Here is a 72,089-nt window from a genome sequence, read left to right as displayed (position 1 = left end):
CAGGGTGACATAGTGGGACAGAAGGGTGACAGTCAGGAGGGTCTTATTTCCTGGCGGGGGTCTTGGCAATGTTTTCTGTCTTCTGCCTGGATCGCAGGGACCGTTTGTGGGTTGGTTCTCTTTCTGCAGCGGGTGGGGTTCTGGTGGCCTGTTGGTCCTGTGGCGGGGCCTCCTGTCCACTAGCGCCGGCGGAGGTGGAAAGCTGTTCCTCAGTTTGGCTAGTGTCAGTCGCCCGTTGGTGTGCCACTCCCTCCCTCATGGTCTTGCCCATGTCAGCCAGCACCCCTGCAATGGTGAACAGGATGGTGTATATTTTTGTTAGGTCCTCCCTGATCCCCAGGTACTGTCCCTCCTGCAGCCGCTGGGTCTCCTGTAACTTTGCCAGTACCTGGCCCATGGTCTCCTGGGAATGGTGGTATGCTCCCATGATGTTTGAGAGTGCCTCGTGGAGGGTTGGTTCCCTGGGTCTTTCCTCCCCCTGTCGCACAACAGTCCTCCCAGCTTCCCTGTTGTCCTGTGCCTCTGTCCCCTGAACTGTGTGCCCACTGTCACTGACCCAGGTCCCTGATCGTCCTGTGTTTGTGGGGTTGCCTGGGGTCCCTGTAGTGGTGGACACACTGCTGATTGACGTGTCCTGGGGACGGTGGCATGGGCCCGCTGGGTGGGTGCTGTGCTGGTGTTTCCTGAGGGGGGAGGCTCAGTGGTGGTTTGGGACTGTGGCAGAGTAACCGACTGTCCGGAGGTCCCTCATGGGCCAGGTTGGTCATCGTGATCCAGGTGTGCAGAGCTGCTGTCATCACTGTGGGCCTCGTCTGGGGGGAGGGGGGCTGGATGTGGCTGCCACCTCCTCTCCGGTGACATTGGGTAGGGGTCCTGTTGGGAGGAAAATGCATTGTCAATGTATCTGCGTGTGCCATCCTGTGCATGGCTGTGTTTCCCTCTATGAATGTGATTTCCCTGTCGTCTTGGCCTTGTGTGGGTGGTGATTTTGTGGGCTGGGTGAGTCTCTCTATTGGGCATGCTGGGGTGATGGGTGCCCATGCAGGTCTGTGATGGGTGTCCATGCATTGGGGGTGCATACAGGGCTTGGTATTGGGATGGGTGGGTTGTGTTCGTGGGGTATATGTGAGTTGGTGGAGTGATGGGGTGGGGGTACGAGTTTGTGATGGCATGCAGGTGGGGGGGATATAGTAGTAAAGCTTTGACTTACCAGAGTGCAGTTCTCCTGCTACTCCTGCAAGGCCCTCAGGATGCATGATCGCCAAGACTTACTCCTCCCATGTTGTTAGTTGTGGTGTCTTGAAACCATGGAACGCACCTTCCCCCATAGGTCGTTCCACCTCTTCCTGATGTCATCCCTTGTTCTTGGATGCTGTCCCACGCCGTTGACCCTGTCCACGATTCTCCGCCATAGCTCCATCTTACTTGCAATGGATGTCTGCTACACCTGTGATCAGAATAGCTGTGGCTTAACCCAGATGATTTCCTCCACCATGACCCTTAGTTCCTCCTCTGAAAACCTGGGGTGTCTTTGGGGTGCCATGGATATGGTGTGAGTGACATGTGTGAGGATGTGTGGGGTAAGGTGTGGGGTGCTGTGTTGTGGTGTGTGCTGTGAGGTGCGTGGATGGTGTATGGGTGATGGTGTTCTGTGGCTTAGATTGAGTGGGTGCTCCTGGCTTGTGTCTCTCTCTGTTCGCAATCTTTTTTTTCTCGTAAAGGGTTGTGGGTAATGTGGGTGTGTGTTTATATATTGGATTGGGTGTGTGGGTGTGGTGTGTGTGTATGTATGTCAGGCGTGTGTAGTTTGAATTGTCCAATGTGGTGTAGTTTTGTAAGTGTGTGTGTATTTTGAGCATGGCGGTGTGTACCGCCAATGGTTTACCGTGGTTGAAAGACCGCTGCGTCGATTTGTGGGTCGTGATACTGTGGGCGTATTCCTGTTGGCGTAACGGTGTGGGTTTTGCTATCACCACTTTATCACTGACCTTTGGTCTGGCGGACTTGTGTGGGTGTCTGTATAGTGGCGTATTTCTATGTGTGGGTCAGAATACCCGTGGTGGATTACCGCCACGGTCACTGTATGTTGGCGGCCGTCAGCACGGCGGTAAGCGGCGTTTTCCACCAGGGTTGTAATGAAGGCCTTAGTGTCATTCCTATTTTTTTCAGAGAGTCACACAGCTAAGCACTGATTTGCCTGTACCACCAAGCCTAAGAGCACTTCACACTTCATAGGAGGGTTGACTACTTGTGCCCCTGCATCTTTTAATTCCATCTCGACCCTTGGTAAAATAACGTGGTCTTCTCAGGCAGCTTCAATCACTAGACAATTAAAGATTGTGATGTGACTTACTGAATCTCGATTACCTTCTTTTAAGTTTAACAACTCGTTGTCTAAAAATATGATTTCCTATCAAACAGCTTCCACATCCGTTATCAGAAGGCAAAGAAACTGTAAAGCAAGGGATAATTATCATTTTCTACGAATGGGATTCTCCAGATAGCAACACTGATATCAGCATATCATACTACAATAAGCCTGTGCCAATATACTGCCATTAATCAGAGTTTACATAAATAGGTTACAACCCACATGAGTAAAGTCTTCTACAATAGCCAGTGCAACAGAGCTTGGAATGCTAAAGGATGACTCTTGGTAAAAACGAACAAGTGCTGTAGAGTTTGGCGTCTTAAAGGATGACTCTTTACGAAAACATACAAGTGTTACGTAGTTTGTAATCCTAATGGGTGATTCCTTGTAAAGACAAGTGCAAGTCTATATCACTGCAAGATGCTTCTCTGGTTCCAACAAGATCAGACTACAACAACAATGTATGAAGACTGCCTAGCAGGGACACTGTGGACCACAAAGAATTAATAGTCTGTGCTTTAAATATGGCCACCACCATTGGTAGGGCCGGCTTTTGGGCGGTGCGACCGCACCGGACGCTGACCTCAGGGGGGCACTATTTTTAGCAGTAACTTCCCGAACTTGCGATTTAAAAGCACCTGCTGAAAAGTTCCTTTTGCATTTAGCCTTCAAGAAACAATTAAAATGTCAGGATACCTCTTGTGATTAATGTCTTGCTCGAGAGAGAGATGCGAGTTTTGCCTACTGGCAGCTTTGACTCCACATAAAGTAGCATAGAGGGTTAATATGCCTGCTGCAAAAAACAGAACTATGGGGCATACTTACGGAAACTGGTGCTTCACACAGGGCAGCGCCACTTTTCTTGCACCCCTTATGCCCCCCCTAACGCCACCATGTGTGCTTCATTTTTTAAATTCGGTGCACCGCGGCAGTAGTTAGGTGTCTAGAGTCAAACGTTTTTGCACTAGTCCAGCGCTTTGCAGGATCAGCGTCAAAAACGTTGATGCTAATCGTGCAAAGCACCCAGAGGCCCATTGTAACCAAACAGATTTCTTTGTGACATTTTTTTGGCCCCCTCTTACAGGGGATGCCCCCTTTGCATACATTATGCCTGGCGCAGGCATAATGTAGCACAAAGGGTTGCAAAGTGGCGCAATGCGTGCCTTGCGCCTCTTTGTAAATATGGTGCAGCGCTATTGGCCTTCTAACACTACAATAGTGTAAAAAATTACAGTAATGTGGTGTTAGAATGGCAGTAGGGGCTCTTAAATATGCCCCTATGGCAATGCTTAATTTGTGCCTGTTTTTTCCGGTGCAGAATTATTTTTTTAAGGGCCGGCGCTTATTTTTCAGCCTCAAGCATTTTACTGCGAGAAAAAGACACATATGGAAAAGACGGAGAAAGAGAAAAATGAATAAGTGTCACAATGGGAGAAAGAAGAAATCCGCAAGAGTGAGCTGAAGGGGCAGGGAGGTCCTGTAAATGGATTGAAGAGGTCCAAGATGGTTTCAGTATTATGCTACCTCTGTATTCCGTGTTCACACATTTAATTGTAGCAGCAGTGTGTTTAAGAGGAGGACTTTGGGAACCAGCACCTTTTTATTTACAAATTAAGCACTGCCCTATGGGGCATATTTGAAAAAAGTGGCGATGCACCCAGTGCTACGCAACATTTCTTGCGCCCTTTAGCACCCACCCTAATGCCACCATGTGTGCGTCATATTTAAAATACGGCGCACCATGGTTATAGTTACTGGACTAGTGTCAGAATTTTTTATGCTAGTCTGGCGCTTTGCAGGATTAGCATCAAAAATGTTGACGCTAATCCTGCAAAGAGCCCAGAAGCCCATTGGCTTTAAAAGTGCCGGAAAAAAATGACTCAAAGAAATCTGTCAGATTTCTTTGCGCTATTTTTTTGGCCCCCCTAATGGGGAGATGCCACCTTTGCATACATTATGCTTGGCGCAGGCATAATGTAGCACTAAGGGTTACAAAGTGACGCAATGCATGCATTGTGCCACTTTGTAAATATGGTGCAGCGTTTTTGGCCTTCTAACACCACATTAATTAAAAAAAATTACACTAATGTAGCGTTAGAATGGCACTAGGGGCTCTTAAATATACCCCTATGGGGCATATGTGAAAAAAGTGGAGCTGCACATAGTGCTGCACCACTTTTCTTGCGCCCCTTAGCGCTCCCCTAATGCCACCATGTGCGCGCTGTATTTAAAATACGGCGCAACATGACGATAGTTAGGGGAGTAGTGTCCGGATTTTGACGCTAGTCCGGTGCTTTGCAGGATTATCGTAAAAAAATGTTGATGCTAATACTGCAAAGCACCCAGAGGCCCATTGTAACCAACCTGCTCTAAGCAGGGGTTAAAAGTGCTGGAAAAAAATGACGCAAAGAAATCTGTCAGATTTCTTTGCGCCTTTTTTTTTGCCCTCCCTAACTGGGTAATGCACCTTTGCATACATTATGCCTGGCACAGGCATAATGTAGCGCAAAAGGATACAAAGTGGCGCAATGTATGCATTGCGCCACTTTGTAAATATAGCACTGCCTTTTTGCCCTTCTAACGCCACATTAGTATAAAAAATGACACAAATATGGCATTAGAATGGCGCTATGGACTCTTAAATATGCCCCTATATTTTATGGGGCTAGCTGAGTGGATTAGTAAAGCCAGCCTTTACAAGTGGTTGAAAACACATGAATGTATGTGAAAGGGGAGCGATGGAGAGTTGAAGGTCACATTTGCCGGGTGGTAGTGAGTGAAACCGAGGAGGAGGTCATGGGGTGGCAGACGCCACAATAAACTGTCTCACAGGGCGCCACCAGCCCTAAAGCCACACCTGCCCATGCCCAATGTACCAGAGGCACCATTTACTAGGGCTTTATAGGGGACCAAAGATATTGCCAATAGCAGGGACCCTATGCACTTTCAGTCAACATTGCATCGAATAACAGGCAAAAAGTGGAGGTGACCCTATCAAAAAGAGGCACTTTCCTACAAACACTTGTTCATCAGTTGTATTGTCTATTGTTTTTATCTGTTGTGCAAATGTCATGTTATTTCCTTCATTGCTATGTATGTATTATTATAATTATGCTTTCAAGTAGGTGTTCCTTAATATTTCTTATTTGATGTATCATAAATCTCTTAAGAAACTATTGATTTATGTAAATGTAGCATTATTAATACTGCTCAATTACGTCAGAACTCACCATTTCAAGTGTATGTAGTTACTGAACTTGTAATTGTGTGCACAGCTTACCTTTGCTTTTTTCTGTTTTCAGCATTGTACAAAAGAAGCACTTATTGCAGCTGGAGAGGCACCACTGAACAATAAACGGACTGACCAAGAAAGTACTGTTACTGGTGGTGTCAGAGCTGCTAAATGTATTTTGCTTCCTTTTTACATTACTTAGTACTCATCCTCATTTTCACTCTTAAAGACACAGACAAATAATGATAGAACTGTGATACGGGAGTGGCAGAGGGTGATGCTGGAGGCCATGAAAGACCTGAAAGTAGTGAGAAGACTTGAAATGTTCTCACTGGTTGATCCCAAGACAAGGGACACAAATAGCAATTTAAAAGAGCCAGTGTTAAACGTGGAGATCATATATAGTAAGGGACTTAAGAATGGATAGATAATGGCTAAATTGGGTAGTTCGGCACTCCTCAACTGCTGACCTGCTTTCATGGAGTGTAATATGATATCTCAATCAGTTAAGGACAGGCATCCCGAATGCAGGGTGTAGGAAAGTACCCTCTTTTTGGCATGGTTACCCCTACTTTTTGCCTGCTATTAGTGTGGTTAGACTGTTTTCACTGAGATCCTGCTAACCAGGATCCCAGTGATTGTGCTCTCACCCTCCAAATTTGGTTACCTTGGCCCTATGTGCACTCCACAGTTGGCATACTGGTGTTCCCTTATAAGTCCCTAGGATATGGTACTTAGGTACATAGGACATTGGGACACCAGGGGTCCCCCATGGGCTGCAGCATGTATTATGCCACCCATGGGAGCCCATGCAAAATGTGCCTGCAGGCCTGCCATTGCAGTCTGCATGAAAAGGTGCATGCACCCTTTTACCACAGGTCACTACACCAGGTCACAGTAAGTCACCCCTATGGTAGGCCCTTCCAGCCCAAAGGGCAGGTTGCAGGTCCCTGTGTCTGAGGACACCCCTGCATGAGCAGAGGTGCCCCAACGAACTCCAGTTCCAAAGTACTGGACTTCGTAAGTGCGGGGAAGCCATTTTACCCATGTACTGGCAACAGTACCTGTGGTCCAGCTACATAATGGTAACTCCGAACGTGGGCAGGTTTGGTGTCAAACATGTTGGAATCATACTCGAATACTGTTGCCAGTATTGGTTGCATGATTCCATGCACTCTGGGGGCTCTTTAGCAGACCCCCCAGTATTGCTCCTACCAGTCTTCCAGGGTTTGCGTGCAGCCCATGCAGCTGCAGGCCCTCAGACAGGTTTCTGCCCTTCTGCTGCTTGACCAGCTCAGGGAAAGGCAGAACAAAGAATTTCCGTGGGAGAAGGGAGGCAACATCCTCTCGCTTTGGAAATAGGTGTTACAAGGCTTGGGAGGGGTAGCCTCCCCAAGCCACCAGTTTGCTTAGAAGGGCACATTTAGTGCCCTCCTTGCATAAACCAGTTTGCACGAGCCAATGGACCCCTGCTCCCCGCTCTTGCGTGAAAATGAACAAAGGAAAGGGGAGTGACCACTCCCCTGTCCATCGCCACCCCAGGGGTGGTGCCCAGAGCTCCTCCAGGTGGCCACTCGATTCTGTCTTCTTGAAAACAAGATGTGCAGAGGCCCCCTGGGAGCATCTGAGTGGCAATGACAAAGGGAATTTGCTCGGTGGCCACATTCTCTTGTTTGCAAAAGCTAATTCCATGGCACCTTTGCTCATGCGATTTGCCCACACAACCATTCCATTGGCCTGGTGGTTATACAAAGCTATGTGAGAATGTCTTATTCCTAATGCATCCAAAACTTCCTCCATCTCCTGAGACACCAATTGAGTTCCATTGTCAGCAATAAGAACAGCAGGAAAACCCTACTCCTTGAAAACATCACATGGTACACTTATCGTGGTCTTAGGCGATTTTTATTGAAGGAACCTTACGATCAACCCCCTCGAATGAACGTTTATCAATACCATTGCAAATTTCTTCACATGGCTGACACCAGAGACACACACAGTGCCACACCTGACCAGGATACTGAATGCTGCCTGGCTGGGTTTGGGAACCTACTTTCAACCTTTTCTCATATTCCTTGTACTCAATACACTGCTCCACACATTACACTATATCATTGTCCAACCCTGGCCACCAAAATTCCATCCTCAACCTTTTCTTGATAACTGTTTGCCCCAGATGCCCCATATGAGCTATAACAAATAACTGCTTCAGAACATCAGTAGGCAATACGATCCTGTCTGCTCGCATTACCACCTTATCAGCAACTAATGACAAATCATCCAAACCTTTATGAAAGGGCCACAGGGCATTAGGTAGCAATATCTCTGGTCCCCCTCTCCTGATCATTTCCTGTACTGCCTTCGAATCTTCATCATTATCCATGGCACATGACCACTCCGAGCTAATAACTGCTCCATGACTCCACTGAATGACATCCTCCACACTGGCTACCCCTCTTTCATTCGCACTTCTGCCCATACCTTCCTCATTCACACTCTTCAAGCCCAACGGCAACCTTGACAGACAGTTGGCTAGAACATTCATCCACACTGTTATTTTTTCATTATAAAATTGAAGTCCTGTAACCGTAAGGCCAGCCTAGATGACCCTTTACCTGCACCACCCGGGAATAATATTTTCATTAGTGGTTGTGGTCAGCATGGAGAATAATCTGATGTTCCCACACATGTTCTAAAATATTCCATTCCCCATGCTGCTGCTAATGTCTCTCTCTCAATCACAGCGTAGTGACGCTCAACAGCAGTCAGCGAGCGTGAGGCAAATGCGACAGTTTTCTCCATTTAACCATGTTTTTGGGAAAGCAGAAAGCACAGCACCAATACTGGTGGCACTGTCTTGTGAATTGCTGCTTTGCATCATTTCCCTAGTTATCAGTTCCCTGCTGCTCAGCCAGTGTGTGCGTGTGTGTGTGAGGTCAGGGAATGTTGATGAGTGTCTGTTTAGTGTAAATGGCCATTTGTTGAAAGTGGGTTTAGCAGCAAGGATGCTGCTCCTGGTGGAGCATTACCTGTAACCTGTAACTAAGCTGAATAAACCTACATTGTATAACCTACAAAGAAACCACCCATAATTGCAACACTGGCGACGATTGGAGAAATAATCTACTTGTGGGGTGAAATTGAAGAGAAAGTGAACCTACAGAAGAAAATAAAAGGAAGATTAAGAGAAAAGGAAATGTAAGCCTGAAGTGAAGAAAAAATGACTTTGAAGCCCCACCAGTGTCTGTCTCATCAGACAGCCTGCAGTTAACAGAAATCATGGGCGTTTGGCTCAATTTTAAAAGGGTATGCTGAATTATTGTGACTTTGGTTTCAACATGGATGGAATTGGCATATACCACATTTCATCACTTTGGCAAGACATACCAGTGTGGTGTGAACCGGCAGAGCAGATTAACAAAGAATGCAACATTTCTGATGTGAATTTAACCTGCATTAGCCACTTGAGGAACTAAAGTGCAGCTTTACTGGCATACACTGTGAGTATGAGCCAGCATTGTACCAGCATGGGGCCAGCATTTGCTAATGGTGTGGGGTGTTTTGGGAGCATTTAACCTTATTATTGTGAGAGCTCATGCTGTTGTGCGAGGGTTATTTTTCAAGAAATGCACTTTTCCAGCATGTGTAATTAAGCTGTGTGCTATTGAATTAAGGAGGACTTGCCTAATGGTCATTGAGGCTTCAATTGGGATGCTTTCAATGTTCTACTATGGCTTATAAGGTGTACTTTTAATACTATAGCAAACCACCTGTCATTGACGTTTGTTTTCAACGTACTCGCAAGTACACAACTGAGTGTCCAGTGTAAGCTACCCGATTGTATGGAATTGGAAAAGTTCTAAGTGTTCCTGAGAAACTATAAGCCTCTAACTGATAAAGAGTCGAGAGAGGTTTCAAGTGAGAAGTCACCCACGTGGGACATTAAGGCCCTTATTAAGAGTCTGGTGGTCCTGGGACCACCAGACTCGGGTAATGGTCGAACCGCTTCCAAAGCAGCGGTCTAGCCTCCACATTATAACCGTGGCGGAGTCGCCGTGGGCTGACCCCTGGGACCGCCAGGTTGCCACCGATGGACAGCATAGCAGTGCTGGCAGTCTTAATGCAAGCAGCGCTGCCCTGGGGATTACGATTCCCCTTTCCACCGGCTTTTGCATGGCGGTTCCAATGCCATGCAAAGGCTGGCGGAGACAGGGTGCTGGGGGCCCTATGGGGGCTCCTGCACTGCCCATGCCCCCAGGGACAGCCCAGTTGTGCTTTTCACTGCCTGAATTACACCCGACGCACTGCAACATTGCCACCGGCTCGATTATGAGCCGTCATCAATGCTGTGGCCTGTTTCCCGCTGGGCCAGTGGGCAGAAACGCTGTTTTTGCCTGCTGGCCCATTGGGAAACTCATAATAGGGCCAGCGGGTGGAAAACCGGAGTGGTTGTTTTCCGTCCTAAAGAGTTTGGTGGGCAGCCTCCGCTGCCCGCCAAACTCAAAATTATTAGGCCCTATGTATTACTGCTGGGCAAATTCTGTGCTCTATAATGTGTTTATAATGTCACGCCAATTTATCTCTGTGTGCTTTTCTTAATTTGCTGCTCTGTTTTAATTTTCTCTCTAATTGTATTTTGTTTTATGCAAGTCTGGAACAGCTGCATGTTTATGTTTTTAGAATCCTCAGTATGTTAGTGTAAGTGTGTACATTCTAATTTTACTGTCTGAGAGTATTGCCATCTATGCCATGCTGAATTTGCTGCCTAAGTGGATTTGATGCATGTGAAAATTGTTAGAATGCACAATATTTGTCTGAATGCTTTAATTTAAATTAACATTGAGTTGCAGAGTTCAGTACCCTAGTTGGGCGTTGCAGGGTCATGTACCCTAATGTTGTGTTGCAGTGTCGTTTACCTTAATGTTGCGTTGCAGGGCTATGTATCCAAGTGTTGCAGGGTTGTGTACCCTTGTGTTGCATTGCAGGGTTGTGTACCCTAGTGTTGCATGGTTGTGTACCCTAGTGTTGAATTGCAGGGCTGTGTACCCTAGTGTTGAATTGCAGGGCTGTGTACCTGGGTGTTGCGTTGCAGGGCTGTGTACCCTGGTGTTGCATTGTGAGGTTGAGTACCCTAATGTTGCGTTGCAGGGTTGTGTACCCTAATGTTGCATTGCAGGGCCATGTACCATGGTGCTGCATTGCAGGGTTGTGTACCATAGAGTCATGTTGCAGGGTTGAGTACCCCAGTGTTGTGTTGCAGGGTCGTGTACCCAAGAGTTGTGTTGCAGAGTTGAGTACCCCAATGTTGCATTGCAGGTTTGAGTATCCTAGTGTTGCTCTGCAGGGTGTTGCATTGATGCGTGATGTTGTGTTAATGAGTGATTGCACCCCTTGTTATAGTGTGTTGCAGAAGGGGGTGAGTGTGGTGTTGTGTTGTTGAGTATGTTGCACCCCCTTGACATAGAGTGTTGTAGAAGGGGGTGAGCATAATTGAAGTGCATTATTTGATTATTACTGTATCTGATATTTTAGGACTGGTCATCCTTTATTTCCATCTTTAGTCCTTTTTATTTACTGATTTGTTCAGTTTGAATTTGTACTGCCATCTATTGGTCCTTATTGTATTGTATTGTATTGTAATCATATTTATATAGCACTTACTACCCCTGACGAGGCGTCAAAGCGCTTTTCGATGAGTAGCACGCTACTCCGGAACCCAACAAGAATTAGTGATGGATTAGTATCATTTAATAATGAGTACAGTTTTAGTATTATTATGAGTTAATTTGAGTTGCGGATATGAGAGTTTGTTAGTTAGATTGACTGGAGTAATGGAGGGGTGGAGGAGGAAAGAATTCCAGAAGTGTTAATTGGGAGTATATCCTTCATTTACTCAATCCAAAGGCTTGGGATGAATAAAAGTGGGGCAGAGGGGAAAGAGGATGTGGAAGGGTTAGGGGGAGCATAGTAGCAAGGTGAGATGAATGCAGGAGAATTTAGTAGGGTTGTGTGGGAGGTCACAGAGGTAGAGTGAGGTTTGGTGAGTTAGATGTGGAGGTGGAGGGAAGAGCTTAGGCAGAGATATTTAGGAGATGAAAGTGGTCGAAGGGATTTGGGATGAGTCAGAGTGAGAATGGAGGATAGTTTGATAGAGACATGACATAAGAGTGATGAGTAGATAAGTGTGATAAAATGAGAGCAGAAATTCATAGATATCTAGTATAACAACCCAAAAACCAGGAGCCATGCAATGATCCACAAACATGCCAAGCACAGAAACAACATATACACATACATACACATATATATATATTTTTACACACACACATGAATACACACACATATGCACATACAATACATAATTAGAATCATGGGTAAAAAATACTTAGACAGGTTTAAAAGAGTGTGTGTGTATTTTATTGTTATGACAGTAGCAATACATATTTTCCAAAGAAATTATAAATAAATAGAAATACATATTTTCTAAAGAAACTATAAATAAATAGAAATATACATATAATCTGAAAAAAATAATTATCCACATAGGTATATGCAGTTCATAGTTGTTTGAAAAAGGTGGTTATGAAGGAAAGAGCCAACTCTTGAGTAGTTTCCTGAAAACAAGAAAGTTATCTGTGGCTCTTATAGTTGGGGGTAATGAATTCCATAGTTTGGCTGCTTGGACGGAGAAGGATGTACCACCTACAGTCTTTTTCTTGTATGGTGGTGTTCTAAGGCGGGGTGCCAGTCTTGAGCGGAGGGTTCTTTGTTGGATGCATTTGGTAATTTTCTTTCTGATAAAAAGCGGTCCTGTTCCATGTATAGCTTTGTGGGTGATACAAAGCAGCTTGAAAGTGCATCTTCTGGCAACGGGTAACCAGTGTAGTGCTCTCAAGGCAGGGGAGATGTGGGCTTGCGGCTTTATATGTAGTAGTAGCCTGGCTGCGGAATTCTGGATACGTTGTAGTTTTTTCATAACAGATAGAGATGATCCATGGTAGAGGCTATTGGCATAATCCAGTTTGGATAATACAAGTGAGATAGTAGCTTGCACCTTGTGTGGAAATCCGAGGTGGGGGAAGATGCGTCGTAAAGTCTTTAAGGTGATGAAGCTTGTGCGTGCTAATTTGTCTACTTGGGCATTCATAGTTAGCTTGGAATCCATGATGATTCCTAGGTTTTTCACTTCCTTGGATAATTGAGGAGGTGGTCCGAGATCGTCAGGCCAGACGCACAGAGGGTCATAATGTTTCCAGTCACCACATATGAGTATTTCAGTTTTGGAGGTATTTAGTTTGAGATGGCTCCAGGTCATCCACTGATCAACGGCTCTGAGGCAACTGAAGATTTGTGAGTTTTCAATGTTTTTGGGGTCTTCTAATTGAAGTAGTATTTGTGTGTCATCTGCATAGTTGTAGCATGTGAGATGGAAATCATTGATCAGTTCTGGTAAAGATATCATGTAGATGTTAAAAAGCAAAGGTGAGATGATTGACCCTTGGGGGACCCCTGTTTTTGTGAGGTAGGGTTCGGATGAGAAGGGGGGTGAGTGGATGATATTTGCTCTTTTTTGGAGATAGGAAGTAATCCAGTCTAGAGCAATCCCTTGTATGCCGGCTTCGTGGAGTCTTTGAGTTAGGGTGTCATGGTCAACCGTATCAAAGGCAGCTGAGAGGTCCAAGAGAAGTAGTGCAGCAACTCCATTTCGGTCAACTGTGTTTTTAAGATCGTCCCAGATTGCCATGAGTGCCGATTCAGTTCTTCTTCCTAGGCGGAATCCAGTTTGGAAGTCTGAAAGTATAGAATTGTCTTCAATGAATTGTGACATCTGGGCAAATGCTGCTCTTTCTATCAATTTGCCCAGGAAAGGTCCATTTGTGATAGGTCTGTAGTTGTTGGGGTCTTGCGGGTCTAGGTTTGTTTTCTTTAATAATGGTCGTATGTATGCCTTTTTCAGGTCTGTAGGAAAAGTTCCTGAAGTTAAAGAGTTGTTGATGATTCTTCTTACAGGTGTGGCAGCAGAAGTAGATAGCAGGATGTTCTTGAAGATTTGTGGTGGGCAAGGGTCAGAAGGGCAACCAGAAGGTCTGCTTGCTTTGACCAAATCCATAAATTCATCCTGGGATATTTGTTTGAAGGACTGTAGAGGTTGGGATGGTTTATTCTTAAAGGGTATTTTAGTAAAGGGGTTGGTGCTGATGGTTTTCTTCTGTTTTAAATAGGAGTCCAATGTGTCTGCCTTGGTTGTGTAGTGAGTTGCCAATTTGTTAGTGAAATCTTGAGTGGTGGGATGACTTCCTTCCATGCATGTCGGTTTTCGAAATTCATTGAGAATTTTGTAAAATTCCTTGGTTGTAGATTGAGCATTTAGAATTCTGTCTGAGTAGTATCTTTTTTTAGCTTTTTTGATTGATGATTTGTATATCCTGTTAAGTTTGTGTAGCTGCAGTTTGTCTTGACTGTTGTCAGGTCCGCTGCAACTTTCTGATTTGTTGCTTTATCTTTTTAAGTTCTGTGTTTCTCCAAGGTGTTGGTTTTCTTTTGTCATGTTTAGTTTTTCTGAGTGGTATTAGGACATCAAAAGCTTCCTGTAGCCACTCATAAAGTTTTGGTACAGAATTGATTGTATCTAGATCTGTGTTTGCTGTTAGTTGTGTTTCTAAGTGATCCAAATTGAGTTTGCTCCATGGTCGATAGGTGTATGTATGTAAGTGGTTGTGGGGTGTGTTGATTTGTGGAGTTGTCTGTCGGAAAGTTATCAGATGGTGGTCTGACCAGGTGGTTGGTGCGATGCTATGAATAGTAACGAGTTCAGGCTTAGCAAAAATGACATCTAGGATGTGACCAGCGATGAGTGTGGGATTGTGTACAATCTGATGTAGGTTCAATGCGAGTAGGCCAGTGGTGATAGCTTTTGGATGGGGCATATTGGGTTTGTCAAACCAAACGTTTAGATCCCCAAGAATGCATAGATTGGAGTATAGTGTAATAAGGTTTGAGACTATGTCAAGAAAAGCATCTGGGGAAGTGGAGTTGTTAGGTGGAGGTCTGTAAAGGAGGAGAAAGTTACAGGTGGAAGTTGGAGTAGGGTGGCATCTGGTAAGGAGGGCTTCACAACCTTGTATGGAGATGTTGTCTGTTTTACTGAGGTTTATTGCCTGTTTGAATATAATAGCTAGTCCACCTCCTCTCTTGCCTATACGGTTTTGTGTGATGGTTTGGTAGCCCGGAGGAAGGGCTTCGTGCAACACTGGTGCCATGTCATCTCCCAACCAGGATTCCGTAATGAATAGTAAGTCAGGTTGTGTGTCTGTGAGCAGGTCGTAGATGTGGTGCTTGTTTTTTTAGAGTGATCGAGCATTTATGAGCTGGCAGTTTAGATAGGGTGTGTTAGTGGTAGTGTTGTTTTGTTTAGTAGAAGGGTAAGTAGTATAATGTGAGCTTGAAGCAGGAGTGTTGCTAGTTGTGATAACTGTTTGAGGCTCACAATAGTCTTGCTTTTCAACATAGTGTTCCTCTTCCAGCAGGTTAAGGAGGCATTTTGTTGGGTCTGTATGTGTGGGTGGTGGACTTGGTGGCTGAGAGAGCCATGAGGAGTGTAGTGTTTTTTGTAGGGTAGTTTTATTATGTAACAAACAAGGGGATGCGAGGTTGCTATGAGTGGCATGTTTTTTATTTTGTTTGCGTTTGTTTAGTGTGGATGGAGTATGGGTTAGGGGTGGTGGAGGAGCATGTGGATCATGATGTAAGGCTCTAAATTGTGCAATGGAGGAGAGGCGAGTGAATGAAGGTTGCTGGGATGGGGTGCTTGTGGTAGGTGTTTGTGAAGAGTGGGGGGGTATGGGTGGAGATAGGATGGAATTTGTATCCTTTGTGTAGTCCTAGGGAGTGGGAGTGGGTATGATGATGAGTGTAATGTAAGTTTGTGTTGCTTTGATGTGCTGATGTTTGTGGTCGGTATTGTTTTTGTGGAATAATGAGAGTGGCTATTGGTGTAGTTGTTTTTGGTGAGGGATTTGTATGTGAGTTCGTGCTGTTAAGTGGAATTTGAGTGTTAGATGGGGTGTTGATGTGTTTTGGAGATGAATGTATGAGGTGTGTAAGAGGTGATGGGTGTGTGTCAGGGAAATAAGTATTAGTTGAGATGACCGGAAGGGGTAATATGTGTGGTGCAGTGAAATGTGGGGAATGTATGGTTGTGTGTAATTGGTGAGGAGAGGGGAAGAGTGTTTGTAGATGATGTGTTTGAAGGCAGGGTTTGGGCATTGTTATGAAGACAGGCGGTCTGTGTGGAGCGAACAGCGGATAGTGTTTTTGGTTAGTATGAGTAGAGAGTGTGTATCTGGGAGACTGAAACTGAGAGAATTGTATGTTGTAGTTTTGTATTGTGTGGGTGGTGGCAGGTAGTGTTAGTGGGAGGAGACAGAGTAGTGTTTGCTGTGAGAATTAAGGTGTTTGACTGTAGTAGTTATGGGGGGTATGTGTATATGTGTTGTATGTAGGGTATTGTGTTGGGTGGTGGGGCAATGCAATATGTCTGTGGTCAGTTTGTGATGCATGAGTTGGATATCTTTGCAGATAATGCGTTTGCATGTTGAGGGATGTGTTGGGGTAGAAACCACTCCTGGTGGAATGAAAATTGGGCAGCATTTCTTGCCCTGGTCCCTAGTCCCTACCTGTCCCTTACAGGCCCAAGCAGACAACTGCCCTTGTCCTCTCCGCCCTTTGCCTCGACGCCCGGGCTGAGACGCCCTGAATCCTAGTCTTTTATAGCCCTACTGGCCAATAAGAAGCTGGTCCTAACCCTAGCCAATCCTATTTTAAACCCAGATTTAGCTAACTAATGGGAGACCCAGCCCTAATCACCAGTCACAGCCCTATTCCTGACCACCAATCACAGCCCCAGCCCTAAAAACCAACAGCCAATCAGAAATCCCAACCCTATCCACCAATCACAGCCCTAGAACCAACAGCCAATCAGAAATCCAAGCCCTATCCACCAATCACAGCCCTAGAACCAACGGCCAATCAGAAATCCCAGCCCTATCCACCAATCACAGCCCTAGAATCAACAGCCAATCAGAATCCCAACCGTATCCACCAATCACAGCCCTAGAATCAACAGCCAATCAGAAATCCCAGCCCTATCCACCAATCACAGCCCTAGAATCAACAGCCAATCAGAATCCCAGCCCTATCCACCAATCATAACTGCATCCTTGGAGCTAGCAACCAATGAAACACCATTTCCCAACAACCAATCACAACAGCATATGCAACAACCACGAGGAACCTATATAAGGAGCAAGTTAACTAAACTCCAGTCCTTGTGGCCTGGGGGAAGGCAGCTGCTGCTCTATTCAGTATCTCCTTGGATACAGACAGGCTGAATCCACACTTCCAAGCTTGCAGAGTCTACTTTCCAGGTAAGGGGGAGATAGTTTAAGAGACAAACACTGCAATAGTGTTGGGCGCACACTCTAAAATCGGGCTTTTTAAGGCGAAAAAACAGGGGGGCAGACAGCTTTTAAGCGCAATTTAAATCACACAAACAGATTAAAACAGTCTCCTAAAACCACACTCTGAAAGATGTATGTAGCCTTTTTACTAAGAATAGGGGTGAAGAAAAAAAGGGGGGGGGCAGAGGGGGAGAAGGGTGGGGGGGAGCCACAAACTAGCAAGGGAATTCACACAGTCACGGCAAAAAACGATTTTTAAACAAACACCACTTTAAAAGAGGCCAGACTGCCTGAAACACAGAGAGTCCACAGTAAAACAAACACTTTGTGAACAATTAATACTATTTAACCAGAAATATCTTTGGGCTCCTTACCTAGGTCTTTTTGCAATCCTTGAACACTGGGCTGTATCAGGACACAGGGGAGATGCACAGAGGAACACAAAATGGAGGTGCCTGTCTTTGGCCTTCCCTCCACAAACTTAAGGAGCCAGAGCAGGTGGGGGGGGGGCGGGTCTCAGGTGAAGCAGAGACTCAGGGAGCCAATCAGCTAAGTCCAGTCCCTGTGGCCTGGGGGAAGGCAGCTGCTGCTCTATTCAGTATCTCCTTGATATAGACAGGCTGAATCCACACTTCCAAGCTTGCAGAGTCTACTTTCCAGGTAAGGGGCGATGTTATTTCCATCATTTGTTTTCTCTAAGGAGAGGATATGTGTTGTAACTTGAATTGTTGCTATGCATTCTCTTCTTAGTTACCAGTTCCCTGCTGCTCACCCTAGTGTTGGGTTACAGGGTTGTGTACCCTAGTGTTGCGTTGGAGGGTTGAATACCCTAATGTTGCTTTGCAAGTTTGTGAACCGTAGTGTTGAGTTGCAGGGCTGTGTACCTTAGTGTTGCAGGGTTGTGAACCCTAGTGTTGGGTTGCAGGGTTGTCTGCCCTAGTGTTGAGTGGCAGGGCTGAGTACCCTAGCATGTGTTGCAGGGTCATCTACCCTAGTGTTACGTTGCAGGGCTGAGTACCCAAATGTTGCATTGCAGGGTTGAGTATCCTAATGTTGGGTTGATAAGTAGTTGTGTTAATGAGTAGTTGCACCCTTTGTTATAGTGTGTTGCAGAAGGGGGTCAATGTGGTGTGTTGATGAGTATGTTACACTTCCTTGTTATAGTGTGTGCAGAAGGGGATGAGCGTAATTGAATTGCATTATGTAATTATTGCTGTATCTGATATTTTAGGACTTTTTATCATTTATTTCCATCTTTAGTCTTTTTTATTTACTGATCTGTTGAGTAGTTTGTAATAAAGACGAATCCTGATGGTGCTGGAATTAGGTTCTTTAATAGGAGTATCTTAGCCACATACAGGAGAAGGTACAACCAACAGTCAGCTCACTAACAGCTCCCTGAGAATCTCCTCTCTCAACACTCTACTCTGATGTCAAGCATGACATCAGTGCCAGAGATGAGATCCCTCACATTCTAAATGCTACATTCTATTATTACACTCTACCACACACCTTCCCCGTTTTAAAACAATTACAACCCTTGAGAACAAAAAAAACTATGTACAGGAAGAAAAATATAATACGAAAATGAACAGACTGTAATTGTAATAGAATTAGATTACAATTTCTTTGAAACAACCACACGGTTGAGATTCCAGACTCTACCATCTTTAATTCTCACAGCATTCCTGAAAAGTTTGACGACTTCAAATGGACCCATAAACTTACTTCCCAACTTGCTAAATCTAGGATTTCTAATTAGAATCTTATCACCCACTTTCACCTCAACCTTGCATGTGTTTTTCCTCCTATCATAGTCTTCCTTTCTTTTCTCTAAGCACTTCTCCTCTCTCGCTCTTTCCTCCTTATTTCTGTCACACCATGTTACACACTCATCCTTACCCCAACGCACCCAACCGGGTGCCAAACAAGTGTTAGCTTTCCGTCCCCTGAAGACTTCAAATGGTACCTTCCCTGTAGTGACGTGAGGAGAAAATCTATATGCATAGAGAAAATTCTTAAGACCATCCTTCCAATTCCTGCCAGCTGCATCTTCTAATTGTATACATTCCTTTATGCACTTGTTAAATCTTTCTACTGTCCTATTACCCTCAGGATGATACAAGGAACATTTTTTATGCATGATACCCCTGGATTTACAGTACTCTTGCATCTCATTAGAAACAAACTGGGACCCATTGTCCGTGAGAATGGTGTTCGGCAAACCCTCACGGCTAAAAATTTCATTAAAGAAATTAATTACTTGAGTAGTCTCCATGCTACTACCAATTGCTATTTCTGCCCACCTCAAAAAGTGGTCCACTAAGACTAAAATATAGTTACAACTGCCTTTACCAAATACAGGCCCTACTACATCCACCGCCACAACATCCCACGGCTTAGTGGGACATTCCTGAGTACACATTGGTGGCACCCTGGTTTTGTAAACCTTGTCACTGTTACAACAATCATAATATTCTCTTACCCTCCTTTCAATCATAAGATCCATTCCTGGCCACCAATAATTGAGGCAAATTCTTGCTTTAGTCTTACTCATCCCTTGATGACCCTCATGTGCTAGTTCTATAATTTTTTCTCTCAAGGATACAGGGACAACCAATCTAGTTCCTCGCAGCAAAATATCATTCTCCATAGATAATTCCTTTCTCACCTTCCAAAACCTGTCTAACTCTTTATCCCCTTTGACAAATGAACTCCATCCCTTACTATGTTCCTCGCACACACGTCGTAGCACAGCATCCTCCGCAACTGCTCTCAACCACTCATCTTGTTCAACAATACCTCTTGTCACATTACACACACTAATGACATCTTCATGACTTTCCTCTGAATTGCTTTCTACTTCAGTACCAAATCTCGATAGACAATTAGCAGTCTTATTCCTCGGACCTGGACCATAAGACACCTTAAAAGCAAAATATTGTAAACCAACAATCCACTTACTGATTCTTCCAGAGATCATATCCGGACCCCTCTTCATGAACACCTCCACCAGGGGTTTGTGATCAGTGAAAATCCTCGTCGCCATCCTCGTCGCTAAGTGTAATAAAGACGAATCCTGATGGTGCTGGAAGTAGGTTCTTTAATAGGAGTATCTTAGCCACATACAGGAGAAGGTACAACCAACAGTCAGCTCACCAACAGCTCCCTGAGACTCTCCTCTCTCAACACTCCACTCTGATGTCAAGCATGACATCAGTGCCAGAGATGAGATCCCTCACATTCTAAATGCTACGTTGTATTATTACACCCTACCACATAGTTGTACCCTTTGATATAGTGTGTTGCAGAAGGGGATGAGTGTGGTGTTGGGTTGATGAGTATGTTGCACCTCTTTGTTATAGTGTATGCAGAAGGGGTGAGTGTAATTGAACTGCATTTTGTGATTATTACTGTATCTGATATTTTAGGACTGTTTATCATGTATTTCCGTCTTTAGTCTTTTTTATTTACTGATTTGTTCAGTTTGAATTTGTACTCCCATCTATTGGTTCTTATGTTAAAGAACGGTGTTATTTCCATCATTTGTTTTCTCTAAGGAGAGGATATATCTTGTGACTTGAATTGTTGCTATGCATTCTCTCTTTAGTTGCCAGTTTCCTGCTGCTCAGCCAGTGTGTGTGTATGAGGTAACGGAATGTTGATGAGTGCCTGGTTGGTGTGAATGGTCAGTTGGTGAGAGTAGGCTCAGCAGCAAGGATGCTGCTTCCAGTGGGGCATTACCTGTAACCTGCAACTAAGCTGAGTCAACCTACATCTTATAACCTACAAAGGGTCCATTGATAATTAGACCACACTGGCATCCACTGTAGTGTCAAAGGGAACAAGCATTACAGATCTCTAGATTATTGTTATCAAAACATTTTCTTGTTTTATGCCCCACAAGTAGTTAACTCCTTTCCTCATCAACACTTTTAAGCATTTGGTCTTGCTAGCAAAATTTTGGACAAACTTTGAATAATATTTGATTAATCCCAGGAAGGACCACAATTGGTCCTTGTCCTAAAGTATGGGTGCTAATTTGATTGTTGCAAGTAAATCTTTCTTTGGTTTAACCCAGTCAAAAGATAAGGTATGTCCTAAGTATTCAATCTCCATTACCAGAAATGCAAATTTCTCTTTCTGCAACGTCAGACCTGAGTCTGAGAGTCTGCTCAGTGCTTCACTCAAAGCCTCATTATAGCTCTCCACACTGTCACCAAACACCAATATGTCATCCTGAAAAAAATGACATTTTTCAAACTCTTAAACACCCCATGAACCATTTTCTGGAAGACACTAGCGGCTGAACACAGCCCAAACTGCATTCTTGTGAATTGGTAAATGCCTTCCATTGTTATGTAGGCTGTCAAGGATTTTGACAACTCATGGAGAAGAATTTGATGGTATGCATGCTTCAAGTCCAATTTAGAAAAACAATTTCCTCCTTGCAGCAATAAAATAAGCTGATTGATGTTTGGCAGAGGAAAACTGTCTGTGACTATATTATGATTTAGGTTTCTAAGGTCCACACAGAAACACAGTTTACCAGGTGCCTTCTACCGTGATAACCACTGGAGAGATCCAAGCAGATGTTTTGACAGGTTTGATAATACCATTGTTCAACATTTGATCTAACATTTTCTTTACTTCCTTCCTCACCATGACTGGGACCCTTCTAACCTTATGCTGTACCGGTATAGCTCCTTGTTTAAGCTTTATTTTTATGCACATACCCCTTCAACTGCCCCAATTCTTCTCTAAACACCTCTTTTGCACCCTCTAGTATGTCACTCATAGCGGAGTCTTCCTCTAGCATCACTTGAAGAAATGCACACAGGTCTATCCCGATAAGAAGATCAAATTGGTGAAACCACTCTAAAATAGGTGGTCTGGACTCGCTATATAAACCTTGCTTTTGATTTGCCTGTTCTTAAACTCAATGTCGACATTCATATACTCTACAATGTCTATCTGCTCACCCTGATGCCCTCTAGGATAAACATTCTTTAGCAACAGCCGCACACGAGGCCATTCTGAAAGAAATATACTTTTGGAAATGATAGTATACAAGGAGGCAGAATCCACCATTAGTTCCACCTTTCGTTCCCTGATGGTACATTGTGCCTAGGGTCTATTCTTCCTTTGCTCCTCAACCTTTGTCCACCCTACAATCAAAACTCTATCATATTTGGTATTACTTTCTGCAGTAGGTATTAGTTCTATCACCACTGCCACCTTGCCCATATTACTCTCCTTACAGACCTTAGCAAAGTGTCCTTTGCTACCCCACTGCCTACACTCTTTCCCAGTAGCAAAACAACTCTTTGAGTGAGAAGTATGGTAGCTACTCCCACACCTACTGAACACCCTGTAAACATTTTAATTTCGAGGGGCACTCTTTCCTCCCTTGGCACCCCTCTTGGAAATTGTCACCACCTCCTCATCCACCCTGTCCACTGCCGACACCTCACTTTCCCCCTTGATATCTTGTCGCTCCATCTCATTCATACAGTACTCAGGTTCTTTTACTATATTAGCACTCTTTATGGCCTCTTTTAGAGATGGGTCTTTGGCAGCCCATAGTGTTTCCTGCACTTTTCTGCTCCTGCATTGTACAATAAGCTGATCTCTAATCATCTCCTCTGTCATTGTTCTAAATTTACATTTGACAGAGAGTTCTCGTAGCTCGTGATTAAATCATCTACCAATTCACCTACTTTAAGGCTGAGTTTAAAATGTATATGTTCTCATCTCACTGTCCGTCATTATTCAGCACCAGAGGGGAAAATATTTAAAAATATGCTGTCCTTCCTTTCCTAGAGTACTTAAAACATGATTGTTTTTATCTGGCTTGCCCTGAAATGTTGTCCATCTAGTGCTTCTTAAATAATTATATAAAAAATATCCATTCCTCCCACTCTATAGATGGAACTCCAGGTTGTACCAAGAAGAGTGGTAGAGGTGTGATCGAGGTAACTTCCATTATTTTTTTTTTAATCTTGCTTAAGTGATTTTGGTCAACTTAGAAAGTCAGAAGATCCAGACTTGACCAGCATTTCCTTGGTATAATGTGCCTTTAAGATGGGTGTGTATAACACAGCCTGAGGTTTGATGCACCATACCTAAGGTTCTTTCCACAAACAACCACACTGTATGCTTGTTCGATGGCATGCAGCGTCCAGAGAACAATTTCGCCTCAAACTGTGAGTTCACTAACACTCTGAACTCTTCTCTGCTGTTTGCGCTCCAGTTGAGAGTTTTATGAAGCCATATCGGTCTCCATGTGTGATTCGCTGCTTACGTTTGCCATGGCCTCGATTGACCGCATGGGAGTCATATGTGCTGGAAGCTGCTCCTACTGTCCTTTTCCTTCACATGCAATCCGCTGCTTACGCTCACCACGGCATTAGCAATTTGCCCGCGTGAGAGTTGGGCATGTTGGGAGCGGCTTTCACTCCCACTTGCATTTAAATATATTCACCACACACACTACTTTAAATTACTGAGGGTCGAGCAAAGAGAGACTGTTTCTGCCCTTCACTGGTCACTTGCTGACAGTTCTTTACAATAATGTGAGTCACACTCAAAGCAGCTGTTGCTGCTCTCGGCTTTTACTGCTGTTCTTTGGCATACCGCTCTAATAGTATAAGGCTTTTAATATTTTGCTTGAGGTACAGTGCGCTTGTCAGTACATTAAAACACTGAATTTTATGTTCACTTATCTGTATCTTGATAAACAACGTTAGTAGCTCACACGTCTGTCTACACCTACACAAAGAGAGTTACAGTTCACTTGGCTGACTGCATGTCACCAAAATTATGATCTCGGTGTCTTCACACTCATAGCTTTAGTAAAATCCTTTACTGGAGATGCGGTTTCCCAGGTGTGGTGCTCCCACTTCCAGCCAGCTCTAACAGCCACTGTATGACAACAGAACTAATGCTTAACCAACATTCCACAGTAAAATGTAAATACATGTCTGGAATTAAAGATACACATCTTGGGTAACAAGGAGAAAGATCATGACAAGGTCTCTGTTTTTGTTAGTGTTATGTAATGAAACTGCCAAAAATGAAATGCTAATTGTTTGTCACCATACATACCAATAGACCGCATTCAGGCAGATTGCCTCTCCTTCAATATGTCAGTGGGGAAAATACATTTTCCTGACCATATTTTAGGATTGAGCCTGTGAGAGCATGTGCTAGAACATGCGTCTCACTTGTGAGACACTCTTGTGAACAGCAAATGGCTTACCCGTTGTTTGCCATTTGTTGACTTGCGTTGTACTCTGTACTCTGGTCACTGTAGGCTGACCTGGCATAATTTCCACTCCTGTCTGTGGAGCAGGGACCAAGCACTGATTGATTCAACTTACTGGGTGCTCATCCACTGCTCCCGACATGACTGAGGTACTATTTGTTCTTTTCAACTTCAAACAGAAGGTGTGTGACTGGTAAAAATGTGCCTAGAAGCCTAGTTAACTCTTTTTTTCAAGTTTGCCATGTCTTCTTTTCTCACTTTGCACTCATATTTTGTTTTCTTTTTGCCCAAGTGTGCTGTTCACAAAAGATGACAATTATTTTGTTCCAAATATTGCAAAGCAACATTGTTTCTTTCTTATGCCAATATTCCAAGGTCCATGGGTGTTGTGCTGCACCATTTCAAGTTTTTTCTTTGAATTCTGGGATGTCTAGTTGTGTTTTTTCCATGATAAAACAGGGCTACAATTCCCAGAATGCAAAGAAAAATCCTGGAGTGCAGCAGAACATCACACGTGGACCTAAGAAACTTGGGAGCTATGGTGTAATGTCCAAAACTATGCTTTAAGACATAGTCCACCCCCCTTCAATCCAATCCACTCCACACGAATCCAGTCCACCTCACACCACTCCAGTCCACCACAATCCACCCTATCCCACCCCAATTCACCCCACACGAATACAATCCACCCCATATCAATCCAATAGACTCCAATCCAGCCTAATCCAATGTACCCCACTCCAATCCAGCCCACCTCACCGCAATCCAATCAACCACAATTCTCCCAATCTCCATCTAAAACAATCTGCCACTCCAATATGCCCCAATCCAAAACAATCTGCCAAACTTCAATCCAAAACAATCTGCTCCGTGCCAATCCAAAATAGTCTGCCCCACTCCAATCCAAAACAATCTGCCCCACTCTAATCCAAAACAATCTGTTCCACTCCAATACAAAACAATCTGCCCCATTTGAATCCAAAACAATATGCCCTACTCTAATCCAAAACATTCTGCCCCACTCCAGTCCACCCCACTACAAACCAAAACAATCCGCCCCACTCAAATCCCAAAAAATCTGCCTCACTCAAATCCAAAACAATTTGTCCCACTTCATTCTGCCCCATTCTAATCCAGATGAATCTGTCCCACTCCAATCTGCCCCACTCCAATCCAGAACAATCTGTCCCACTCCATTCTGCTCCACTCCAATCCAAAACAATCTGCCTAACTTCAATCTACCCCACCCCAGTCAAAACAATCTGTCCCACTCTGATCCACCCCACACCACTCAAATCCAATTTACCTCAATCAATCAACCCCACTCCAATCCACCTTAATTCAATCCACACCTCCCCAATCCAATCCACCACAACCCAAACCACCCCACCAAATCCACCTCACTCCAATCCAGCCCACCCCACTGCAATCCAATCCATTCCAAACCAAAATAATCCACCCACCTTAATTCAGTCCACCCCACTCCAAATCACTCAAATCCAATCCACCCTCTCTAATCCACTCCATTCAATCCAATCCACCCCACTCCAATCCACCTCAATCCAATCCATACTACTCCAATCCAATCCACCCAATCCAGTCCAGCCCATCCCACTCTAGTCTTCCCTGCTCCAATCCACCCCACCCTAACTCAATCAAACACACCCCACCCCACTCCCCCAGTGAAATCCAATCCAGCCCATCCCATTTCAGTCCACCCCAGCCCAGTTCAATACACCCCACCAATCTCAGTCCACCCCACTCCATTCCAATCAACCCCATTCAGTCCACCCCTATCCAATCTACCCCAACACACTCCAATCCACCCCACTCCACTCTAATCCACTTTACTCCAATCCACCCCACTCTACCCCATCCAATCTATCCACCCCAGTTCAGTCAGTCCACAACACTTCAGTCCAATCTATCCAGCCCACCCCACACCAATGTACCCCAGTTCAGTCTACCCCACTTCAATTCAATCTACCCCTCTCCAACCCCCCCCCCCACACTCCACTCCACCACACTCCAGTCCAATCCACCACATTTAGGGTGACCAGGTGTCCCGGATTTGCCAGGACAGTCCCAGTTTTTCACCAGCTGTCCCAGCAGATTTCCTCAACTTTAGCTCATATCCCGGTTTTTAGAGAGGGTTGTCTGAAAACTGTGGAAGGTGATTTGTTTGTTTACTAACGAAGAGATAGTTATCAGGTGTTATTAGAAAGTAACTTAATTAACAGACATTATACTGACTTTAACCTCTTGGGTGCCTGAGACGTAACAGTTACGTCCTCGGCTGCATCGCTCGGGTGCGAGGACTTAACCATTACGTCCTGGACCCGGTCTCCCACCTCCTCCCATGGGCAGGGAGGGAAGGAGAATTGCTTCCCCTTCCACCCCAAACCCCCCACCATTCCCTCCGCCCTTGTGACATCTGATGATATTAGCACGCAAGTGTGCACTGACCTCATCAGAGGTTGCCCCCATTGTGTTGGAAAACTCAGCTCCCAGCGCGATCGGAAGAGAAATGCTTTCATTTCTCTTCCAATCGGGGCATGGGGATGGGCAGAGAGACATGAAAGGAAGGCTTTTCCTTTTATGTCTTTCTGAGCATTCCTGCAGCCCGATCATAAAGCGATAGGGCTGCAGGAATGCACACTGTACACCAGGGATTTGTGTCTAGGGGAGCGGCCGTTTTGGACAAAAACCACTCCCCTGGGGAGCATTTTTTTATTAGGCCTTTTTTGCCCCCCCCCCCGTCCCCTGGGGCAAGCGGCATATTTTAATTAGGCCGATTGGCCCGCAGGAGGGGCTGAAGCTACTAGGCACCAGGGATCATTTTCTTTTTACTTTTTTACACGTGGGGAGCGACCCCCTAGGCAAGGGTCACTCCCCTGGGGGGCAAATTGTTCTTAGGCCATTTCTGCCCCCCTTGGGGGCAGATTGGACTATTTTTATTAGGCCAATTTGCCCCCAAAGGGGGCAGAACCCAGTAGACACCATGGATTTTTTATTTTTACGTCAATTTCACACAAGTGGAGCAACCCTTTAGGCAAGGGTCGCTCCCTTGGGGGGCAAATTAATTTTGGGTCATTTCTGCCCCCCTTGGGGGCAGATCAGCCTATTTCTATTAGGCCGATCTGCCCCCTGTGGGGCAGAAACCACTTAGGCACCAGGGATTGGCGTGTGCGTGTTTTGTTTGGGGAGGCAGCCCCTTGGGCAAGGGTCACTCCCCATGATATTACTGTTGGCCATTTCTAGCCATTTCGGGGCAGATTGGCTATTTTTTAAGTGGGGGCAGAAAGCCCACCACAGACTAGGGAACATTTTTTTTTTTTAAAAGAGGGTGGGGTTATGGCCATACCCACACCCTAAATAAATGGGGACAAAGTTGTTCTGTCCACTCGTGGTCTAATGGAGCAATTACCCCCGATTCACTCCCCGGGGGGCAGAAAGCCTACTAGATGCCACGGAATAAAAAAAAAAAAGTGGCTTGGTGGCTACCAACCAGTGTGGGCATGTTTATGTCCCCCTCCAAACTGTAGGGGATAACAGTCTTTCATCTCTCCCCCTGCACACTAAAACATCTTATCCCAACGGCAAGCAAGAGGACATTTGATTATCTGGGGGTTGGTTTCACATTTGGGCCATGAGAGCTTGTCTAACTCTCAAATCGTCCCACTTGGAATGGTGAGGGCTGCACTTTTTGGATTTTGGGCCGCCGCCATGTAGAAAAATCTACCAGACCTAGACATATCTAAAAACTAAACATCTGGGTGAGTCCAGGGTGGTGTGTTTCACATGCACCCTGCACCATTCTCTTACCCACAATGCCCTGCAAACCTCCAACTTTGCTTGAAATCACAAGTTTTTCCCACATATTGGTGATGGAAACTTCCGGAATCTGCAGGAATCTACAAAATTCCTACCACCCAGCATTGTTGCATCTATACCGATAAAACTTCTGCCCCACTTGTCAGCCTAAAATTGTTTTTTTCCAAACTGCCCTTTCGGACCCATTTGGTTCGCCCTCAATTTCAACATGTTTTTGGCTCCTCCCTATCACAGGCACTTGGCCCACCTACACACGTGAGGTATCATTTTTATTTGGAAACTGAGGGGAACTTTGGGTGGTAACAATGTTGTGCTGGTGCAGTGATCTCACACAGAAATGTAGGGAAAGTTTGATTTTTTTAGCTAAATTGGAGGTTTGCTGAGGATTCTGGGTAAGAAGACACTGGGGGATCCACGCAAGTCACAACTCCTTAGACTCCCTTGTGTGTCTAGTTTTCAGAAATGTCTGGGTTTGGTAGGTTTCCCTAGATGGATGCTGAGCCCAGGACCAAAAATGCAGGTGCCCCTCCCCCACTGCAAAAACAGATAGTTTTGTATTTGATAATTTTGATGTGTCCAAGTAGTGTTTTGGGGCATTTCCTGCTGCGGGCACTAGGCCTACCCACACAAGTGAGGTACCATTTTTATCAGGAGATGTGGGGAAATGCTGGGTAAAAGGAAGTTTGTGACTCCCCACAGATTACAGAACTTTGCAGTACCGAAATATGAGGAAAAAGTTTTTTTTTTGCCAAATTCTGAGGTTTGCTAAGGATTCTGGGTAACAGAACCTGGTGAGAGTGCCACAAGTTACCCAATCCTGGGTTCCCCTACGTGTCTAGTTTTCAGAAATGCACAGGTTTGGTAGGTTTTCTTAGGTGCTGGCTGAGCTAGAGACCAAAATTCACAACTAGGCACTTTCCAAAAAACACGTCAGTTGTCATTGTAAACATTTGATATGTCCATGTTGCGTTTTGGGGTGTTTCCAGTCGCGGGCACAAAGCCTACCAATACAAGTGAGGTACCATTTTTATCAGGAGACTTGGCGAAAAGCTGTGTGGAAGGAAATTTGTGGCTCCTCCCAGATTCCATAACTTTCTGTCACCGAAATGTGAGGAAAAAGTGTTTTTTTTGCCAAATTTTGAGGTTTGCAAAGGATTCTGGGTAACAGAACCTGGTGAGAGCGCCACAAGTTACCCCATCCTGGATTCCCCTAGGTGTCTAATTTTCAAAAATGTATATGTTTGTTAGGTTTCCCTAGGTGCTGGCTGAGGTAGAGGCCAAGATCCACAGCTAGGCACTTTGCAAAAAACAGGTCAGTTTTTGGGGGGAAAATGTGATGTGTACATGTTGTGTTTTGGGGCATTTCCTGATGCAGGCACTAGCTCTACTCACACAAATGAGGTACCATTTGTATTGGAAGTCTTGAGGGAATCCTGGGTGGAGGGAAACGTGTGGCTCCTCTCAGATTCCAGAACTTTCTATCACCGAAATGTGAGGAAAAGGTGTTTTTTTGCCAAATTGTGAGGTTTGCAAAGGATTTTGGGTAACAGAACCTGGTGAGAGCCCCACAAGTCACCCCATCCTGGATTCCCCTAGGTGTCTAGTTTTCAAAAATGCACAGGTTTGGTAGGTTTCCCTAGGTGCCTGCTGAGCTAGAGGCCAAAATGCACAGCTAGGCACTTTCCAAAAAACACGTCAGATTTCAATGTAAAAATGTGATGTGTCCATGTTGCGTTTCCTGTTGCGGGCATTAGACCTACCCACACAAGTGGGGTACCATTTTTATCGGGAGACTTGAGGGAACACGGGATAGAAGAACAAGTGTTATTGCCCCTTGTCAATCTCAACATTTTTTCCTTCCACATGTAAGACAGTGTGTAAACAAGACCTCTATTTGACAATACCCTGTAATTCACATACTAATATGGGGACCCCGGAATTCTGATATCTGCAAATAACCACTGCTTCTCAACACCTTATCTTGTGCCCATTTTGGAAATACAAAGGTTTCCTTGATAACTATTTTTCACTCTTTATATTTCACCAAATGAATTGCTGTATACCCAGTATACAATGAAAACCCTTTGCAAGGTGTAGCTCCTTTATTGGCTCAGGGTCCCTAGGGTTCCTTATGAACCTACATATATCCCTGCAACCAGAAGTGTTCAGCAGACGTAACAGTATATTGCTTTCAAAAATCTGCCACAGCTGGAAAAAGTTATGGGAGAAAACGTGTTTTCTTTACTTCAATTTCAATATTTTTTTTATTTTAGCTGTTACTTTCTGTAGGAAAACCTTGAAGGATCTACACAAATGACCCCTTCCTGAATTCAGAATGTTGTCTACTTTTAAGAAATGTTTAGCTATCTGGGATCCAGCATTGGTTTCCCACCCATTTCTGTCACTAACTGAAAGAAGGCTAAAAGCACACAAAATAGTAAAAGTGGGGTATGTCCCAGTAAAATGACAAAATTGTGTTGAAAAATTTAGTTTTCTGATTCAAGTCTGCCTGTTCCTGAAAGCTGGGAAGGTGGTGATTTTAGCACCACAAACACTTTGTTAATGCCCTTTTCAGGGGAAAAAGCACAAGCTTTCTTCTGCGGCCCTTTTCCCCCATGTTTTTTTAAAAAAACGAAATTTTAGCTGTGTTTTGGCTGATTTCTTGGTCTCCTCTGGAGAACCCACAAACTCTGGGTACCTCTAGAATCCCTAGGATGTTGGTAAAAAGGACGTAAAATTGGACAAAAAGTTATGAGGGCCTATATACCCCAAATAGCCAAAAAAGGTCTTGGCAGCTGAGGAGAAATGGCCTGGCAGCGAAGGGGTTACAAATTGCATTTTATTTATGTTCTTAGTGCCTCTTCTGTAATTCTGTGCTTATGAGCGCTGTCATTATCTGCTCGTTTGAAGTAAATGTGTAGTCCTTCTATTTTTTGTGAAATGTCACGGTTTTGGCCTTAAAATTCTGGGCACCCTAACCACATTCCAATTGGTGAGATCTACTGACTTTATCAAAGCTTGTTTTAAATGTCCCACTTGTCTGCTCTAAAATGTTGCCATGTATGTAATCACTTCCTGCCTGCCATATGTGGCATTCGTCATGCAATATTAAGTATAATTCATATATAACAACAGACCGATTTAGGCAAGAGACTCACGATTTTTTAAGGCAAAAATGCCTTAATTTTAATAGTCTCCCGTCTAAAATTGCCTCTGCGTCAATATAAGTATATAGAGAAAATACATTTCCCTGAGTTTTTCCAAAATATCCCACTTTAGAGTTTTAAAAGGTTGACGTATGTTATACTCGTTATCAGCCCCCATTATATATACTCGTTTGGAATTCTGTACGTGCGACACCAAAACACACTATGTGGCACGACTGTCTGGCCGATTTTATTTCTCTATAGTCCAAATTGGCTGCAACAAAAGCATGGCATTCTGTGTCGGCTGCTTTGTCTAGCCACTGCTTTTTAATCTCTCTATGGTCCTGTCAGTTCCGCTGCCTCGCAGCACTTCGGTTCGGTGAAGATGTACCACGTGATGTAGTAGAAGCCAACCTCTTTGCGCGTGCTCAGAACCCTGAGGGCCCTACCATTTTTTAACGGGGGGGTCGGTGACGATTTTATAGTGTAAATATGGCCTTAGAAGTGCTCCTTGTTTCCAGGTTGCCAGGGAAAGCAGAATTATTGTATTTCGACACCTGTATTCGTAGAGAAAGGGTAGTAGAAGGGTCTATATGCAGTGCGTGATGGAAGCACTGCGAGGTGGGATATCCCCACGGCTGATAATGAGCACGGCCGGAAGAAGAATCTTTCCTTTCCGTTCTTCGGCCGAGCCGCCGCCATGAGGTGAGGAACCGTGCTCCCGGGTTGCTGACAAGAGGCTAGGGTTGTAATTTGGGACGACGTGAGATCAAATGTTTAGTAGACACGTTGAGGAATATTAATGCTAGAGGGCGATGGACAGAGAAAGTGGAGCAATGAGTTCTACCGTAGAGAGTGGGGAGGGGAGGCGTGGATACAGTGGCCTGCTCGAAGTGTACCATAACAGTTCGAAGCGGCGAGCTGGCATCAACTTTACACTTTTTCTAAAGCAATGCTCAAATTGGGTTAATTGGGATGGGCGAATCGCTAAGTAGCATTGGTGGTGCGTTTCTTTATCACCCCCCCCCCCTGTCATCGCGTATCTGTGACGCGTTCGCATACGAATCTACACGACATACCTCCCAAGCTTCTCAGGTCAGTGCGTGACTAAGAAGGCCAGCCCGGGTCTTTTTTTTTCTTCTTAGAGATTTACTACTGGATTAAATAAAGCTACAGGTCATAGAATTCTAAGAAACACAACTGGTCTGTTTGATCACACAAACGCCTACAAAACCTGGCAGATATGTACACCTCACACAGATTTGGGATTCACGTGTTAAGTATCACGACATGAGGCTATTCCCACACATTTGGCATTTCAGTGTGTCATCCTGTCGCTAAATTCGATAGCGACGTGAATTTAACTAGCCTTCGGGAAGTGAGATTGAGGCCAAACGACTTACGTTTTTTTTTTCTAATGAACTAAAGTTAAATGTATATGGAAATGTTTGCAAAGAGCTTGACACCAACTTGCCGATTTAAGCGCTGTAAATACTGAACGTTATTTTAGTTCGCTTCAGACCGGGAAGCTTGACAACCTGAGTACTAGGGCTCCGAGTAGTTAGCTAATGCAACACTGCTAGACTAGTGGGGATCGCCTGGTGTTGTTTTTTTATTTTTCTATTAGCACCTATGTGGAAATGTTTTCCTATGGTCCCTGTAAATTTGGTTCACGTAAACCGGAGCACATAGGGCCTTTGCTTTAACCATCCCACTTCTAATATAAACTCGCACGTAAACATTTGTAGGTCTCTGCTTGCACTGGAATCCCCGAAAAGGACTATCGTAACCAGGTCATTCTGTGCCCATTACTCGCAGGCTGCCACTTATGGTTTCCTGATCACTCCCTACCCTGCTCTGCTAGCGTACGGCTGCCCAAGATTAGCTACCCACGATATACACTGACGCTGGTTGGTGAGATGCTAGATTTTTTTTCCCACAAATGGGAATCTTCGAAGGACGTGTGCGCCATGTTGACAGTTGGATATCTAGTGCAACCTGCCTTGCAGTGAACATCCTTTCTATCATGGGGATTTTATTTTGATTTTAAATGTATGGGGCGCGCTGTTGCCTTAATTTATACTGCTAGAAAACGCTATACCGAAGAACGTGTTAGTACATGTACTTTACAAAGATAGTGCCCCGAGTCAGCGAAGCCCAAATGTGACCATATAGTGGCCCCATGGACTGGCAAATATCATGGAGCCACAGTCTTGTTAATAATGCTCAACACAATTACTTGTCAACCAGTTAAAACCATTTTCCTGTTTTTCTTTTTCCTCTCCTCAGTATGCTTCGGCTTCAGAAGAGGCTTGCCTCCAGCGTCTTGCGCTGTGGCAAGAAAAAAGTATGGTTGGATCCTAACGAAACAAATGAGATTGCCAACGCAAACTCTCGTAAGTATTAGCTTCCAATGCAACCACTCTTATTAGTAAATACAGGATGCAAGTTAAAGGAAATAAGGATGCATAAGTGAATGCTTGTGCGCGTGTATAATGTATGTGTTTTGGAGTGAGGCATGGTAGAACGTTTAGTAAATGTCTAATGTGCTTGCTTCGTAGTTTGGGGTGCTTTTGGAATGGTGCTTAGGTAGAATTGCTCGTAGTTACTTTCAGTTCTATGACCTTCATTTGCATTTCTTTGTGCCACTGTTGCTTTTTTTTTTTTTTTAACACTGCTCAGTTGCTGACATTTAAACCTATAAGCATACAGCCCCCCTGTTTTTATTAGTAGTTGAAAATGCGTTGTGCTTGGGTCGCGGTTGCTGGTATTCATCGCAGTTCTCACTGCCTACCACTGAGCATGCAGCCATAATTGCCGAGATTACAGTAGTGTTTCATTGTTGGCTTCTTCTGATCTGGATGACCAGTCACCATGTCTTCCGACTACTTGCACATGCTGAGTCTGATATTTAAGTGTTTTAATATTAGGGTGACTGGAGAGGCTAAAAAGTTCCTTTGCTACTTAAACAGCACAGTGGTTCTTGCAGGGGGTGTGGAATTTAATGAAATATCTACTTGTCCATGGGAGAGGTTGCTTAAATCTACATGTCCTGTAAAATCTACTTGCCCCGTTAAAAAATAATAATCTTCTTGCTTCTTTGGTGCCATGTAGTGCTGTGACAAATTAGGACATTATGTAAGAACTCTGATAGCCTCTCTGGTTATGCCAGGGCTACTCCTATAGTAGGGCTTGAATAATCGTACTTTCAATTTCGTACTATAACAATTTCCTTATTTTGCCACCTTTCCAAAGAACATGGAGTTTGAACAGCATTAACATATGGACACACATAACCTCAACTGCAGACAGTTCCTTTCTCTGTAAACTAGTAGCCAAAAGGTTTGTGCTGCAGGGGGTTGGGCCTCCTTGTCCCAAGGATAAAATTAACATGAAAACATGTTGCCCTTGACCCCAAACAATTTGTCCTGGGTGTTGGGCGATGTGAATTCCACATCCCTGGTTCCTGTTCTGTGGACTACATTACCATAATCTAGCTAACGTAGAGCATCCTTATTTTGTATACCATGAGGCTCATTCTTGATGATTAGTAATCATTTCCACCCTATGGTTCATTCTTGTGAATCTAGTGTGGTCTGTATGTGAGGTGAGTTGCACTCTGTTGATGGCACTAGATGACCCCACCTTTACCAAATGTGTGCATCTGCTAAGAAAAAATATATTCTACACCAGTTATGGGACCTGGCTTCCTTTTGACTTGACGTTGCACAGACATCTGTCGCATACATAGCTAACTATAACCTGGACAATCAGTCTTTCAAGTTTATGAAAGAGGCAAAAACACAGTTAAAGTAGTAAACTTGGAAGATGGGAAACCTTTTCTGTGACAAATCGAGTCCGAATTCGTGGTTGTAGGTGGCCAAGACTCCTGTTTGTGACAGTTGTCATAAAGTAATTCTAAATTCAAACTAATCTTGTGCGCTCCTGGCCATCGCTGATTGTAAAATTAACCCACTTTAAGTATCTGGAAAAACCTAGAACAAAACAACAAAGATCCTGGTTTCTGAGTTGCGGTAGCTGTATTCTTTGCTTGTATATCAGCTTCAAAGTAGATGGCCATACAATCCACTGTTTGACACCCCTCAGCCACCCAAAAACTATTTCAGGTTGTTCTGTCATACTAAGCTGGGGCCATGTTATAGATGCTGTCCTACTTGATGCTGTGGTGCGCCCTTAACTTGGTGCACCATGCATATTCTGACAATGTTTGGCCTTATATTGCAATGTTTCTGGCAACACGTGCTGTTCTGAGTGCCGATGGAAAAACTGCTTTGAACAGTGCATTCATTAGTAGAAGGTGGACCAGCCGTTTGCATTTGATCTGCATTTTGCTGCAGGTAGAGATGTTGCCTCATTTGAAAGTGGGGGAGGCTCCCCCTCTAGATGGGTGTAGTCAGTTAGTGGCTGCACTGCCTGGAGGAGCTTGCTTGGAGGGTTCTGGGGACCTTTTCCCTCTTTCCGAGAGGCAACATCAAGGATGAAGTGATCTGAATGTGCACCACGTATGTGGAGCGCAGTAAATGCACCTCGTAGCGGCTTCTGTGATTGTGCCCTTTGCTGAAATATGGCGTGGGCGCAGTGGCAAATGGTTCCCTCATGGCCCTAAGCACCTATGCAAATACGAGATTTTGCTCTTGTAGTGGCGCTGGATTCTAGTTTGTGTTGAAACGATCGGTTACAGAAGGGGGCAGGGAAAGCGTCTAAGGCCCCTTATGTAACAAGCGTGCCCGGGTGGCCACTGGGACACTTCTGTAATAGACCTACTAATATAATTGTCCTGAAAGTACTGAACAAAATGACTAATAGTTGAATACAAATACTACCTTCAACTTGTTGGGCACAGGTGCACCCAGAGTGATTTATATTAAATCTCTAGTTTCAACTCTTGTCTTCTGGATAGTTGGGTACAACCCCACCTAGTATTTTTCTGTGCATGGTTCTCTATTTGTAATTCGTGCTAGTCACTCAGGGAGGTATATAGGCGCTTTGCAGGTGAATAGCCTGCTGTCTCCCTGGAGAGTATTTGCGAAGGTCTTTAGCTTCTTGCAGAATTCACAAAGGGACAAGGGGGCTCTGATGTGATGGAGGTCATTCTGTCCTTTGGAGGAGTTGTATGAAGTCACAACCCCTTGCTTTGTTTTTGTGTATGCAGGGTATGTGTAGTAGTGAGTATGACTCACTGGAGGTGACTAGTAGGTTGGTGGAAGTGAAGAGTTTGAACAAATTGTCTTTGTATGGGGAGCCAGTTAAGTTCCTTGAGGTGTAGGGCGATGTGTGTGCGGCAGTGTAAGTTGAGGATGAAGCTTGCTGCAGCGTTTCGGATGATTTGAAACCTCTTTTGCTTATCCCCGATAATAGCATTGTGATATGAGGCACTTTACCTAACCTCACTTTATTAAAGGCTATTAAAAGATTCACAAATACCCTCCCTGTTAAATGAACCATAACTGACACCATAGCACTTACATATCCCACATCAGTACAAGTGAGCCCATCTGCCACGTGAGGTAAGTGGAAAAATGTAAAAAAAAAAGTGACATTACTTCGGGAACCTATCCCTCTTGTAGCCGTGCTTCATAACTGCTAAATCATTTAAACTTTGTCTTGTATCCATGATCATTGTTGCGAACCAAAGAGCATGACTTCACATGAAGCGGAAACTAGCGACCTTTACATGAACTTGTAACAGGTGAAGGTACATCTATCAGTTCTTGGTGTCCAAATAGCATAGCTCGGCACTTGATGCCCCCATGTCTGTTTGCTTGCTGCTTTTTTTTTTTTTATAATAGACGAAAGTGTTTGGTTTCTGCTACAATACATTTATTTTCTTTTACTATGTCTTTTTTGTACTCTGTAAAAGTAGTGTGTGCTGCTATCTTGCAGGTCAGCAAATCAGAAAGCTCGTGAAAGATGGTCTGATTATCCGCAAACCTGTAACGGTTCACTCCCGTGCCCGCTGCAGGAAGAACACGCTTGCTCGCAGAAAGGGCAGGCACATGGGTGTTGGTAAGTTTGCAGTTTATACATAATTTTGCACAGGCAGTCTTCTGAACAGAAAACGCTTGTTTCAATGTAGATGTTTCATGCGAGTTTTGTCTTAAACATTTTAACACTTGTATGTGAATGTGTTTTTAAGATTTGCAGATCAGAAATTGTTAATTTGAGAAGGTGACTGAGATATATATATATATATATATATATATAGCATGGTTTATGGATTCATGCCATTTTACAAAGAGCACACACTATAGCTTCCCTGCTGATCTCGTCTAGGGGTGTTCGAAAGTGTTATCTCGTGTTTAGTTTATTTTTTGCTATTCTGACATAACCTAATCTGAATTGTTTTTGTACACAATTGTAACAGTCGCTAAATTTGGGGATGTCATAAGAATGTTTGTGCCGGAAGTAAATCTGTTGAGTGCAGCGAAAAGGGGCCACTTAGTGCAAAGAAGTTCTTGGCCCAGTCCCGCAACAATGTTAAAAGGAAATGTGTCAAATTGTCAGAGTGGAGGAGAGACGGGGTTCTTTTTTGGGGCAGGCGGTGGGGGGGGTCAATTTCAGATATGTTTTCGTGATGTGGGTTTCATTTTCAAACTTAAATACCACCATAGGGGAAAGCTGCTAAAGACCACCTTGGCTTTGAATTTGGGCTCTGACTAGAAATCTCAAGGCAAGCCTCTAGCTGAAAAAGTGACCTGATTAGCTAACAGTGGCTTGCTGTCAGCATAGCAGTGTTTTCTTTTGTGTCCCTGTGAATTTCCCATCCGGTCCCTAGTTTGACATGCTGATTAGGTAAAAAAAAAAATGGAGTAGTTAAATGTAAGACTAACTATTGTCCCTTTCCTCCACTCGGATCAATAATTTCCCTTTTTTTTTGACAACCTACCAACAAATTCCAAGGAATTTGTTAGTGACTAAACGGGACTCCTGTGTTTGACTTAACACTTGGGGTTACATGAAGCAGGTGGTCTTGTGCCAGGTTTTCTTTGAGTAGTGCGGATGTGACTATCGCAGCCGGGTTGCCATGTGACCCCACTCAAGCACTTCGGGTTCACATTTGGCCCTTAACCCAACTTAATCAACATCTTCAGTTAAGCCAGAACAGAAAACTAACATCTCATTTCCTTTTTTCATACATCATTCGGATAAATATTAAACAATGCCACTAGCTCAACTTTTGTTCCTTCACTCCCACTTACAATTCTGTATCCCTTTTCTTCCGGCAAGGGGCATAACCTTAGTTTTGCTGGTATTCACAATGAGTTGTTTCCCTTTGGCATAATCCTCTAGTAACTTTAGTTGCTGTAGGGAGCCAAGTATATCAAAGTTGCGTCATCCATGTAAATGGGGGCAGGGTTATCCCCCAGCTGGCGCACTTTGGATGAACGTTGTCCCTCCCCCGCTAAAACTAGGAGACTTTAACTTCAACAGATATATATTCGCATAGCTGCATTTTAGTTTTCCATGGGAAGATGACAGTTCAAAGAATCGAGGGTTCCTTTTTAGGATGAATTCCTATCTTTGATTGCACATTTTCATGGCGAGGCAAAGCAGACTTTATTTTTTTCTTCATAGAATAGTTTTCCATAATTTTAATGCTGAAACTGTACCCTTTTTGGCTGCACCGTTTAATTGATATACAAGGTTCGATCTTAATTTCAATGGCAGTTTGTACATTCTGATGCCTTGCATTTCTCTTTCCCAGCCTAAATGCTTGGTAGTGTCGTCGGGTGGAATGGTGTTAACACCATAAAACATGTCTGGCGTATGCTGCTAAATGTACTAAATTTCTAGACTGACCTATGTTTGAACTGTTGTCCTTGTCCAAGCTCTGGTATAGTCATGCTTGATTGTAATTCTGACATGACTTGTTCAGATGAAGCTCTCACATTATCTGGTGTTCCCCCGTGTTAGTTTTTTTTTTTTTTCTCCTCCCTTCCCTGGTAGAGGTTCATTTGGTTGCAGGAAGGCTGGTAACTGGAACTTGGCGCTCACTTTCGGGCTAATGGGGAGTTTCACATGTTAGCAGTGAGCTTTCTTTATACAAGCCCAGCCACTTCAAGCATTTAAGGGTTCTTGAAACCCTGTTAGATCTGGCTCAATTTTTCATGTTCATTTAGTCTGTTCTCATCCCTTTGCTTAGGTAAGAGGAAGGGTACTGCCAATGCTCGTATGCCAGAGAAGCTCTCCTGGATGAGGAGAATGAGAATCCTGCGCCGTCTTCTCCGCAGATACCGCGAGTCCAAGAAAATTGACCGCCACATGTAAGACACTCATGCTTTTAACTAGAGACTTTAATGCAACTTATCTCCTATTGCTTACTCTTGGTCCTTAAGTCTGTCCCTTCATTCTATTTGTTTTCTTCAGGTACCACAGCCTTTATCTGAAAGTCAAGGGTAATGTGTTCAAAAACAAGCGCATCTTAATGGAGCACATTCACAAACTGAAGGCAGACAAAGCCCGCAAGAAGCTCCTGGCGTAAGTGTTAAACTGTTATGTCTTGTTGTGTGTACTTGGTGGGAATGACTGCATGGAGGCCTTTTGCACGCATCCGTCCAAGTGGTGTAACAACTAGAGTTAATCTAGTCTCAAAAAGTCCTTGGTGCTAATGTTGCGTGGTTTCATCCCCACATTTGCAGATCAAACATACTAAACTCCAACCACAAACAATCCAACACCCTGCAGTTCATAACTTGCTCCTGCAGTAAAGCATATAATAGAGTCCTTAATGTTTGTTTTTTGGATGTATAGTTGGAAATCTGCAGAAATATTAAAAGCATCTTAGTTCCTTGTAGTGTTGAAACTTGTAGATTGATTCTAAGGCATGTTGGCGATCCAAATGCTGCTTTTGTATTAACTTTTTGGTATAACTGCAAGAGACCCTGACAATTGTTGACGTATCCGAGCTGCTGCTGTGTGTAACAGAGGCAGTCCTATTTGCATGCTCTCCTTGGCCATTAGCTCCTTCCTGTGCAGACAAAATTTGATGTCTGAGGTCTTACCTTTCTTGGAACGAGCATCTCTGAAATCTTGGGAATTGTGTAGGGTGGGGTCCGATCTGTTAATTGTGCATAAAAGTCTGCAGTCTTCTGTTATATTGCCATAGGAACTTGTCTGAAAATAGCACAACTGTGATGGTCAGATTAAATGTGCAATATGGGACCTCCTTAGTCAATCAAATCAATATGCATTTGTATAGTGCATGTTATCACCCGGCAGGGTATATGGGTGCTGGGCCTAGTCGAAGAGCCTGCTCTTAAGCTTCCCCATAAAGACTGTTTTTGGTGGGCGGGGGGGAGGTCCGGGGGGCGTGCAGGTTGTTCCAGACTCTTGTGGCTATGATGTATGCAGGGGTTTTTTGCAGGAGAGGTTGAGTGGAGGTATCTGGAGGGTTGGTGGAACTTCTGACATTGGTTAATGTCAGGTTGTGGGGGGCCTTGTAGGTGAGGGTGTTGAATTGGCATCTCTTCTGGATGGGGAGCCAGTGGAGGGTCATCAGGTGAAGAGGGATGTGAGTGTCTGGGGAGGTCTAGGACGAGTCTGGCTGCTGCATCCTGAACAGATTGCAGTCTTCAGAGGAGCTGGATAGAGATGCTGGCGTAGAGAGCATTGCCGTAGTTGAGGTGGCTGGTGACGAGAGCTTCAGTGACGGTCTTCCTGGTTTCAGTTGGGATCCATTTGAATATCCTTTGGAGCATGTGGAGGGTATGGAAGCAGGAGGCGGTGATGTTGAACTGACATTTCATGGTCAGTTGATTGACTGTTAAGGATGATCTCAAGGTTGCAGGTGTGGTCTGTAGGGCTGGGTCAGAGTTGGATTGGCCACCAGCTGTTGTCCCCAGGCAGAGGTGTTGCTACCAAAGATGAGTACTTCTGTTTTGTCAGAGTTCAGCTTAATGTAGTTGTCTCTCACCCAGTTGGCCACGTCTGTCATGGTGTTGGAGAAGTTGGATTTGGCACTGGCTGGGTCATCAGTGAGGGAGAGGATAAGTTGTGTATCAGCGTAGGAGATGATGCTGATGCCATGGGATCTGATGAGATTTGCGAGGGGGGATCATATAGGGAGGGAGTGAGGGTTGATCCTTGGGATACTCAGCAGATGTCTTTGGGTACTGAAGTTAAGGGGGGCATGCAGATGCTTTTGGTCCGTCCTGTGAGGAAGGAGGCAATCCATTTGAGGGCGTCTTGTATTTCTAAGTTGTGGAGTCTGTTGATGAGTGTTGTGGCAGACTGTTAAAAGCTGCGGAGTGATAGAGTAGGTTCAGAGCAGTTGTTTCTCCATGGTCGAAGAGTCTTCTGATATTTTCTGTGGCAGTGATTAGAGCAGTCTCAGTGCTGTGGTTTGCATGGAATCTTGACTGAGGTGTCCGGAAGGTTGTTCTGTTCTAGGACGGTGGCGAGTTGGGGGGGTTCTCCAGAACCTTGGCTGGGAAGGGTTGGAGAGAGAGATTAGGCTGTAGTTTTTGAGGTCGGGGGGGGGGGGGGTTCAGCAGAGGTGTTTTTTTTTTCTTTTTTTTTTTTCCTCAGGAGGCGGGTCTTACGTCGGCATGTTTCCATTTGTCCTGGAAGGTTGCAGTGAAGATGGAGATACTGCTGAGATGTGTGTGGATCTGGTTGGTTCCGAGGTTAAGGTGGTGGGGGCAGGGGGCAGTGAGTGCCCGGAGTGGATGGAGGTCATGAAGGCTTAGGTGGTCGAAGTGGTGAGCAGGGTCCAGGCGGTGATAGTCTGGCTGGCGTTAACCTGTTGGTTTGGGTTGCTGGGGTTGGAGGTAACTGGCTGGGAGTGGAGACTATGGTAGATGTTGACAATCTTATTGTGGAAGAAATCCTAAAGGGTGTTGCAGAGGTCTTGGGAGGGATGAATGGTGTAGCTGTTGGGTTGGAAAAAATCTTTAACTATCTTGAAATGTTCCTTGATGTGGGTGGCTGCTGGGTTGATGTGGGTGTTGAGGGCTGCTTTCTTGGTCTCTGTGTCAGTGGTAGGTGTTGAGGGCTGCTTTGTAGGTGTCTGTCGGCAGGGTTCTTGGTGGTGCACCATTGCTTCTCAAGTTGGTAACGTTTGCTATTCGGAGATTTGTGGTAACCCAGCTAGCTCGTTTGGCGGTCCTGTTGGTTTTTACTGGTTTCAGTGGGGCCACCCTGTTGGTGCAGTCGGTGATCCAGGGGGTGAGGTTCTGAACTGCTTGGTTGAGAACAGCAGTGGCTTCTAGGAGGTAGGAGATGGCCTATGTCAACTGAACTGAGTTTCGGTGACCTTGATCAAAGAGTGGAGTAAGGAGATCTGTTGCTTGAGGATGGTGTGTGGGGCTTCTATGGTGTTCAACTGCAGTGACGTGGTGGGACCAGGTGAGTTTTGTGTGGCTGAACTTGATTCTGTCGCTGATGGTGAAGATGGTATTGAGCATGTGACAGGAGTTAATGCCACTCTTCATTGCAGATCTATGAAAGCTGCTGATGGTGATTATCTGTAATAATTGGGTACAACAAAGGTCCTAGGTATCATTCAGTAAATTATCCAGCAAATAGGTGATTGTCAGTTAATCAAACAAATGTACAAAACCGTTTCAGGAGACCTGATGTGCAATCATATAGTCATCAAAGAGCTCATCCTTCTAAAAAGGATAGACCGCAATAAAATAGTGCTCTGTGCCGGTGAGTGCAGTGATAGAGAATAACATGATCAGAACAGTGCCATAGACCATGTGATGGTCAGCAGAAGGGTTAAAACCTCAAGTAACTAATAGCGCTATATGAATCATGTATTTTGATAAACTCCTAACTGAACATCATATAGGCCTTTGCTCCTACTAATGTTGATGACGTTTTGACAGATGGAAGAAATTTGAAGTCTTATGAGGCCGAAGGTCCCTTTCAGGGGATAGGGTAGATCTCCTTAGAGCCGAGATTCTTGCTAATTATCAAAATTAATGTGGGAAAGGTGATGTCAGTGGTAGTGCAGTGCACACTCACGGCAATTTACGAGGAAAGGATCGCCTACATCCTTAATATATGTAACTTGTTTAAGGGTCCACTTATGAGACAGTACACACGTTGTTTGAACAGGATAGATTCGGGAATTTACCGAACTGGTAGTTATTGCCGAAAAATATAACCTGACGGATTTTTGCATCCAGCAAGAATAAGTTGTGTTCGAGGGACTAGTTGGATTCTGAGTTTATTGAAAACCCCGTGAAAGAGGCCATAGTATGGGTGCAAGGGTGGCAGCAGAGCATTCATGATCCTCTTGTACTCAAATGTATTTAGTATTCCTTATGTTACCACCTTTTTGTGGCAGTTTAACATTATCACCAGCCATACAGGGAGTGCAGAATTATTAGGCAAGTTGTATTTTTGAGGATTAATTTTATTATTGAACAACAACCATGCTCTCAATGAACCCAAAAAACTCATTAATATCAAAGCTGAATATTTTTGGATGTAGTTTTTAGTTTGTTTTTAGTTTTAGCTATGTTAGGGGGATATCTGTGTGTGCAGGTGACTATTACTGTGCATAATTATTAGGCAACTTAACAAAAAACAAATATATACCCATTTCAATTATTTATTATTACCAGTGAAACCAATATAACATCTCAACATTCACAAATATACATTTCTGACATACAAAAACAAATCAGTGACCAATATAGCCACCTTTCTTTGCAAGGACACTCGAAAGCCTGCCATCCATGGATTCTGTCAGTGTTTTGATCTGTTCACCATCAACATTGCATGCAGCAGCAACCACAGCCTCCCAGACACTGTTCAGAGAGGTGTACTGTTTTCCCTCCTTGTAAATCTCACATTTGATGATGGACCACAGGTTCTCAATGGGGTTCAGATCAGGTGAACAAGGAGGCCATGTCATTAGATTTCCTTCTTTTATACCCTTTCTTGCCAGCCACGCTGTGGAGTACTTGGACGCGTGTGATGGAGCATTGTCCTGCATGAAAATCATGTTTTTCTTGAAGGATGCAGACTTCTTCCTGTACCCACTGCTTGAAGAAGGTGTCTACCAGGAACTTGACTCCATCCTCAACCCGAGAAGGCCCCACAAGCTCATCTTTGATGATACCAGCCCAAACCAGTACTCCACCTCCACCTTGCTGGCGTCTGAGTCGGACTGGAGCTCTCTGCCCTTTACCAATCCAGCCACGGGCCCATCCATCTGGCCCATCAAGACTCACTCTCATTTCATCAGTCCATAAAACCTTAGAAAATCAGTCTTGCGATATTTCTTGGCCCAGTCTTGACGTTTCAGCTTGTGTGTCTTGTTCAGTGGTGGTCGTCTTTCAGCCTTTCTTACCTTGGCCATGTCTCTGAGTATTGCACACCTTGTGCTTTTGGGCACTCCAGTGATGTTGCAGCTCTGAAATATTGCCAAACTGGTGGCAAGTGGCATCGTGGCAGCTGCACACTTGACTTTTCTCAGTTCGTGGGCAGTTATTTTGCGCCTTGGTTTTTCCACGTGCTTCTTGCGACCCTGTTGACTATTTTGAATGAAACGCTTGATTGTTCGATGATCACGCTTCAGAAGCTTTGCAATTTTAAGAGTGCTGCATCCCTCTGCAAGATATCTCACTATTTTTGACTTTTCTGAGCCTGTCAAGTCCTTCTTTTGACCCATTTTGCCAAAGGAAAGGAAGTTGCCTAATAATTATGCACACCTGATATAGGGTGTTGATGTCATTAGACCACACCCCTTCTCATTACAGAGATGCACATCACCTAATATGCTTAATTGGTAGTAGGCTTTCGAGCCTATACAGCTTGGAGTAAGACAACATGCATAAAGAGGATGATGTGGTCAAAATACTCATTTGCCTAATAATTCTGCACTCCCTGTATAAAGGATGTTTCTAAGCGGGACGTGTTCACAAAATGTGCCTCCCGGGTGGCATTCTGGGCCTGCCGCCCAACCAGCATTTGTGTTGAATTATTCATACTTACACTTAGTGGTCTGTCCTATATAGGTACTACTGCAGGAACATTTGATGGCATAATTCGCATTTTTGTGGAGTTATAATTTGTGAATTCTGTCAAGGTATGCGATAGTCCCAGGATAAAATGTTTATCTATGGTCTGAGTACTTGTAAGATCAGTAAAGAGGCTGTGGTGGCACGAGTGGATTTGCAGGATATCGCACTTGCCAAGTGGTGTCATGTATTCCTTTTTCTACTAAAGCAAAAACGCTGTTTTGACTAATCCAGTTGAGTATAATCCAATTTTTTATTTTTTTACAATTGTTGAGGTTTTGTTAGTAGCTGCACAAAATGTGGTAACGCAGGCAGCCGTTATGTGATAACCGGGTCTAAGGTTGAGCAGTGTCCTTTGGACAATGCCATGCGCTCTTAAGGGTCCCGGATACTAACTATTTAGGATACTTTTTTTTTTTTCTCTCTCTCTATCCCTCACCCCAAAGGATAGCAGCCTCCCGGAAATCCCTTTTCCATTTACAATTTACTTATCTTACGGAACTGCCTATATGGGAGGTGGTCTCCAACCCCTCGGTGTATAAGAACTCTGCTAAAAGGGTATTCTGTTCCATAGGCTTTCTGTATAGGTCGGTGCCTAGTTTCATTTTATCAAATGAGATGGTGAAGTCTGGAAAAAGTAAAGAGGTACTAAAGTTGTGAAATGTGGATGCGTATGATTAATATGATTTGTCCAAGATGCTATTATTCCTAATTGCCATTGTAGAATGTACCGTTTTGCACTTTAGAATTTATTACTGCACAACATTTCATTCCTTCAGGTGTTGTTTTTTTTTTTTTTTTTTTTTCTCCAGCTTAGTGCACACCTTAATGCATTTTATTTTTTCCTTTTAGTGACCAGGCTGAAGCTCGCAGGTCCAAGACTAAGGAGGCTCGCAAGAGACGTGAAGAACGCCTGCAAGCCAAAAAGGAAGAGATCATAAAGACACTCTCAAAGGAGGAAGAGACCAAGAAGTAGTCTGTCTTCCCAGTGTGTAAATAGTGAGCTTCTATACTGGTCAATAAAACATCCAATAATAAAGACTACTTTGTCTAACTGGTTGGACTTCTGGTCTGTTGCATGTTGTGGATCATTGCTCCAAAGTATCGTGGGCACAGCTTTAGCTCAACACCCTAGTGTTGCACAGAGGCGCCAGAAAAGTCTTGTAAGGAAGAATTGGAGACCAGGTACAAGGGGAGAGGCTAGGCACAGACTACTGCTCCTGGATTTACTGGGCCGTAAATATTCCGGACAGCTCAAATGCCAATATCCAGGGACACTGGAGTAGGAAGGGGCATCTCTGCAGGGAATAAAGAATGTTCGATAGAAAGCTTTCTTGTTTGAACTTCACAGTATCTGAGCTGGCTATAAGACATTCGTAAATGGCTTCTTGTTATAGGATGCAGATGCAATACGCTGTCCATATAGAGCCAGCCCAGGGTAAAGCGCCCTCCATTTTCCAAAGCATTTAGGCTGAGGAAAAAGTAAGGTCTTTTTTATTTTTTCTCTTCTCCTTGGCGTGAGGGAGTAGATCGTTTTATGTGTCATGATCTAAAGCCCCTACGGCAGTACCAATGGGTGACATCAGTCTGGGCTTATTGTGTTGATTTTGGGTGTGGGGAGTAACTAGAGAATGCCCCCCCTCAACTAATAGGGTAGTTGCATATTAAGTCACTTCCAGTGTAGTGTACTGTTGTACAGCTTTGCAGAGAACCACACTAGAACAAAGCGTTTGTGCTAAAGGATTTCTAGAGATGTCGCAATGTCTAGGGCTCGAGATTACATTAGGAAGCCTAGGTAATAAAATAAAAAAATGGACCCAATTAGCCTGCCAAACCAAGACATCCACATGCTGCGTCCTCAATTGGGTAGGTCTTGAAGGCATTGTGGGTTTTGGGTAGAATATCAGCATTTTGGACAGGTAAATTGCCTAGTGTTTCACCGAAAGCTTATCCCATCCCGCTGGAGTTCAGTGACTGTTCGCTGACATGGCTTTGAATTCTTGAAATTAAAAGTATACATTTATCATTTAATGCTATTTGGGTATCTTGATTCAGTGGCTGAAGGACACCACCTTCCCTGGTTAATACTGACCTACCAGCCACATTAAGGGAGTAGCTTCAATATATACTTTACGTTCTAAGTAACCATTTGATGTAAATGCACTATACCTGCAACTCCTTTGTTAACACTGCCTTAATTCCTTTCCACCCACAGAAATTGACTAAACCCCAGTGTAAGGAAATGCCTCCTTGGCATGGTTACCCCCTGACTTTTTACCTTTGCTGATGCTAAGTTATGATTCGAAAGTGTGCGGAGGCCTGCTAATCAGGCCCCAGCACCAGTGTTCTTTCCCTAACCTGTACTTTTGTTTCCACAATTGGCACACCCTGGCATCCAGGTAAGTCCCTTGTAACTGGTACCCCTGGTACCAAGGGCCCTGATGCCAGGGAAGGTCTCAAAGGGCGCAGCAAGTCTTATGCCACCCTGGGGACCCCTCACTCAGCGCACACACACTGCTTGCCAGCTTGTGTGTGCTAGTGGGGATAAAAAGACTTAAGTTGACATGGCACTCCCCTCAGGGTTCCATGCCAACCTCGCACTGTCTACAGGTATAGATAAGTCACCCCTCTAGCAGGCCTTACAGCCCTAAGGCAGGGTGCACTATACCATAGGTGAGGGCATAAGTGCATGATCAATATGCCCCTACAGTGTCTAAGCAAAACCTTAGACATTGTAAGTGCGGGGTAGCCATAAGAGTATATGGTCTGGGAGTCTGTCATGCACAAACTCCACAGCACCATAATGGCTACACTGAAAACTGAAGTTTGGTATCAAACTTCTCGGCACAATAAATGCACACCGATGCCAGTGTACATTTTATTGTATCGGGCACCTTAGAGGTGCCCCCTGAAACCTTAACCGACTACCCATGTAGGCTGACTGGGTTTAGCAGCCTACCACACTCCAGACATATTGCTGGCCACATGGGGAGAGTGCCTTTGTGTCACTGTGGCTAGTAACAAAGCCTGTATTGGGTGGAGATGCTTATCACCTTCCCCCTGCAGAAACTATAATACCTAGCGGTGAGCCTCAAAGGCTCACCCCCTTTGTTAGAGCACCCCAGGGCACTCCAGCTAGTAGAGTTGCCCGCCCCCTCCGGCCACGGCCCCACTTTTGGCAGCAAGGCCGGAGGAGATAATGAGAAAAACAAGGAGTCACTGGACAGTCAGGACAGCCCCTAAGGTGTCCTGAGCCGAGGTGACTCTGACTTTTAGAAATCCTCCATCTTGCAGATGGAGGATTCCCCCAATAGGATTAGGGATGTGCCCCCCTCCCCTCAGGGAGGAGGCACAAAGAGGGTGTAGCCACCCTCAGGGCTAGTAGCCATTGGCTACTAACCTCCCAGACCTAAACACACCCCTAAATTCAGTATTTAGGGGCTCCCCAGAACCTAGGAACTCCGATTCCTGCAACCTAAGAACAGGACTGCTGAACTGAAAAACCTGCAGTGAAGACGGAGACACCAACTGCTTTGGCCCCAGCTCTACCAGCCTGTCTCCCCACTTCTAAAGACACCGCTCCAGAGGTGCATTCCCAAGGTCCATCAACCTCTGAAGCCTCAAAGGACTACCCTGCATCTAGAAGGACCAAGAACTCCCAGGACAGCGGCTCTGTTTTGCAAAGACTGCAACGCCGGAAGCGTGAGACTTTGCACTCTGCACCCGACGCCCCCGTCTCGACTTGTGGAGAACAAACACCACAGGGAGGACTCCCCGGCGACTACGAGACCGTGAGTAGCCAGAGTTGAGCCCCCACAGCGACGCCTGCAGAGGGAATCCCGAGGCTCCCCCTGACCGCGACTGCCTGCTTCAAAGACCTGACACCTGGTAGACTGCATCCGCAGCCCCCAGGACCTGAAGGATCCGACCCCCAGTGCAGGAGCGACCCCCAGGTGGCCCTCTCCCTTGCCCAGGTGGTGGCTACCCCGATGAGCCCACCCCTTGCCTGCCTGCATCGCTGAAGAGACCCCATTGGTCTCCCATTGATTCCTATTGCGAACCAGATGCTTGTTTGCACACTGCACCCGGCTGCCCCCGTGCCGCTGGTGGTGTACTTTCTGTGTTGACTTGAAGTATTACTTGTAAATCTTGAACCTGTTGTTCTTAAAATAAACTAAGAAAATATATTTTTCTATACAAAAACCTATTGGCCTGGAATTGAGTGTGTTCCTCGTTTATTGCCTGTGTGTACAACAAATGCTTAACGCTACCCTCTGATAAGCCTACTGCTCTACCACAAAATAGAGCATTAGAATTATCTCTTTTTTGCCACTATCTTACCTCTAAGATGCTATTTCTTACTTTGAAATAGTACATACAGAGCCAACTTCCTACATTGGTGGATCAGCGGTGGGGTACAAGACTGCATTTGCTGGACTACTCCGCTAATATATGATAACACGACTAAATTCCAAAAATTGTCATTAGAAACTGATTTTTGAAATTTGAGCTATTTTTCTAAATTACTAAAAGTCCTGCTAGGGCCTTGTGTTAGTCCCTATTAGCATTTCTTTTAGAGTTTAAAAGTTTTGTAAAAGTTTGAATTAAGTTCTAGAGATAGTTTTAGATTCTTAAAACGTATTCCAACTTCTAAAAACATAATGTCTAATGTAGAAGAGAACGTGATGGAACTTGACGTCACCCCTTACCTGAATCTTAGGATGTCATTTAAGGTCTCTCTGCAAAACAAAAAAGATTAAGACTGGTTCAAACCCTACCAAAATACAGCACCAGGAGCTTTTGGCAGAGTTTGCAAAGAACAACCCCTCTGAGGATGACCACCCAGGGGGGAAGCTAGTGAATTGGAGGAAATCCTACCTCCAATCCTAGTTAGGGAGGCCTGGGCTCCTCAAACCCTGGTTCCAAATGTGATAGTCAGAGATACTGGTTCTCTCACAGGAGGGTCCAGCGACTCTGGAATCACTGAGGCTGTCCTCAGTGAAGATGACCTACTGTTAGCCAGGATGGCCAAAAGATAGTCTTTAGAGAGACTGCTCCTAGCCATAGAAAAGGGAAAGACCAGATGGGGTTTGGTCCCATCCATGGTGGCAGCAACATAAATAGGGTCAGAGATTCTCCTGACATGTTGAAAATCCCTAAAGGGATTGTAACTAAATATGAAGATGGTGATGACATCAAATGGTTCACAGCTTTTGAGAGGGCGTGTGCAACCAGAAAAGTAAACAGATCTCACTGGGGTGCTCCTTTGGGAAATGTTCACTGGAAAGTGTAGGGATAGACTCCTCACACTCTCTGGAAAAGATGCAGAATCCTATGACCAAATGAAGGCTACCCTGATTGAGGGCTTTGGATACTCCACTGAGGAGTATAGAATTAGGTTCAGGGGGGCTCAAAAATCCTCAAGCCAGACCTGGGTTGATTTTGTTGACTACTCAGTGAAAACACTTGATGGTTGGATTCAAGGCAGTGGTGTAAATGATTATGATGGGCTGTACAATTTATTTGTGAAAGAACACTTGTTAAGTAATTGTTTCAATGAAAAACTGCATCAGCATCTGGTAGACCTAGGACCAATTTCTCCCCAAGAATTGGGAAAGAAGGCAGACCATTGGGTCAAGACTAGGGTGACCAAGACTTCCACAGGGGGTGACCAAAGGGGGTCACAAACTCCCCCAGGGGGAAGAGTGTTAAAACATCCAACGGGAAAAATAGTAGCGTCCTCTACAGGGCCCCAAAAAACTGCTTAGGAGGGTGGGCCCAGAGCCTCTTCACAATCCAATTTTGGGCACAAGGGTAAAAACTTTGATCCCAAAAAGGCCTGGTGTCGTAGCTGTAATCAGCCTGGACACCACACTGGGGAGAAGGCCTGTCCCAAGAAAGGTTCCACTTCTAACTCTACTCCAGCTAACACTGGAATGGCCAGTCTCCAAGTGGGATCAACAGTGTACCCAGGGCAAATCAGGGCTCACACTGAAGCTACCCTAGTCTCTGAGGGTGGGGTGGATTTAGCCACACTGGCTGCCTGGCCCCCTAATATGCCAAAATGCAGGCAGCAACTCTTAATAGGCAAAGTGTAGAAGGCCTGAGGGATACAATTGCCAGTGTCATCATGGTGACAGAGAAATTGGTTTCCCCTGGTCAATACCTGGCTGGACAAACTTATCCAGTCACCAACACTGACAATCAGACTAAAGTACATCCCATGGCTATGGTAACTTTAGAGTGGGGAGGGGTCAATGGCCTGAAACAGGTGGTGGTCTCCTCAAATATCCCTGTAAACTGTTTGCTTGGAAATGACCTGGAGTCCTCAGCATGGGCTAAGGTAGAACTCAAAACTTAGTGTAGTTGCCCGGCCACGGCCCCCACTTTTGGCAGCAAGGCCGGAGGAGATAATGAGAAAAACAAGGAGTCACTGGACAGTCAGGACAGCCCCTAAGGTGTCCTGAGCCGAGGTGACTCTGACTTTTAGAAATCCTCCATCTTGCAGATGGAGGATTCCCCCAATAGGATTAGGGATGTGCCCCCTTCCCCTCAGGGAGGAGGCACAAAGAGGGAGTAGCCACCCTCAGGGCTAGTAGCCATTGGCTACTAACCCCCAGACCTAAACACACCCATAAATTCAGTATTTAGGGGCTCCCCATAACCTAGGAACTCAGATTTCTGCAACCTAAGAGGACTGCTGAACTGAAAAACCTGCAGAGAAGACGGAGACACCAACTGCTTTGGCCCCAGCTCTACCGGCCTGTCTCCTCACTTCTAAAGACACTGCTCCAGTGACGCGTTCCCAGGGTCCAGCAACCTCTGAAGCTTCAGAGGACTACCCTGCATCTAGAAGGACCAAGAACTCCTGAGGACAGTGGCTCTGTTCTGCAAAGACTGCAACTTTGCAACAAAGAAGCAACTTTGAAACAACACATGTCTCCCGCCGGAAGCGTGAGACTTTGCACTCTGCACCTGAGGCCCCTGGCTCGACTTGTGGAGAACAAACACCACAGAGAGGACTCCCCAGCGACTACGAGACCGTGAGTAGCCAGAGTTGACCCCCCCCCTGACCCCCCACAGCGACGCCTGCAGAGGGAATCCCGAGGTTCCCCCTGACTGCAATTGCCTGCTTCAAAGACCCGACACCTGGTAAAGACTCTGCATCCGCAGCCCCCAGGACCTGAAGGATCCGACCTCCAGTGCAGGAGCGACCCCCAGGTGGCCCTCTCCCTTGCCCAGGTGGTGGCTACCCCGAGAAGCCCCCCGCCCCCTTGCCTGCCTGCATCGCTGAAGAGACCCCTTGGTCTCCCATTGATTCCTATTGCGAACCCGACGCTTGTTTGCACACTGCACCCGGCTGCCCGCGTGCCGCTGAGTTGACTTGTGTTCCCCAGTGCCCTACAAAACCCCCCTGGTCTGCCCTCCGAAGACGCGGGTACTTACCTGATGGCAGACTGGAACCGGGGCACCCCCTTCTCCATTGAAGCCTATGTGTTTTGGGCACCACTTTGACCTCTGCACCTGACCGGCCCTGAGCTGCTGGTGTGGTAACTTTGGGGTTGCTCTGAACCCCCAACGGTGGGCTACCTTGGACCCAAACTTGAACCCCGTAGGTGGTTTACTTACCTGCAACAACTAACAAACACTTACCTCCCCCAGGAACTGTTGAAAATTGCAGTGTCTAGTTTTAAAATAGCTATATGTCATTTATGTGAAAACTGTATATGCTATTTTGCTAATTCAAAGTTCCTACATGAAATACCTTTCATTTGAAGTATTACCTGTAAATCTTGAACCTGTGGTTCTTAAAATAAACTAAAAATATATTTTTCTATACAAAAACCTACTGGCCTGGAATTGTCTCTGAGTGTGTGTTCCTCATTTATTGCCTGTGTGTGTACAACAAATGCTTAACACTACCCTCTGATAAGCCTTATGCTCGACCACACTACCACAAAATAGAGCATTGGAATTCTCTTTTTGCCACTATCTTACCTCTAAGGGGAACCCTTGGACTCTGCATGCTATTTCTTACTTTGAAATAGTACATACAGAGCCAACTTCCTACGCCCAGTGAACATCTTTCAACAGTACGGTTCAGATGCCATCAGATCACCTTCAAAGTATCTGGTATCAAGCAGTCCATGAAATTAGACTGCTGTTCCTGCAACAAAAACTGCAGTGGTCTCCAAGCGGGACATTTTGTTGGTGCTGAGTTTGACTATTCCTCACTTCAAAAATCTCGTCTAGGAACTGCTCAAATAGTCATCCTTGAACAGGGGAAATGTCAGTGAGGCTTGTGATTGGCACTTTATAGATTGCATATACCCAGGGCTTGAAAAATCATACAAATGTTACTAGACCTGCAGGTCAAGAAACTTTAATCTACTCGACCTAACTGTAATGTACTTGACCTGTAAACAGGTCTCAAATTGTTTGATCCTAGGCAAATAGTATATAGTTGCCTTTTTCTTAATTCTCACATGATTGCACCTTGAAATATGCAAGATCAACATTTCTGCAGTACAAAACAAACCTTGACTAAAGTTTGCTGCATGCTTCACAAGAATCTAGCCCACATAACCTATGACTTCTTCTAGTTTACTAACATTGTAATCAGAGTAGGAGTGTTTCTCACTTTGTTTAAATACTCAGTTTTAATAAATTCTATTACTAAACTATGATGGGGTAACATATTGTCATCTACACGCACACTAACTTTCCAAGAAGTGTTCAAAAACCTCTCCATTAACTTGCTGCTTTACTTATAAAACTGTCTAGTGTATTAACAATCTCTGAAAATTGGGTTTCAGAAAACCTTTCCTTTGCACATCAACATGTAAAGTATTCTGGATTGTTTTCATCCTATTAAAATATTTGTTTCATCACACAAATATAAAAAAGGGCTTTCACAACTACTGAAATATATTTTGAAATGTTTGCACAGTTTAGTCATTTAAATGTTGTGTGTTACGAAAAACCTGACACCCTATATCATTTTATTTTACATTCTAAGCAGCAGGTCACACATTTCACCTTACAAAGTCCTGGTACTCTGCAGTCAGAAGGAAAATTTAATTGTAAGAAAAACTGACTTTTGACCTCTGTGAACACAGAGCAAACAAGAACAAGATTTAAAGGCATCTTTTATTGCCCCTCCACTTTTTCAACTGAACAGAACGCCTGTTCAGTGTCCACTCCTAAAATTAGCTCAACCTAATCAAATAAGACTCGCCAATGCAAGTGATCGAGTGGATTTTTCGAGCCCTTCCTATACCTCCCCCTCAGGAATGATTTACTGATTGCAGAGGCACCCAAAGGGGTGCCCACTGAATAGAACACCCCATCTGAACCAAAGAATCTCTAACATACTTGATCCAAGGGAGACTGTCTGAACCAGCAGTTCTAAAGGCTTCCTTCAACCCTTCAGTGTAGGACTTGAGCTCTGGTGTGGACCAAATGTGTTTTCAGGAAAGGATAGGCTTAACTCAGATCGCCTTTGAAATTAGCCGAAGGCCCATGCCCATCCTGAGTGGTAACAATGGTGTACTGGTTGGGAGTGCTGTTAGTTGATGTAGAAACCTATTCTCCACTGCAAGGGGTCTGCCCAAGTCCTTTTTGCCCCCACAACTCTACTCCTTAAAGAGCTGAACCTAGTGCCTACTGTTAGTAATTTTGAATCCCAGGGGGTGGAAAAGTGATGTTTGTAGCGTTCCAATTAAGGCAGCTGTGTTTTGCAACAATTTTAATCTGCACTTGTGTATAACAATGCCTAAGTGCTCTGTGAGTACCAACCCAAGTTACTCTAAATATATGCTCATCCTCCAGAGGGACTCCTAATAGCTTGGAATTAGGTCTTGAAGTGGGGTAGGGGTTTAAAACCATGGGGCATATTTATACTCCGTTTGTGCCGGAATTGCGTCGTTTTTTTTAACGCAATTTCGACGCAAAACTAACTCCATATTTATACTTTGGCGTTAGACGCGTCTAGCGCCAAAGTCCATGGAGTTTGCGTCATTTTTTAGCGTGGACACCTACTTTGCGTTAATGAGATGCAAGGTAGGCATTCACGTCTAAAAAATCAACTCCGAGGCATGTGCGTCGGATTTATACTCCCGGGCAAAATTCACGCCCGGGAGTGGGCAGGTCAAAAAAAATGACGTACGGCCGCTTTTTAGCGCCTGCAAAAGGCAGGCGTTAAGGGACCTGTGGGCTCTGAAGGAGCCCAGAGGTGCCCTCCCATGCCCCCAGGGACCCCCCCTGTCACCCTTGCCCACCCCAGGAGGACACCCAAGGCTGGAGGGACCCATCCCAGGGACATTAAGGTAAGTGTTTTTTTTTGTGGCATAGGGGGGCCTGATTTGTGCCCCCCTACATGCCACTATGCCCATTGACCATGCCCAGGGGACAGATGTCCCCTGGGCATGGCCATTGGGCAAGGGGGCATGACTCCTGTCTTTGCTAAGACAGGAGTCATTTCTATGGGGGTTGGGAGTGAAAAAAAATGGCGCAAATCGGGTTGAGGCGAAAAAATTGCCTCAACCTGACTTGCCCCATTTCTTGACGCCCAAGCCCCATATCCCCCTACGCCGGCGCTGCCTGGTGTACGTCGTTTTTTTCCACGCACACCAGGCAGCGCCGGCGGCTAACGCCGGCTAACGTCATTGATTAAATACGGCGCCCGCATGGTGCTTCAGAATGGCGTTAGCCGGCGCTAATTTTTTTGACGCAAAACTGCGTTAGCGCAGTTTTGCGTCAAAAAGTATAAATATGGCCCCATGTACTTCGTCTTAGCTACATTAATTTCCATACCCTTCTGGTTGCAAACAAATCTCAAAGCAATGTAAGGTTTTCTGCAGCCCCTCTGGGGATTTCGATAAAGTATCCTCTACAAACATTAAGGTCGAAGCCTTAGTGTTGGCCAAAAAGGGGTCTCTCCATCACATTGATTCAAAAATATTAAATTAACATAAATCGTAATGAGGGTATGGGCCGGGGTACACCCCGCTCACTCCTCTACTGACATGGAATGCTTCTGTCATTGCACCCATTTGACCGTAGTGAACTCGTGCATAGTTATTACTATGGAACGCCCATATCAGCCAAGACCCTCCAAAGTGATGGCCTTGGGACCAGATCAATTGCCGATCGCAAGTCAACCAATGCGACAGTCGGCCACCCCCCAAGACCGTTTTCCCAAAAATAAGCTGTAGTCTAAAGACTTGGTCCACCATGCTGTATCTTTCTGAAAACCTGCCTGCAGAGGGGATAATACTACTTTCTCGCCCATCCAGGCAAGTAACTGATCCAGGAGGATTCTGCTAAACTTGCGCTCAGTCAATAAGACTAAAAGGCGGATAATTGCATGGGTCTAGAGGAAGCCCTTTTGTGTGACTAGGAATTATCTCGGCCCCTTCCCATGTTGGTGGGATTGATGCCCCTAGCAAGAAAGATTGAAACCAGGGATACTCAAAGTACAGCCTGGGGGCTGCATGCAGCCCTCCTGACCTTTAGTTGGGGCCCCCTGGTAAACAGCAGTACTGGGCTGCTGTTCACCTGACAAAGCAAGAACATTCAGAAAGTTGCGAAATGGGCATATTTAATTTACATGTTAACCAAATAGCCTAGACAACTTATTAGGAACACCTTTAGTTCTAAAGATCTCTTGCACTAAACATTTAAAAACATGATACACTTTTTTGAAGTTTGCAGAGTTTATTTTACTAACATGCATGAGCATTTTACCTTCCTAGATCGGATTATATCGCTGCATTGAGAGGCATTAATTAGAAGTGATAGTTTTCAAACATGATCTTGAAAACATTCACGCCATCCCTATTCTGAAAACAATGCCATCAGTCAACTAAGAAGGTTTTGTACAGCACACATCCCGCACTTGTGTATTTCAAGGGGCTTTTATATGTGATAATGAAGGAAAAAGGAGACTAGGTAAAAGTAATCAATTGCTAGGATCACACATTTTGCTCAAATGGGAAGTCAGGGCTGATTTTGCAGTTCAGCCACCAGATGAGTTTCGCTTTCCCTCATGTTTTGTTGTCCACACCATGCATCTGCTTTGCACCCCCTACACCTTCCTTTCATCACCCTGCTGGCATTGGTGTGGCCCTCCAGCATGCCCCAGATAGTATTTTGTGGCCCCCAGGGAAATGTTTGCGAGTACCCATGATTTAAACCGTATTGAAATAAGGGGTCGAAACATCAGGTTCACACTGAAAAAGGTCCCCTGGGATTTTGTCAAGCCCTAATGCTTTGTTTGGGACTATCTTGGAGATTGCGAATCTCATTTCAGTCAGTGAGATTGGAGCAGTCTCTCCTGTGACCCTTTCTCTACGCTCCACTACTTGGTTACAACCCCCCCCAAGAAGTGGGAGAATACACAACACCATTCACAGAATATAAAGTGGGAAAGTGGGCAAACCAATCTGTTGCAGGGATATTTACCTAAATCTGATGGTAATCGTCCTTCCTTCCCGATGCAACCAAATTCTAAAAAAACATGCCGGTCACCTACCCTTACAGCATCAAGCAGGTTCTCCCATTTCCCACTTTTGTTTTGAAATTCTACTTTCCTATATTATCCCCTCTGTCCAGATGTTGTATGGCAGACATATGGGCAATCCTAGCCATCTTGCATGCTTTTATACCAAGCATGGCAGGATTTTCTCCTGACTGACCTTTTAGTAGCCAGATAGAAATATTATTTCAGCTGTGCAAAAAGTGTATTATGGATGGTGCTAACTTCATTTTGATGGACCCCCTGGTCCACAAGCCAGTCCTTTGCCTGGAGTTCCCCTACTCCACATGCGGCAAGTGGATATACTTCCCAATCTGTTCCTTTAACCTGACCATAGTAGACCCCTTGGCTATGTCTGTTGCTGGACATATGAAAGCTATGGCCAAAGAGCTCATCTATACTTACCCTTTCACTCGCCGCAGGGAGCTCAACATCTAGAACCAGTGCATTATGATCAATCAGTCCTATCCAATATTGCCAGGCCCTTACGTCCACCAAAATAGTCAATAAGGCTGCTACCTGGTACTCGGTGAATGTATGCGTTCCTTATCGGACAGGGTCCTGCCATTGCCGGCATACAATCTCTAGTTCAATGTTGGGTCATTCACCTGGAGTGCCTGAGTGGTCCACCTCTTAATTGGAGCAGTCCCTGAATTAGGGTTAGACCAGGTGCTATCATCCTGAGTAAGTGATATTGTAATGGCATCCATGGGTTCAAACTGACCGTTGAACTTCCTTCCCACAGGCTTCAACACTCCCACCGGGGCAGTTGCCATATGTGAATTCAATAGCTCAATGGTTGGGGAAACAATGCGAGTCCTCCTACCTTCTTCACACACATACACACACACACACACTACCTTTGCCCCCCCCAACACACATACACTACCTCCTTTTTCCCCTTCCCCCGAGCCAGCTAGCTATTGCTATTTCTTGGGCCTTACAGCTGAGGGCAGTGCTCACCCAGGTTAGTAGGCCACCTGATGGTCTGTCCCTGCCTTTTGTGACTTCTACTTGTGAGTGTACTCAGAATGGGAAACCAACTTAGTAGACCATGTTTCTTGAAGGAGACAAATTGATAGTGAATCTGCAAATTCCAGAGACTTGACTTAAGGTAACCCAGCTATATTCCAAAACAGTTTTAACATGGGTGCTAGGGTCACAGAAACAAGCATTTGTGATGCAGTGTGTCTCACATGTGTTCCAGTTAGAGCTATTGGTGTTGTAAATTCTTAACTGGATGTTTTTTGCTACATAAATTGAAAACAAACATTAGTTGTCATACGTGAGCCAATTCAAAGTGCCATGGCTGCCATAAGCATGAGGTTGAAGGAGAGACAAAAGGAAAAAAAGTTTGCTCACTTATCTGTGTAACAGGGTCAGTCTGCAAGGCGGTAATCTCCCCAAGGATGGACAAATGTAAAGCATTTATCAATGATAAAGGATTTTTGAAAGGCAAGCCCATGAATGAGTGAAAGTGATGGATGTGTGGTGGATGTGGTTAAACGCCCACAATATTTAAAACCGATCAAAGCACTTGCACACTCAACCTAAAAAGGAGGTGGTGTCGTCAGTTGGAACACATCCTCATAAGTATTGGAACGTAAATGCCAGAAACAAGTGTTAAAAACTGATATCAGAGAAATGGTGATATAAGCCCTACTACTAACAGGCATAATCTTGCAGCCACACGGGTCGCAATGCACTTGCATATATAGAAGATACCGCAGCAAACACAGTGAAATCCACAAAACGTGCATGGAAGATTGTAAGGTTCATGGCATTTATTGGTGTGAAAAGTGTAGAAGTATCCACAGCAACATCCAACACAGGTTTTGTCACCTGTGTGTCTTTTCCAAGGCTGTGAAGTAGGCACAATTTGCAAGGATTACATAATTGAACAATCAATGAGGATTGTGTCAGGGATACAAACAGTAAATTTTTTGGTCGCATGCAAGAAATTAGCTGTGATTACAAACAAAAGAACAATTGGTTCTTACAGTACTCACAACATAAACCATGTAGAGTACACCAAAATTGAGGATGTTGAAAGTATTGGAACAATGGGCCCACAGACTAGTAAACCTTACAAAGGAGAGTTAGAAGACGGACGAGGAAGCCACCGCTAAATACAAGAAATATGCAACAAATATAATGTGTGTGCTATATAAGGTTGTGCTGAGAAACAAAAGATGTCAGACCTCCGTGATGCAGAGAGAACAATAGGACTATTGCACCTAGACCGCTCTTCCTCAGGCTCTTTTGTTTGTAGTACTTCCTCCGAATTCGTGAATCCACTGCTGTTTCTCTGCATTTAGGTTGCCCTTGCAAGGAAGTCGTTTTAATTGCTTTCCAGGGCTGGATCTGTTCAATGCTGTACTTGTAGCATTTATTTGGTATGACTTACTGAGCCCTAATTATTTGCTCTTGTATGTCATACCTGGTTTTAACTTGCTGGGCGTATCGGACGGGGTGTAATTCCAGTCCATTCTTGGACTCCATCAGTTTCTGGGGTGCAGTTAGAGGTGCAGTTAGGTATGTATCCACTGCAGTAACCGTGCTTTATTTCTGGATTAAGACTTGGAATTTACTACTTTAATCTCTGCTGATTGTGTCTCTTCTGTGTGAAGGATGGATTTAATAGTGGACTTGCAATACCTGCGTGACAAATTGGAAATGGGCCCAAGTAGTCACCAACAACTTTTCTGTTTGGGACTTAGGCTAGAGCACAACTCCTAGATTAATCTGGTTTCCCCCAACCTCCTGTACACTTACATTGTGTGACCAGCAGTGTACCCAATGAATCAAACTGTAATGCATTTACAAACTAATACGATGAATTGCATCATTTGAATATGTAGTACATAAACTTGATAAACATTGTTTTAGACCAGTATAGATACAGATCTAAAGTTAGTAGCATACTGAATCTATAGGGGTTCAGTTTAAAACCATTATAACTAAATGGCACTGAAGGGAATATTCGTTAGTCAGTAGAAACGCAAAACACCAGGTTTTGCTGCACTTCTAGGTCCAGATGTATCAAAGGGTTTTACCCATTCGGTGTCTATGGGAAAATGTGTTCATACATATGGCCCTTACTGCTTTGGCTCTCTCAGTGGTCAAACAATATAAATGCAGTTCCCCACCTCTAAGCACTTTACTGTGATGGACCATCCAGCGTTGACTCATAACCACAGCTTCCCCCGCACCCTTGCGCCACTGCATGGTCTCCTGAGTACTAGGCCCATCTTCTACTCCTGTTTTGGAAGCAAGGCCCACATCATATGGCTTCAGCTTACTGTTCACTTTGTTTCTGCATAGTGGCCAGCGGGTTCACCACAACTGAACTCTACGCGGGAACTCGCTCCAGAATAAGTGGCACAACAATGTTATTCTTTACTGAAGGGGGAGACGGTTGGGGTGGGGCGCAGAGCTTTGCTTTCTTACTGATCTGGTAGCACACATTTGCAATAAAGCTCCCAGGGTGTAAAGATGCCTCCTGAATCCATGAACTCTTAAACACTGCACAAACACTCCTGCTCTTAGATTTACCTTTGGATGACCTAACAAGTATGCATGTAGGAGCTGTGTCCCTTCAGATGAAAGGATCTGGGCCATATCATGAACATGTTCAATGCCCCTGCCCTGTAGAAAGAGGTTCACAAGCGGTTTTAGCTAAACTGCACAGCTTTTAGCGCATACATTATTTAATACAATGTGGGAGTTGGTGTATGAGATGTATACAGCACAATTCAGAAACACGAAAAGGCAGCCACTGCTCTGTGCTTCCTAGTATTTGCTGCAGATGGTGCAGTTTGAGTAACAACTGGTGCACAAACCCAATCTGAGTCTGCACACCAACTTTCATTCTTATTGCCTGCACGTCAAAACCAAGCTGTGAACTTATGGTGCTAAAACTAGGCCTGACACTTGGAAAGGTCACCTGTACAAACCACAGTAACTGCGTTTAATAGAAACGTATTAATTCGTGCTTGTTCCTTGTCTCAGTGTGGAAAAGGCAATCGAATAGTGAACGTTGCAAAGAACACAAAGGTACAGTGCCTTGGACAGGTGTCACACAAGCCTGGCAGAAGCACTGTTCTTGCATGCTCCCAAAAAACAGACATACCTACCTGATCGTGAACAATAAATGCTTAGAGGGCCTGCGCTGGAAGACACGATCCAGCAAAGTAAAATAAACTTCATTTACTTTGTGAATTGCACCTGCAAATGGCCCAAGACATACTGCAGGCAATGGCCCTTCTTTACTGCCTTAATATATAGACTTTCGTGACCATGAACTGTGCTGTTGCATGAAGAGCAGCAAACAGTATACTTATTAATTTCTTAGTAAGCTTCTGCCCTGTGACCAGTTAGAGCATGAACATGCCAAGATCGGACTGTAAAAATACATATATTAGTCCAGGTCTGTCTTGACATCCTCAGGCAAATAACAAAACAGGGTGACACTGGCTAGCAATAATTGAGCTCTCAACTATATTTATATACCGTGTGCAGGAAGTAAATAAATTCTCTCAGCCTTAGTCTGCTATTTGTCCAAAGAACAGAGATGTTGGAAGGTGTGTTAGATGCCCACCATTAACCTGTTATCTGCTACAACCAAATCTTTATGTGCAGTAAAGCTGTCTCCATTCATGCACATAATCTATGTGGGGTGAGAATGGACTGCTGGAAAGAGAGAATATAGGAAGGGAGTTCAGAGAAATAATGAAGTCGTTTGAAAAAGCAAATTCAATAAAAGGGTTCAAAGAAGGGACTGATAAGTGTAAAAGAATGTAGGAATAATTGACAACAGGAGTGAGTGATGGACAAGAAGGAAACACAAGGAATTCTCTTCATAAGGGCTGGGGAAACACCATCCCTGTGATAGTGTACATTGAAAAAAATAATAAACAAGGAAGAACTTTATTTCTAAAAATAAACAGTTATAACCAGAGATATTTACATATTTTTTACCATATTTGAAAAAATCAATCTGAAATCACAATAGAAAGGGCAAACAGGAAAGTCTGCGAATATGCGAAAAATAGCAATCCACACTTCGAGCACAACTGCACCAGTGCCATATAGTTGAAAAACGATTCCAATAACAGAAGAATCCATCCTACGTTTACTTAGAAGCACCAGAACGCGCCAGAATCTCCATAAATATTGCATGCAGATATAACACCAAGGTGCAGACTTATGGAAAGTGGCGCTGCTCCGAGTGCAGCGCCACTTTCCCTGCGCCCCTTAGCACCTCCCTACTGCCACCATGTGTGCGCCGTATTTAAAATATGGTGCAGGGTAGGGGGCAACAGAGTAATTTTTAATGACTCTATTGATGTACTCAGCAGGAGTAGTGCCAAACTGTTAGTGCTATTCCTACAGAGTACTTAGGGGTCCATTCTAAAGAATGGAAACCCCCTTTTAACGCCTGCTCTTGAGCAGGCGTTATAAGTGCCGTAGTAAATGGCTCAAGGAAATCCCATAGATTTCCTTGCACCATTTTACCGGCTCCCCTAATGGGGGAACGCCCCCTTTGCATACAATATGCCTGGCGCTGGCATAATGTAGCGCAAAGGGTTACAGGGTGACGCAATGCATGCATTGCGCCACCCTGTAAATACGGCGCGTGGGGATTTTGGCTTCGTTGGGCCACATTAACATCAATATAAATTACATTAATGTGGTGCTAGGGGCCTATGAATAAGCCCCCAAATTTGCACAGTTATCAAGATGAGGCTCCCAAATGAGCAGCACATCAGTGCCCCCACCAATGAAACGGCAATACCAACAGCACAACTCTTTCCCTCACTAGTAGACAATCAAAAGTAATTGAACCTGCCAGATCATCCTTCCCCAGCACCAAAACCATATTATGCCACGCAATGTCCCACGCAGTCCAACGCTCCTCACTCCTACCATGTACCCACCATAACAAAACCGTCATCCTGCATCTGTGTGCTCAGCGCCACTCCAAAGCTATATTAGTGGGGGGAAATGATAGTCCTCACAGTCAACTGAACTCCTGAAACCATTTGCCCTCTTGTAACTGCGCTAAAGCAAGAGTCGGCAATGGGAGGTCTAACTGGCCGAACAATGACGACAGTTCATTGTGAAATGTCTGGGTCCTATGAATCTCTCCACCCTTCATGCCCCCAAATGCCACAGAAGTTGAGACACATGCGTACTGTTTGCCGCCATTAAAACAATGGGAACATCACTACACAACAGAGCGATATTTCATACAGATCAGACCTGATGATGCCTGAGAAGTATCACCCTGGTCAGTAAGATATCCCAGAAGCCTGGGACATGGCAGTTGAGTGTTGACACTCAACAGATGGAAACTTACCACTGGAATGCCGATAAGATCCAATAAGCGTGCTGCAGATCTTCTGAACTCACAGATTAAGCTACATGAAGAACCAGATCGTGGTTGCTCGTTCTCATTCTTCACTGTTGCCTCTTGCAGTACCTTCTTGCTTATTTCTGGTTTTAGGCCTCATCTTGTTCATGTGTGGCATTGGTATATTCCAGTACCCTCCTCCCCTAAGTCCTCATTTTACAGAGGTATTCACATTCTGAAGACTGGACATTACATTGAATCAGAACTGGTCCTTGCATGGTGTTTTTTTTATTTCCAGAAGGCTCTGATCCCCTCACACGTGTGTTTTGCTAACATGGTTAGTGGGGGACTAAAAAAAAAAAAAAAAACCAAAACACTTTTTTATGGCCACTAAGCTCCCCATGTTAATACAGAGGTTGGGAACAAGTGATTGAAGATGCCCGTGTACCCACAAAGGTATCTTTGCTCTTGGGCTGAGGTAATCTGCGAGGCCCCACTAAGCACGCTCTGACTCAAGACTCTTTGATGAATGATAACTGGTGGGGCATTCCAGAATAGTCTTGTACCATAAGCTCTGAAAAGCGGATGGATGTAGTCTCTTCTGGCCTTTAAAGAAAAGGAGCAGGACAACATAAAATGCATTACAGATTCTATCCACGCCCCCGAACTCGCATCTGCAGGTGGGTAAACTACTGCCTCCTTTTTTCCAAGAACTAGTGTAAAGTTTCACCGTTAGACCGCCTAATCTAAATCTGAAGTATAGAGATCTTTCTAAGCCTGGATAGAGCGTATACAACTATGGCTCAAATTTAGGAATGGGTTTAAGAATCTGGTGCTGGCTTCTTTTTTCCCTTCCAAATGGTTAAAGTTGTAAAGCCCAAACTTCTCCTTTACCATCTGCCCACTATCCACAGTCATCCTTTACAATTTAATGTCTATCAGAGGAGTACCACGGTAGTTTTACTAGCTTGGCCTGCAACTACACTTCCAGCAGAGTATCCAAATAATTCTTCAACTCAGGGTTTCTCCATATTCTTATTCAGTATTGGAGGGGGGCGTAACTTTACATGCTGTTCAACAGAATTAAGGCCCAACTCATGCTTCAGGGCATCCATTGGGTTCACCAGGCCATGTAGAAATAGCTGACGTAGAAACTGATTCTCTGCCCTTATAAAAACTCTTGGCCTTTGTATAGCCCTACCGCTCTTCTCCATAGAGGCCTACCACAGTGGCTTGCGCTCAATATGCTTCAAGTTTAGTGGGCATAGTTTTAGCAAAACTGAGGACTCCACCGGCATACTTGCTCAGCGTGGCCTCGCTTTTTAATAAGTGGACCGACCAAGTTTGCTATGAGTCAAACCTCACTCCAAGGTACTCATAATGTTCCACACGATCTAGAGGAATTACATACATTTTAAAAGCATTCCTTAGTGTAGTAGTGATCCTAAACATCATGTATTTTGTTTTTGAGGTGTTAATCTGTAACTTCTTTGTGACGCAATAACCTTCAAATGCCTTAAGGAGTTTGTGCATGGCCAGCCCAATGCGTGACAGGAGCCCCGCACCGTCAACAAAAATCAAGATTGCCATTTTTTGGCCGCTGCAGACTGGCACATCGAGATTTAGTGCCTTCAGGTAGCTGACTTCGTTGATAAAGATGTTAAAGCTGGAGCGAAGGCACAGCCTTGCCTGATCCCCCAACACTGATATCGAAACTGGCAGTTACTTCTCCTCTCAGGTCATGTCTGACTGATGACGTCTTATAAGTATAAAGGAGTTTAATTGGTGATACCAGTTGTTCTGGGCAACCGATGATAACAATGTTTGCCAGAGCAACTCACGGTTGACAGTGTCAAAGGCCGCTTTCAAATTGATAAACGTCAAGTACAATCTTGAATTTTTGATTTAGGTGTATTTAATGCCAACAATAAATTGCTGCATTGCTTGATTGATTGATCCTTGGCCTCTTCTAAAGGCTGCTGGTGAGGCGTTGATGGTCCCATTGTCACGCATTCAATTATCTAGGCGAATATGGAGGAGTTTCTCATAGACTTTCCCTACTGCGTCAAGCAGGGAAATTGGTCACTATTGGGATTTTTTTGTGGGCCTTTCTTAGGAAGTTGAACAATTATGGCAGTTTTCCATGAGACCAGTACGATCCCCTGGTATCAAACAGCATTATAGACAGAAGCCAGAAGCTATACGGTCAGTTCGAAATATGTCCGCTGACATCCCATCAGGACCAGGGTCTTGTTTTGCCCACTCCCCACCCCTAAAAACTACCCCCAACCCTGCCCCACTTACCTGACCGCACCCTCTCCCGATCCACCATAAAAATACCAAACATCCCCCACCCGCCCCTAAAAAAAATAGCCCAACCCCGACCCCAAGCCCTTTATCCACCCCCACCCCTAAAAACTACCCCCAACCCTGGGTGACCCCCACCCTAAGCCCCACCCTTAAAAAAAAATCCCAAAAACCACCCCCCCACCGCTCCTAAAAAATAAAAATAGCCCAACCCCTCACCCCCACTCAGCTTGGGAATACTTGTTGAGCAATCTGAGGTGACTCGATTATAAAGGTTATTGCTGCTTGACCCGTTTTCAGTTTCATCCAATTTTTCAAGAATATGTGGCTGCTGATTTTAGAGAGCTTGGACAGAGGTAATCTCAGCATGTTCATGGGACCGGGGAGAAACACAGCATGCCACGATGCTGTTGGACAGATCAATGGCTGGTACGGCATGGTCTTGACTGCAGATTGGAAATAACTCCCGGAACTCAAAAGAGATTGCATGTCCTTTGTTGTAGCAGGTGAATTTTGAGTGAAGGGTTTGCTAAGATTGCAGTCTATGTAGCATCCATGTTCTATTCTATATGGGCTGTTTGATGGTGCCTGATCTTTTGGACCCCATCATGGTAGCAATTATTTTCTCTTTCGGTTTAATTGAAGACTTTGTATGATGATGTTGTTTCTGTCTGCTAATGAAGAAGAGATGACAATAAACTGCTAGGCAGGAATGCACAGAAAGTGTAACCTAGATTGGCTGGGCTTAAATAGTGGATGCTGCTCAGAAGCAGCCAGACAGATGAAAGTGTCAGGGGCAGCTCCTCCGCAATGGCGGAGGGGCATCACCCCACCAGCTAAGAGCCAGGAGATGAAAAATAAAACAATGGTTTACCATCGTTTTATTTTTTTTCTGCTGGAAAAATAAAGCGATAGTTTACTATTGTTTTATTTTTCATCTACTGGCTTAGCCAGCAGTGCAAAGGAAGGGTGGGGCTGGGCCACAGGACGTGGGTGGGGGGATGAGGAGAGAGTGCACCTAAGTGAGCATGTGTGTTTGGCCATCTGTTGTAGGCCAGCCAAACACATATGCACACCTAGGTTTCTCCAACACAGCTGTGTACACAGCTGGGCTGAAGAAACTGCACAGACCACAGAGACCACAGGGTTGTCTCTGAGCAACAGTCCGAATCACTCAGACCAATCCTGATGCTATTTTCATGCTAGGTTTAGCATGAAAGCAGCACCAGGATTGCTGGGGAGCCTGTGCTGGTGTCCCAGTGAATGCTGGGACACCACAACAAGAAGAGCGACGAGCGAGTTGGCAGAAGTCGGCGGAACAGCAGGAAAGGTACGTGTTTTTTTTCCGTTGTCGCCCCCTCACTCCCGCATTGATATTTGCGGTGGTTGCCACTTGAAAATGTAAAAGCAGCATGGCAGCAAACAGAACACTAGACGTACGCAGAGACAGAAATGAACCATGCACAATCATAAATGCAGACCAAGAGCACCTCGGGGTATTTTCCATCAAAAAGGTTTCCGGATCAACTGCAAAGAAGCAGTGAAGATCAATGGAATGGTGGCTACAATAAGACAGTTCTAGTTCCCCACACTCCCACTCACTTTTCAGCCTTGTGGCTCACATGGAGCCCAATAGAAGAAATGTATTGAACAAGTATCTGTGATTGGCACTAAGCTACAAACAAGTTAGTGTATCGCCCTCTGTCACCCTGTGTCTACATGTTGAATTGTGTTGCACACACTGACTATGGCATGATACTAAATAAAATATTATTACTATTTATCTGGTCTGCTCAGATTATTGCAATCAAGGGCATTTTTGTGGGGCTGGGGGAAGTGGGGATTGTGTGTGTTGTGTGCAGAGCTACAGACTTCAGAATAGCCCCCAGTAAGGACACACTACCACCTATCACATAACTGTATATAAAATATAGATAAGGCCATGACGGTTGCACAGAAAATGCTTTTTTTTTTTAAAGAAAATCTCTAGTAATAAACAGAGTCACAAGTTTATTATTACAGTTCAAAGGTCAAATTTTATCACCACAGTCAAGCAAAACTGGCACGAGAAAATCACTTTTTTAACTGGCTCACAGATTGCATGAAACAATTACTTTACAAAGGGAATCAGCTCTTCTATTGGTCATGAAGTCTTGTCAATGTGATTTTACCATACTGCACTAATGTAACCCCTTGCATCCTGGTTTTGTTGAAATACCCTTTGTTAATACAAACATCAATCAAATACTATGACATAAACCATAGATGTAGACGCACAGATTAGAGTATGCTATTTCCTTGGCGGCCCCTCCGTTATGGCGGAGGAGCATCGCCGAAGTGCTGAAAGGCAACAGAATAGTAAAATGATAATAAAACTGTTGTATTATCATTTTATCTTTGTTTCCTCCTTGGCTAGTCTGCTGAGTGTAGGGTGAGGTGTAGCCATCCTCGTCACCAGGGGGAGTCGTGTGCACTCTAAGGCACAGATTTATAATTTTTTATGCAAAACTGCTCTGACGCAGTTTTGCGGCAAAATGTTTAGCGCCGGCTTGCGCCATTCAACAGCACCAGCCGGGAGCCGTATTTATAGAATGGCACAAGCCCGCACTAAGCTTGGTCTAGCGTCTACAAAAAAGATGCTAGCCAGGTGGGGGTGGCGGTAGGGAAGGAGGGGGTAGTATGCCAAAAAATTACATTAGCCTGGTTAGAGGCAAAAAAAATGCCTCTAACCAGACTATTGCCATTTCCTGGCGCACAACCACCAAAAACATGACACCTGTCTTAGGAAAGACAGGAGTTATGCCCACCACCCCAGTAGCCAGCACAGGGGACAAGTGTCCCCTGGGCATGGCCATTGCACCCTATGCCATGCAGGTCGCCATAAGTTAGGGCCCCCGATGGCCCTTAAAACATTTTTTTAAATACTTACCAATACTTACCCTACTTACCTGGGATGGGGTCCCCTATCCTCATGTGTCCCTCTGGTGTGTGAGTTCCTGGGGCTTGGGGAGGGCACCTGTGGACCCATTCCATGGTGTTTAACCATGGAAATGGGTCCACAGGTCCTCTAACGCATGGTCTGACCCAGGCGTTAAATAATGGTGCAAAGGAAGCTTTGCACCAATATTTAGCCCCTCCTCCCACCTGTGCATCATTTTAGCATGAGGGGATAAATATGGGGCTATGGGGACAGCACAATGAGGACTGCACTACCACTGCAAAATGCTCTTCCTCATTCAAATAGTCCACGGGACCTATTAGATCAAAACACACCTTCATTAAAGGGCTTTCCCCTTCACCAAGAGACCCCTTTCCTCCATTCATTATCTTCCATTGCTTCTCGCTTTACCTACATAAAACACATCTTTCCACCCACTAATTCACCTCCCTGTCCAAAGCTGGCCACCAGCATTTCTCCTTCAAATGTCTTTTCAAAAGCGACTGTTCCAAATGGCCCTCATGTGCCAAACGTGTTAATCCCCGTCTCATACACCCCTCTCCTCTCATGAGCATTGTATCTGTTGCATCTTTGATCAATTCACCTTCACCTAACCATGCCATCCCCTTGTCTCTTCCATCCTTCACAAATATTCTTTGCCAGCTCCTAGAAAACATTATCATCCCATACAGCTGCTTCCCATTCCTCCTGTGTGATGGACTCCTATTCACCTTCCAGGGCGTCCTCCCCACTCGCCATCACACATAGCACCTCATTGCCTGTTTGGATTTCACTATCCACACTTAATGGCAACTGCGACAAGCAATCTGCTTGTACGTTTCCCCATCCTGCCACATGTACCATGACATATCACCGTTCCTGAAATCTTGAAAAAAAAACCTGATCAATCTAGCAGAAACGTTGTCATTGTCTCCGCCCCCCCCCCCCCCCCCCCCCGGGTTGCAACACCCTTAACAAAGGTTAAGGGATCTGTACTTAAGGTGAAATGAATTACCCACACATACGTATGGAAATGTTTGACATCCCAAGTAGCTGCCAATGCTTCGCTCTCGATCACAGCATAATTGCGTTCTGTTTGATTTAATGATTTTGAGGCAAAGGCCAATGTTTTTTCCACTCCATGATTGTACTGGGACAATACAGCCCACTTGGCATCAACTTCTGCTATGCTCCTTTTTGGGGGTTCAAATGGGGTTAGAATCTTTGCACTGGCAAATTCTTTTTTTTCACAATAACAAAAGGCTGTTCTTGCCTTTCACCTGTAATTGAAAGCTTTAATAAAAGCACTGGACATAACCCACCCTTTTTACTTGCAAAGCTGTAATCTATACTCTAATTACAGACAGACTTGATTATGGGAATCCCCTATGTTTAGGCCCCTCTACATATCTGATCCAATGACTGCAAATAGTCCAGAATGCCAAAGCCAGAGTAATGTTGAACCTGCCCAGACATCGATCTGTCTCCTTACACCTTAGAGATATGCCCTGACTGCCCAGCTACATAATAATCAAGTTCAAGGCTTTAGTCCTGACTTTCAATGCCTCCGTAAAGGACACCAAATACCTTCAAAATTATATTCTTCCTTATCTCCCAGCGAAACCTCATAGTTCTTCTGGTGCCAGACTAGTGATGATCCCACGCTTCACATGAGCTAGACTGGGAGGTTGTGGTTTTGTGTTCTTGGCCTTTAAGCAGTAGAACTCCCAACTTAGGACCCTTGACTAAAGTCTATAGAAGCTGCATTACAGAAACGTCTGAAAATTTGGTTTCTTAAGTCCAATTATGTCAAATCAACTCCCGTTTTGGCAAGTACAAGCCTTTGTCTTTAGTCTTGATGCCCTCTATGAATGTTTTTTTCATTCATTCATCTGCTGAGAGTGGTTGGTTACCGAAGGTCAGACACCTCGTGGCCAAGGGGTTGCAAAAGAAAGTAGAGTTCAACCCTGCTTATCACATACCTGTGCTGCTGCTGGTAATGAATGGAACAAAGACGGAGATCTTGCCACCATTACCAGGGAAAGGAAGACGTGGCAGGTGTCCATTGATTCAGTGAAATAACAGCTGACCAGTGATGCTTCCAAGACACTGCAAACTACAACGTTGCAAAATGTGTCACATTTGGGTCGCATCTAAATGAAGAGCAACCAGTTCCACGCACGGAGCGGTAAGCACTAGATTGCCAGAAAATGCTGTAGCAACACTATCAGCATCACCTTTGACATTGACTTTAGAACTTACTGAAAAAAAATGCTAATTTTGAACTATCTGAGAGTCACAAGATTTTTAGAGCGTGAAAGTCTGGCTGTCAAAGATGTATCTACAGATGAGCCAAAATATTGGTTTGAAAATACTGTTCTAGAAAACCCAAAACAAAGTTTGATATAATTTAGATGAGTCCTTGAGATTTATGGAAAGCTCCCCTAGACCTATGTCTGAATAATGTTGGGAAATGTCACCTGCATGATGTATGGTCGTGTCCTCTGCTCTTTGTGCCTGACCTACACATAGATGCGAAACTCATTTTCGATTTTTAGTCATGCTAAACAATAATCACATGTGCCGATGTTGACCTATGCCAGGTCTTAGATGATGATGAATTCTGGACCTTGTCTGAAACTGGG

At 44.6% G+C, this 72,089-nt stretch overlaps 1 protein-coding gene across 1 annotated transcript; it reads left to right on the top strand.

Moving 5' to 3' along the window:
* The first annotated feature begins 31,873 nt into the window (after positions 1-31,873).
* On the top strand, positions 31,874-46,360 carry RPL19 (ribosomal protein L19). Its single transcript, XM_069237462.1, has 6 exons — positions 31,874-32,014; positions 33,599-33,705; positions 37,214-37,336; positions 39,474-39,594; positions 39,698-39,808; positions 46,159-46,360. The coding sequence occupies exons 1-6, from the start codon at positions 32,010-32,012 to the stop codon at positions 46,280-46,282; spliced, it is 591 nt and encodes a 196-aa protein (XP_069093563.1). The 5' UTR covers positions 31,874-32,009; the 3' UTR covers positions 46,283-46,360.
* Positions 46,361-72,089: the final 25,729 nt, after the last annotated feature.

This window comes from Pleurodeles waltl, chromosome 6 (genome assembly GCF_031143425.1).
Source record: "Pleurodeles waltl isolate 20211129_DDA chromosome 6, aPleWal1.hap1.20221129, whole genome shotgun sequence".
NCBI lineage: Eukaryota > Metazoa > Chordata > Amphibia > Caudata > Salamandridae > Pleurodeles > Pleurodeles waltl.
This window is presented reverse-complemented; position numbering and strand designations above follow the sequence as displayed.

Excerpts from the sequence above, each read along its gene's own strand:
- RPL19 (XM_069237462.1), top strand. Across the intron at positions 33,706-37,213 it reads GATTGCCAACGCAAACTCTC|GTCAGCAAATCAGAAAGCTC; the intron begins GTAAGTATTAGC and ends GCTATCTTGCAG. Across the intron at positions 37,337-39,473 it reads GGGCAGGCACATGGGTGTTG|GTAAGAGGAAGGGTACTGCC; the intron begins GTAAGTTTGCAG and ends CCCTTTGCTTAG.